A 65,407-nucleotide genomic window follows, 5' to 3' on the forward strand; every position below is an offset into this window, starting at 1 on the left:
CACGGGCAGTCACTCAAATCCTGACTCACACACACCACAGTTAGCTCAGCGAAGAAGGCAAGAAGGGTTTCCTGTGTAGAATTCCAGCAGGGTTTATTTTGCAGACTCACACCAAAGGGTCCAAGGACAGAAAGACCCAGATCAAAGGAGAGTCCAGGTTTAAGTCTGGGGGTCAGGAGCCAGTGGTCTGAGGGCACAGGGGTAGGAGCGCAAGGCAGAGGGTAATGACCTATAGGGGCCATAAGGGCAGACCATCCATCAGCGATGCCACAACCAGTGGGGAGATAGCGAAAGGAGAAACCTCCAACTGGGGACATATATGAGCAACAGAGGTGGGCAAGGCCTGCGGGCCAATGGGAAAAGAAAAACTGAGGAAGATTAACAAAGTGCTGCGGAGCACTCTGGAGGGAAGCATTTTTGCTCTCCCTAAACTATGAGGCTTTCACAAAACCTATGGAAGATTTTTGCAAGGTGTTCTCTTGGAAGTTTCCCTTAGAGGCTCAAAGGCATCCACATGACACCATTCATGGCTGTTGGGTTTTTCATCAAAGTGCATTGTTTGTAAAATGCAGAGAGAAAGGGGAGTGTCAGAACACCTCTTGGCACATTGCAGAGGGACCAGGGCAGTGGAGCAACGTTCACACTGTGTCACACTGTGCATAAGGAAAGGGGCTGGTGATCCCCTGCAGCCTATTGATCCAGCTTTTCCCCTCCTGAGCACTCTTCTTCTCCCACTTTTGCATTCCTGGGCACCCACCTGGTCCCAGCACATACATCCCCATGGGTGATTCAGAGCATTTTGTTCCAGGTTGTACAGGACGGGGCTCATAATTTGGAAAGCAGTACTTGCAATTGGACTTGGTGCTTCAGAGCTTCTGCCTGGGTTCTTGAGGGGTCCTGTGGCAGGAGGAGCTGACACCCTCTCCTGCTGTGCCAGCCTGGAGGAGGTTTTGCTGCAGAGACTGAACGAAAGCAGCCATTTTTAGTCTCAAATCTTGGAGAATGACTGAGACCTGGGGCAGAATCACAGAAAGGATAAAGGGGCTGGAAAAGGAGCCTCTTTAGAAGTTCGGTCACTTTTGTTTAACAGGCAGAGCCCAACAGAAGGGATCACATGTATGCCTGCCTACATGTATGCTGGTGAGGAGCACTCACCACCTCTGAGTATCCCAGGATCCCTCAGAAAGTCACATCCATGTCTCAGGATGTGAGCTTCTGCAGGAAGGACCCAGCTCTCCTTCCTGGCCTGGCTCACAGATTGTAGCTGTGTCTGAGAAAGACTGCGTGCTGCACCCCACCAAGAGTACAGTTCTGCTGGCCTCCTCTCTCAGCAATCCCTCTGCAGAGCACTGGAATGCCCAGTGCCAGGGATGGGACCCCATGGATGGGGAAGGCAGAGCATCCAACCCATGGTGCTGGGATGAGGTGACAACAGCCCACCCCAGCACTGCAGGAGGCTCAGGGGGTAATAAATTATGCTGGACAAGTTGCCGTCAGCAGAATCCAGGAGGGTTATAAAACCTGAATCTCCTGAGCCTTCAGCTGGGGCTGCAGCTGCAGAGCAGGAAGCAAACAGGATCCCGGCTGGCATTGTGAAAGCAAACACCATAAATCCAAGGAAGTGCTGCGATTGCTGTTTTAGGCACCGGGGAGTTTGGCTCCTGCTCCCCAAAGGTATTTTATTTTCTCTCTAAACAAAAATGAAAACAACAAAAAAACCCCACCCCACAAATGAAAAACCCAAACAAAAAAACCAACTGACCAAACAAAAAATCCACAACTCAAATTTATCACTGGACCAAACTGCATAGGTGCTGCTGTGGACCCTGAGGCGGCTCTGGGATGTGGGCATCTTTCCTTACCCAGCACCCTGAGGATGCTTCAAGTGCCAGAGTACCCAGGGCACCAGGACAGGTGCAGGTAGATGCTGGCTCTTGAGTGATTACCACTCATGAATGCTCACTGCACACCAGACCCTGGGGAGAGGTGAGCAGAGGGGTGAGGATGAGTTAGGCAGTGAGGAGCTGGGAAGGGAAGATGAAGGGCTAGCCAGGGAATGACAGCTGGCTCATGGCAGCCTTCATCCCACAGCTGGCAAGTCAGATGGGATAGCTCACAGAGGCTGGAGTACAGCCCCACCAGCAACGAGATGGTTGGTCCAAAATGGGGACAAAATAGAGGGGATGTGAGAAAAACTTGATGTCACCTTACTCTGCAGACTGGCTGCCTGCTGGATGAAGCTTGATGCTGGTGAAGAAGTGTGGGCTGCAAGGCTTGCTGGCATGCCTTGTGTCTTCCATGGGCTCAGCACCCACACCTTGACTCTTCTCACAAGGGAGGGGTGTTCTGACGCCAGAGGTTAGGCACAGCATTTCACAGGGGCTCTACAACCCTGGTTGGAGGGGTATGTGGGTTCCCTGCCATGGATGAGGACCTGCTGTGGGATGGTGTCTGCAGGTCCTCAGCAAGGGCTCTATGTCCTGGGCAGTCCCATGCTGTAGCTCACTCGGGCTCTCATGCCCTCTTGCCCTCCCTCACATGGTCTCATCCTACCTTGCTCATGCCCATGCTTCATTCCTTTGGCACTTTCCCGGGTCATTTATCATAGCTGTGGCTGCTCTGCTTCAGGCCAGGTTTTAGCGTCAGTGGGTCAGACATGTATCCCTGCTACCCTCAGCCCTGGCGGGGTGCCAGCACCCACCCTGGCTCTCCAGCACCCTGGGTATCTCAGCATAACTGCACTGCAGCCTGTGGCTCTGCCTGGGCTCCCCTCAAAGAAATGTGCCAGGAGGTCACAGGGTGTTTAGGAAAACAGACCTTGGCACTTGCTGGCCATACCAGGAAAATAAAAACATCTGGGCAGGCAACCGCAGACTGACTGCGAGAGGCTGGCACTCCATAAATCCCCTTGAGCAGGTGCTTTGTAGTCGGCACAAGGAAATGAGCATATTATTCAGCTTGGCTTAAACCCCAAAATGTTTCCTGTCCTGTGAGTCAGAAATAACCCTGGGAGATCATTCCTAGGCCACGCAGAAGCCACACCAGCCAAAAAAGTGCCAAGCACTTGTTGGCCTGAGGACTTGTTGGCCGGGGAGGTCAATGGTCCAGGCCCCTTGTTTTGGAGGGGAATTTGCCATGGCAGTGTCATGCCACCAGTGCTGACCTCAGCATATAAATGGCCTGGAACATGCTGAGGATCCACACACCAGACTGGTCCTGGGCACATTGCTTCATTGAGATGCAGGAACGGGGAGAGTCTCAGGAAACCCTGAGGCTTCCTGTGTCCTGGGTGTATCCTGCATCTCTCTGGCCTCACTGTGGTATCAGAAGGAAGGATCCCGCTGCACAGTGTTTCACTGGCACTCACAGGGCCATGCTGAGGTGATACCCTGCTCTAGGGACACTCTGCAGGAAATCCCATAGATGGCTGGTGGGTTCATGGTGGAAGAAACTAACTAGGCATGGGACTGGGACCCCATCAGCCTGAGGATCCCAAAGAAGTTGGAGGGAAAAGCACTTTAGGAGCTGTCCCTGGCTTGGTACAGGCAGCACCCACCTGAAGGGCTTCATGGGTGACACCATTCCTGTCCTGGTGCCCTACAAGGACACTCCTAGGGTCCCACCTTGGGTCTGAGGCACAGAGAAATGTGGGTTCTAGGGGTTCTCCCCAGGGACACACAGGGACAACCCATGTCCTGAACCAGGGAGGTGACACGGCTGCCATATTTATCCATATTTTTCCCTTTAAAATATTTGTCTTTGCTCTGTTTTTTTCATTACTGGCACACCAACTTCAAATCCAAGCAAGGAGGCCTTCAGGCTCCCTGGACAGCGGGAGCATGGGAACCCCATATGTGAAAAGTTCACCCCATATATCTTCACCAGTCCCTGGGTGCTTTGTGCCCACCTGGTCAAAGTCTCTCTGACCTTCTGGAGGTGTTACTCTCCCATTTGGGATGGGGTGGCAATGTGAGCACCAGCAACAGAGACCCAGCAGAACCCTGACTTGCTCTTGAGTAGAAATGTAAGTCCTCAGTGGTGCCTTCTCCATCCCTGCCCTCTTTCCATAGCCTCCAGCAGGAAGGGTCTGCTTTCTGCTAGGCCATCCATGCTAGACTTCCCCATGACCCAGCGCTGTTTGTGCCCTGGCACAGAGCATCTGCTGGACTTCCCCTGTCCCTGGCAGTGATGACCGTGCTGCAGGCACTCACTTGTGACGCCTGCCATGCTCTTTACAGCCACCTCCTGAGGCTGGCAGGTTTCTGGCTCCACTTTCAGCATGGAGGTGAAGGAGCTTGGCAAGGCCCATGGCCTTGTGCTGCTGCACGTCAGGAGGTGGAAAAAAAATTGTCTTCTCTGGGGACCAGGCACTTGTTTATGCTTGCCAGGGGAACATGGAAAAGAAGACTGGGACCTCTGGGGTGCGAGCCCCCCAGGGCTCTGCCCTCAGTTCTCATCATGATCTGGTGCAGTGCTAGGACCAGCATGTGTGTGACGAACAAGTGTGTGAAATCACTTAAAAAAATCACTGGCAAGGGTATCAGCAAAAAACAGGTTTAATATAAAGTGGCAGTACGACAAAGTTTATTGGTGAGATTCGCTCTACCACCTACTAGACAGTTAAGGCACATTGACGAGAAAAAAAAAAGCAACAGACAAAATCCAGGCAATCAAACCAGAAATGAACTGAGAACCATCTAGGGTTGAGTTTGTGCATGCGTGTGTGTGTACATGTGTGTATGTATGTCTGTGTGTGCGTGTGTGTTTGTGTGTTTAGGTGCATATGACAAAAGGATGCTGAGGGCAAGGATAAAAAGGAATATGGCCTAAAAATTTAGCAGCACTCACTCACTTAACACCGCCTAGCTTGTAACTTAACAATTTAACAGAAGAACAACACTTAACAGAAACTAACCTATGTAAATTAAACTTAACAACTTAGCAAAAGAACAACACTTCAGCAGCCTTTAACTTAGCTTATAACTCACAACTTAACCTTACTTACAGCCCTAAGTTACTTAGATCTGGGATACTTAAACATCTAAGAGTGATACTAAACATCTAAGCATTTCTCCTAGATTTGCTATAGCCTATGCACAGGGGCATGCACACAGACAGAAAGACAGTGCAAGTACCTGTGAAAAATTCCCTTCAGAGGTCAGTGAAGGACTCATTTTGGGTGCCTTTGCATCTCCTCAAAGGCGAAGGGTTGAGACTCGGGGAGTGAGGGCATCAGCCCAGGATTCAGTAGTCCTCCAAGTACAGCAGACCTGAGTTTGCTGTCTCTGAGAGGCTCCACTCAGAGGGAGGTTGCTGGCCACAACCTGCTGTGTTCCAGGACAGCTCAAATGGTCGAATTTTGGACCTCTGTTTACAGGGCCGCAAGAGAGTGGGCTTTAGTTGTAACAATGTTTCATCCTTACCACAGTTTCCGCCTGCACTTTCTTTGAATACATGAGAACAGGATGTTCTGCCATTCAGGGAAGAAAAACAGTTGCCAATGCTGTTCATAAAAAACCCATGAGCTCTGTAAGACAGCTGAAGTTCCTGGAGCCAGAGGTATTTCTGATAAACTAAAGAAGAGCTGAGCCCAGGGCCTGTTTTTCAAGGCTGATGTCTAACAAGAACTTCTCAGATCTCAGTGCAGTGAAAAAGGGGGGATGCATCACCATAATGAGTCACCATGGATTCCCATGAACCACCAGAGATAGCCATGTACCACTACAGACCACCAGGACCAGGGTGCTGGGTGCAGCCCAGTGCAAGGGAAGACTGCCATCCCAAGGTGTGGGATGCCAATAAAACTCAGTGTGAGACCATGGAACAGGGAGTGTGCAATGGAGTTAGAAAAACCCTAAGGTATGATACATCTGTATGTATGGTGAATATATGGTGAGAGTATGATCTGTTTATGGGGTGTACAGTGTGTATGGTGTGTGTCTGGTGTGTGTATGACCTGTGTCTGGTGTGTATGCTGTGTGTATGATGTGTGTATGTGTGTGTAAGGTGCATGTATGGTGTCTGTATGGTGTGTATGGTGTGTGTATGGTGTGTACAGTGTGTGTATATGTGTGTAAGGTGTGTGTATGGTGTGTATGGTGTGTGTATGGTGTGTACAGTGTGTGTACGGTATCTGTATGGCGTCTGTATGGTGTGTGTATGGTGTGTATGTGTGGTGTGTATGGTCTGCATGGTGTATGTATGGTGTGTATGGTGTGTGTATGGTGTGTGTATGGTGTGTATGGTGTGTGTATGGTGTGTGTATGGTGTGCATGGTGTGTTTGTATGGTGTGTATGGTGTGTATGGTCTGCATGGTGTGTGTATGGTGTGCGTATGGTGTGTGCGTATGGTGTGTACAGTGTGTGTATGGTGTGTATGGTGTGTATGGTGTGTGTATGGTGTGTATGGTGTGTGTATGGTATGTATGGTGTGTATGGTGTGTGTGTATGGTGTGTATGGTCTGCATGGTGTGTGTATGGTGTGTACAGTGTGTGTACTGTGTCTGCATGGTTTGTATGGTGTGTGTATGGTGTGTATGGTGTGTGTGTATGGTGTGTGTGGTCTGCATGGTGTGTGTATGGTGTGTGTATGGTGTGTGTGTATGGTGTGTATGTATGGTGTGTATGGTGTGTGTGGTCTGCATGGTGTGTGTATGGTGTGTGTATGGTGTGTATGGTGTGTGTATGGTGTGTATGGTGTGTATGGTGTGTATGTATGGTGTGTATGGTGTGTATGGTGTATGGTGTATGGTGTATGTGGTCTGCATGGTGTGTGTATGGTGTGTATGGTGTGTACAGTGTGTGTATGGTGTGTATGGTCTGCATGGTGTGTGTATGGTGTGTATGGTGTGTGTATGGTGTGTACAGTGTGTGTACGGTGTCTGTATGGTGTATGTTTGGTGTGTGTACAGTGTGTATATGGTGTGTACGGTGTGTGTGTGGTGTGTATGGTGTGTATGGTGTCCAGTGTGTGTGTATGATGTGTGTACGGTGTGTTTATGGCGTGCATGGTTTGTGTATGGTGTGTGTACAGTGAGTGTACGGTGTCTGTATGGTGTGTGTCTGCTCCTTGTGCAGTGCCGTGTGGTGCCGGTTCGGTGTAGGTGCAGTGTCATTGTGGTGCCGGTGCGGTGCCGGTGCGGTGTCGGTGCGGATGCGTGTCCCCGGGGCGGTGGCTGGGCCCCCTCTGGTGGCTCACACGCGCACACACGGGGTGCCTCCGCACCCACGTTCCCCGTCACGGGCATCTCACGCACTCCATCCCTCCAGCAGCGAATCCCCACCGGCTCCTCCCTCGTTCCCTCCACTCCCTCTGTTGTCTTCGCCGTATCTCTATCGTTCCTCGGCAGGCGGCATCCCGCCTGCCGCCGGTCCTGCGGGAGCAGCACCACCTCACGGAGAGGTGGTGGCGGAGGCTTTTCCCGCTTAGTCTGTTGCCAGCCCCTCCGTGTCCCTTTTGCCCCCTGCCTGTGCCACCGGAGGCTCAGGACAGGAGCCACGGGGCTGAGCTGGGGGCATCTGCCGGGTGCGCAGTCTGCGGTCTCCAGCGGGACCATCACCACTCCACCACGTCCAGCTCCACACTCCGTGGGGAAGTTCTTCCAGACCTTTCCAGCTTCTCATTTCTGGATGTAATCGCTATCGGTTGGATTTCACTGTCCTTCGGCTCAGGCACCTCAGCCAGCTCCGTACCGCACTAGACCGAGATATTTATAGCCGGCAATGCAATCCGTTCGTCTGGGGTTGTGCCGGGCTGGGCGAGACGAGCTCCGTGACCCCGAGACGCGAGGCACGCATCACTCGCTGTGGGAACACCGGCAGTGTGAATGGTAGGGGCAATGAGCGGTGCTGTGATTCCCAGTAGCCCCAAAGGTGCCGGGACACCCTGTGGTGCCATGCCCGCCGTGTTGCTCTGCTCTGGTGGCCTACCCCAAAATCGCGGGAGGCGACAGCGACACCCTGCCCGCCTCTCAGCGCAGCATCCCTCACGCATCTGAGCCACACAGGACGTGGAAGGGCCAGTGACACCGGCAAGATCTGCGGGGCCACCGTGCAGCCAGTGCGCTCGGCCCGTGCTCCCACACGCAATCATCCCGCCCCTACTGCTCTGAGCCGTGGGGCAGGGGCGGGCACCACCCCCAACGCCCCCCTCCAGTCTCTATCGCCCCCCACCCCCGCCCGACGGGAGCAGGCAGCAGGCTGGGAATGCCAGGAATGCACTGCAGGCATGCTGCCCCCGCCGAGCCCCCCTTGCCCCACCGAAGAGCCCTGCAAACAAAGGCACGGCACCTCTGTGAGTCCCCTGGCTGGGCGGCCCCCCATGGCAGCCCGTGACATCCCCTTAGGTCCTTCCCAAATCCCCGGGAGTACCGGCAGCCCTGCTCTGCCGGCGTTATCCCAGCCTCACTGCTCCATGGGTGCTTGTGGAAGGCTCATTGCCCCTATGGGGCAGACCTTGCGCCCCGAGCGTTCCCCTGCGCTCCACTTGTAAGCGTCCTACCCCACGACGCCACAGGTCCGTGTCCCATAGCAGAGGGGCTGAAGCCCCAAAAGCTGCAGTGGTGACAGGCCCATTGCATCCAGACCCCTGCCATCCCCTGCCCTTAGCTCCCCCTGTCCCGTCAGGTCTTCAGTCTGCCAGGTCCCTGTGGCACGGGTCCCAGTGCACCCTCCACTACTGGGGAGACACACTAGGTGTCAGGGACGTCTGGTTCCCTAGGATATCCCATTTTTCAGGGTCCAGCTCCCCAGGTGCCTCCCTGCATCCCAAATTCCCGAGGATATCTCCAAATTCCTCCCCCTTCCTCCACGGGAGATAACCCACGGCCAAAGCACTGGAAGCCCTCACAAGGGAGGCAGCTAGACCCCGGGCAACCGTTCCTCAGAGCCTGATTCCTCCTTTATCCCACAGCTTAAGACCTCCCAAAAATCCCTTCTGAGGACACTCACACCCAAGATATTCCCTCCCTTTCTAGCTGGCTGTACCCCACATCCCTTCACATCCTTGCACCCCTCCCCAGGGCAGTCCTTTGCTCCGTCATGCACATCCCCCGCGCCCCACTGACCTCCCCAAACCCAGGGGACCCCCAGCATGAGACAACCCCTCCCCAGTCCCTAGAACTTGGGGTATCCTAGAACTCGGACGCTCTCTCACTGCAGCTCCCCGAGCCCAGGTACCTCATTCTCAATCCCCCACCCAGTGGGGGCACTCCAAACCCCAGTGCTATCTCCCCGATTTCCCTCACGGACTCTAGATCCCACGTACCCTCTCTTCAATCCCTGCCCACCGGGAGCCGCCGTCTCTCGGGACTTCCTGCCCTTAATCCCCCGACGGGGCCTCCCGGAGCCCGCCCCCAACCCCTCCACCCAGAAGCCGAGCACCCCGATCCCCCGCTCCAAACAGACGCCCTCTTCTCCTATTCCCCCTCAGTGCAACTCACCGGAACCAAAGTACACCTCCCTCGGTCCCCTACCCGCTGGAGAGACCCCGAACACGGATGCCCCTCCCTACCTCCCCTCCCGGAACCCCCAAAACACAGGCACCCCCTCTTCAGTCCCTGCCTACTAGGGGCCGCCGGACCCGGGGACCGCGCTCTCCAACCCCCCCGCTGGCGATCCCGTAGCCCTTCGTCAACCTGTGAGCCGGAGACGCCGAGTACCCCGCCATGCCCCCACCACCCCAGCCAGCGCCCCGCTCCCCGCTAGCCCCACCCCTGACCCCCCCTCTCCGGGGACACCGCCCCCCGCCCCGCCGCGTGCCGCCCATCCCCGTGCCCGTCCGGCCGGGCGGGGACCGGCGGCGCCGCCCCCCCGGGGGAGGGCGGTCGGTGGCGGTCGGCGGGGCGGGGGCGCGGCGGGGGCGCCGGAGCGGCGGGCGGCGGCCGGGGCGGAGGAGCCAGCGCGGCCCATGGCTCCGCCGCTGCCGCTGCCGCTGCTGGCGCTGCTGCTGCTGCCGCCCGTGCCGACGGGCGCGGGGCGGCGGGCGGCGACCCCCGACGGGACGCCCGCCAACTTGACGGTGGCGGTGGTGCTGCCGGAGCGCAACGTGAGCTACGCGTGGGCTTGGCCGCGCGTGGGTCCGGCGCTCAGCCTGGCGCTGGAAGCGCTGGAGCGGGGCGAGCCGCCGCTGCTGCCGCGGCCCTTCTCGGTGCGCGTCGAGTTCATGAGCTCGGAGCTGGAGGGCGCCTGCTCCGAGTACGTGGCACCGCTCAACGCCGTGGACCTGAAGCTCTACCACGACCCCGACGTGCTGTTCGGGCCGGGCTGCGTGTACCCCGCCGCCTCCGTGGGGCGCTTCGCCTCTCACTGGCGGCTGCCCCTCATCACCGGCGGGGCGGTGGCCGCGGGTTTCAGCCGCAAACGGGAGCACTACAGCACGACGGTGCGCACCGGGCCCTCGGCACCCAAACTGGGCGCCTTCGTCTCCCACCTCCACGCGCACTTCAACTGGAGCGCCCGCGCCGTGCTCCTCTACGTGGACCGCAAGACCGACGACCGACCCTACTACTTCACCGTAGAGGGTGTCTACCAGGAGCTGCAGGATGGCAACAACCTCACCGTCACCGTCCACATCTACTCCCCCGAGGAGGGCGGCCCCGACACCGCCGTCCACTTCATAAAAGCCAACGGGCGCGGTGCGTGGGGTGGCGCGGCGTGGGGTGCGGGGGGGGCACGATGACCGCGGGCGGGATCAGGCTGGGCGCCCGAGGAGCGGGGGCGGTGGTGTGGGAGTGGGAGGAGGAAGGGAGAACAGAGGGGGCTCCCCTCGGGAGATCTGCGTAGGGCCCCGAGGAGGGGAGGCAAAACCCTCTGTGGGGCACAGCGAGGGGCTGAGGGTGCAACGGGGTCCGTGTGGGGGACGGTGGGGGGGCATTGGACCCGTCTGGGGCACAGCAGGGGGACGGATGGGGTGCAGCAAGGGGACTGGGGTACTGTGGACAACACGTAGAGCACAGCAAGGGGTTAAGGGAGAAGCAGGACCCATCTGGGGCACAGAGAGGCAATGGGGATACAGTGGGACCGCTGGAGGACGCAGCAAAGGACTGAGAACACGGTGGGATGCACGTGTGGCACAAAAAGGGTCCAGGGGTGGCAGTGGGACGTGTCTGGGGCACACCAGAGGGTCAGGGGGCAGTGGAGGTCCACATAGGGTACAGCAAATGTCAGAGAGGGCAGTGGGATACACATGGGGCACAGCAAGGGGGTGAGAATGCAGCGTGATCAACAGCAACAGTCCAAGGAGATGCTGGCACCTCTGCAGGGCACCATGGGGGTCTGAGGACACAGTGTGACTTGTGAGGGGTTGAAAGCAAAATGGTACCCATGTGAGGCATGGCAAGGGACCAAGGAACTGGTGGGACTCGTGGGGTGCACCAGGGAATGGGCAGAGGGACACCTGTGGTAGGGCATGGTGAAGGGCCAAAGGAAGAGTGGGACCCCTGTGGAGCACAAGGAGGGGCTGGAGGCACAGTGGGGCCCGTGTGGGGCGTGAGAAAGGGCTGAGGACAAAGTGGGACCCATGTGGGGCACAGGCAGGTGTGGGCAAAATGGGCTCTGTGTGGGGTGCAATGAGGATTGACTGCATTTTGTCACAGTGGGGCTGGAGGAGCAGCAGGACCTGCACAGGAGGTGAGTTCACAGAGGACAAGACAGGACCTGATCCCTTCTCCAGGCCAAACCCTGTGCCAGCAGGGGTGCCAGGATGCAGCAGGAGGAGGGGGCACAATGTCTCCCTCCCAGGACCCCAGCCAGGTCAACCTTTGCCAGCAAGAGCTGGGGCAGACCCCCAGCTTGGAGGGACACATGCTATGAGGGGCAGCCCGTGGGACCACCCCACCCTCTCTGTTAGGAGGATCAGGGTGACCCAGGCATGTCCTTGGAGGCCGAAGGTGATGGAGTGGATGTGCCTCTCTGAAGGACAGCATCAGCTGTGGTTACATACCTAGAGAACCGTGGTGCCAACGTACCCAGGTGGCCGTGCCGTGCTCAGGCAGAGCCCCCCAGGCTGGCACCTGGGCACCCCAGGCTGTGCTTGCCCCTGCTGCACCCACAGGATGGGGCTGTGATAACTCCACCCTGCTGATGGAGGGATAAATCAATTTGGTGCCTTGTGAGTGCCCCAGGAGAGCAGCTATATTGGGAGCAGGAGGAAATGGAGGGGCTTACAGAGGCAGCTGGAGAGCAAGGGCAGTCTGATGCTCTTTCATTATTGATGAGCAGGGTGTATCAATCCTGGAGTCAGCCACACTGCAATGCTTCTTAATGGATTCTGAGATGCTGTGTCATTAGGAAGGACATCTAGCCAGGGTAAGTGGAGCCAGATGGGCCAGCAGGACTTGTCTCCAAGGCTGGGCAGGACCAGGCTGCAGGGGGGAGGTGCTTTGGGGTGCTGGACTGGGTTCCTATCAGGACTGAGGCCAGTCAGACTGAGTCCATGGAGTGAGCATCCCATGGCTGCCCCACTGGGATGGGAGCTCTTGCATGTGCCATCACCAGCCATGCAGTTTGGAGCTTCTTATAGGATGAGGGCAGAGGACTCTGCAGGGAGAAGGGCTGAAATCAGTGATTCCCATCAACGTTTCCATCTCGGTGCCATAAATCATCACGATGGGAATCAATTCCTCCTGGTGCAGGCAGGGGGTCTGGTGCCTGCCGGGGGAGAAGGCCAGGCATGAACAGAGAGCTGAGGGCTTTCTAAGCTGGGGTCATAGTATCACAGAACCATGGAAAGTCTTGGGTTGGAAGGGACCTGAAAGATTATTTATTTCCATTTCCCCTGCGAGGATCTGGGCCTCTCTGGCCACACCTCAGAGATGGTGCCAGGGTGTGGGGCTGAGTGGGGCTGAGTGCTTGGCCCCACAGAGGTGGGTGCTCAGAGCTCGACATAGGTCCTTTCTTACCTAAGGTGTGTGGGGCAAGGAGTGGGGACTTGCGAGGTTGTCCCAGGGATTTGGACCCCTGCATGGAATGGTGTGGAGATGGAGGCAGGGTCTTCAGCTGCATCCATGGTCATGACCTGCAATAACACCATGTATCATCCCTCTTGGCATCACCTTCCTTCTCCCTAGTCGTAGGCAGGAGTTTGGTAAACATTTCCTAGAGAAAGCCATTTTCCTGCCCCTCTGTGCATCCCTAACACTGCTGGTTCTTGACATCCACAGATCAGATGAATGGGCACGAGGGGGGGTGGGGTTGCCCCTCTCTCTGGTGCCTGGGCGACGTGCAGGAGCCCACGTCTCTCTAGCCATTTGCAAAAGCACTGATATAATTAGAGCTGTGGTTGAGGGAATTACCGGAGCATTTGCCTGTAAAAAGCCCAGGTGCCCTGCCTGGGGAGATGGCTGGGTGGTGCTGCTGGAGGGGATTGCATTTGGCCCTCACCCCCACCCTCTCCCTGGGCTAGGGCAACAGCCTCTGCACTGTAGTGCCCTGTGCTGGTAGGACTGCTTGAAACTGGGATTTTCTGCCTGAACCCGGGATTTACCCTCATGTCAGGGTTATCCTCCATCATGCACGGGTCAAGCAGTGTTCTGCCACCTCATCTTCATGCTTGTGGTCCTTGTCCCTTCCCTGGGACCTGGCACTCTGCCACTTATGCCAGAGACGCCTGCAACTTTTGCCAGATAAATGTCAGGGGCCTGGATGCAATCTAACCTTGCAGAACTTCATTCCCCTTGTCCTGGGTGATGCTGAGGCTGCCTTTGGCTATTTGCCGGCCCCTGGGGTGTGCGTGAGCCCCCTAAGGCGCTGCTGGCTCTGCAGGAAGCTGCCAGCTGGAGGCAGCTGCCTGCCTCAGGGGGAGCCCCAAGCACCGACCCTTCCTTCTCACAGCTCATGCGACCTGTCCCCAGGGAGCTGTCTAGGCGCCGTCCATCCCCTTGCTTGGTGGCCTTTGACCAGGCAGGCTTCTGCTGCTGCTGCCGCTGCCGCCGCAGGGGCTGGCTGCCTGCAGTGTCCCACCATCTGCCACCAGCTGTTGTGGCTCCCCAGCCCCTGTGGCTCCCTTTCCTTGGCGCCTGAAGTGGGATGGGGACGGTCCCGTCTATGTCCTTGGGGGGAACCCTCAGGCTCTGCATGTTGGGGAGGTGCTGAGCTGTCCATCCTGGAAGAGAAATTTGGGGACATTTCTTGATGCAGGACTAGTGAAGTGGGGAAGCCAAGAGTGTTTATTTGAAGTATTGCAGCATTCAGAGGGAACCATTTCAAACCCTGAAACAGGCTTTTGCTCACACACAGCCCACGGTGCTGTGATTTCCCTCTCCCCCGTGCCCAGGAGCAGCTCCCCACATTGCTATGGATTCCATGCACTCAAGCTGCCTGTGCTGGGTCTCTTCTCCCACCTGTGGGCTTCTTCACTGCCCCCGTGGATGACCCTGCCAGCCCTGCTGCCCACATGGCTGGGTGCATGCCTGGCTGGGTGCCTTCCAGCAGCAGAGACCCCTTCCCCCTTCCTTGCTGTCCCCAGCCCCGCCACTCCCCGCGTCCAGCCGGGGCGCTGGGCCCCATGCAGCAGAGCTGTGTGTCGGGGCCAGCGCCCAAGCGTGACATTCCTCCAGCACCCGCTGCCGCCGCCTCCTCCGTTGCTCAATCCCGGGTTCCCAGCCAGACTGGCTGGAGCAGGGGCCCTGGTTTTCCGGGGGGAGGGAGGAGGCAGTGTCAGGATCCTCAGCAAGGGCACGGAGGGCCCCTGCTCGGGGGGGTTCGGACACTTTCAGGCACCCGTCCTCACCGCCCGTGATGGCCTGTGCCAGCCACGTGCCGGCCCCACAAAGCACTTGAGTGGGCATCCCATGGGGGCTGACTGAGCCCCCAGCAGAGGGTGGGGACAGGCGAGATGGCCCGATGGAGCCCGGGCACCCCCTTGCCGTGTGGGTCACACCGGCAAGATGCTCTGTTTCCAATTAGCGGCCGCGGAAGGTGCTGGAATCTGGGAACCTGCACATTCCTGCCACACGGACAGCCGGCCACGAACCCAAACATGGGTTTGTCCCATTCCATGGCTCGGGTTCCCCGGGGGCCTCTGGCGCGCGGCTCCAGTGCCTCTTCCAGCCCCCCCGATTCCGCGGCTAGGGCTGGCACGGAGCAGCCGGGAAACGGATGCAGGGGGAGACATCCTTTGGCTGGCTTTTGCTGGATCAGGGTGTGTGGGGTCTGTGCTTGGGGCATCCACCTCATGATTTTGAGAAAGTTTTTCCCTGTTCTCCTCTCCCCTTTCAGTTCGAAGTGACTGATGGGGCAAGAGTGGGTCTGTGCCAGCAAGGGCCGTGAGTCTGGCCATGGGTCGCAGGGAGGCGGTGAGCCAAGCACTGCTGCATCTGCCTGCTCCATCCCGCTCCGCAGCCACCGAGTGCTCCCGCAGCTGCTCTGCCCCACCTACCCCATTCCTGGCTGTGGGCCTGGGGTACAGTGGGGTGTCCCTGCCCCACTGAAGCCCCTGCCTCTCTCTGGCAGTGGTGTATCTCTGTGGGCCGCCAGAGATGTTGCGGCAGATCATGCAGCTGGCGCAACAGGAGAACCTCACCAATGGCGACTATGTCTTCTTCTACCTGGATGTCTTTGGGGAGAGCCTGCGGGGCGACTCTGCCCGTGACTCCTTCAAGCCCTGGCAGGAGAGCCCCGGCCAGGACTCAGGGCTGCGTGAGGCTTTCCAGGTGAGCTGTGCCCACCTGCCTGGTGACAGAAACTTTCCCAGCCTGGCTCCGGTGTGTGAACCAGGGTGCTGTGCTTGGTTGCAGATGGTGCTGGTGATCACCTACTACGAGCCCCAAAACCCTGAGTACCAGCATTTCCAAACGCAGCTCATCCTGCGAGCTAAGCAGAAATTTGGGGTGCAGCTCAACTACTCTCTGGTGAGTGAGTCCCCCTGCACACTGGGGTTGTGGGGTCCTTTTACATGGGTCTGAGGCACCTCACCAGGATGCAGAGGGTGGGACACAGCCACAGACAGTGCCAGAGGGGTCATCCCTGGTGGGAACAGCCACAGGGACTGCCATCCCGGCAGAGTGCATGTTTGCCCCAGAGGGGTTATGGGGCTGTGGGTGGGTATGTGGTCCTGGTGTGAGGGTTCTGGGATGCTCCTGTGTGTGTGGCTGTGGGTGTGCTCAGATTCCCCCTGGCAGATGAACCTGGTGGCGGGGTGTTTCTATGATGGGATGCTGCTGTATGCCATGGTGCTGAATGAGACTCTGCGCGAGGGAGGCTCCAAGAAAAACGCCACCCACATCATCGAGAAGATGCGGGACCGCAAGTTCCAGGGTAACACTGGGATGGGGGCAGCTGGGTAGTGGGGGCAGTGGAACTCAGTCCCCTTCCCACCTGCCTCTTAATTTTCCCACAGGTGTGACAGGGCTTGTGAGCATGGACAGCAACAATGACCGGGACACTGACTTCAACCTATGGGCCATGAGCGACCCCAAGACCGGGAAGTATGAGGTGGGGGCCAGCACCAGGTCCCCCTGGCTGGGGTTGGGGGATTGGGTGGTGGGGTCTGGGGGTGGCCTCATCTCTCTCTCTGCCTTAGGTGGTGGGACACTACTCAGGTGTGGAGAAGCAAATCCACTGGCTGGGACGACCCATCCCCTGGGTGAAGGGGGCTCCCCCCTTGGACAACCCTCCCTGTGTCTTTGATGTGGATGACCCCTCCTGTGATAAAAGTGGGTGTCCTGGGTCCCCACATCCCTTGGACCACAGCAAGCTTCCATTTGGGTTCATGTCAGTCTGGCCATCATAGCCACATGGGCCACCCTGACATGTCCTCTCCTGCCTGCAGCCCCCCTCTCTATGCTGGCCATCGTGGCTTTGGGCACTGGTCTCACCTTTGTCATGTTTGGCATCTCCAGCTTCCTCATCTTCAGGTCAGTCAGGACTGGGGGAACATCTGTCTGATGGGCAGGCAGGCAGGGCAGGGGCTGGGGGCCTGACCCCTCTGTGTCCTCCAGGAAGCTGATGCTGGAGAAGGAGCTTGCCAGCATGCTCTGGAGGATACGCTGGGATGAGCTGCAGTTTGGAAGTCCTGAGCGGTACCACAAGGCAGCAGGCAGCCGTCTCACTTTGTCCCTGGTGAGAGGAGCCATCCCTCAGGCACCACCCTGCCCCTGTGCTGCCCTCCCTTCCTGCATGACACCCCTCCCTGCTGATCCCTTACATGGCCCTGTTTCCTACAGAGCCATAGCCTCACTGCGTCTCTCCTCAACACAGCCTTTCATCCTTACATAGCTCTCCATTCCCTTTAGAGACTTACTCCAACCATCCCGGGCATGACTTTCGATTCCCTGCAGAACCACCGTAGATCCATCCTCTGTGTAGCACCATACTTCATCAAGCCCCGACATTGCCCTCCAACCCCTACACAGACATACCTTATCCATGTCCTGCACTCCGTGCAGTGTACCATGCCTCGTCCCGGAGTCTTCACCTTTACTACAGAGCATGCAGAGCTTGTCTGGACTCTTAGAGCCCATGCTGCACCATCCCCTGCACACCCTGGATGTCCCTGCCCTGCTCCATTGGTGTGGGCTATCCCTCCATCCCAGGGTTCCTCTCCCTAATCTCCTCCTTCCCGCAGCGTGGCTCCAGCTATGGCTCCCTGATGACCACCCATGGCAAGTACCAGATCTTCGCCAACACCGGCCACTTCAAGGTCAGTGCAGCAGGCAGGGAGCTGAGCCCTTCCCCTGAAATGCCCCAGCTCTCTTGTGCTCCCCATTGGCTGCATCCCCATCCAGCAGGATGCTGGCTGTTTCCTCCCCTTCGCAAATTCATCCAGTGGACATTTACCTTTTCCCCTTCCCAAACACCCCAGGGCAACGTTGTGGCCATTAAGCACATCAACAAGAAGCGCATCGAGTTGACGCGGCAGGTGCTCTTTGAGCTAAAGCATGTAGGTTTGGGGTCTGGGCTAGGGTGGGTGACCTGCTTGGGGTGCAGGGATTTGTCCTGGGCATGTGGAAGGCGAGCAGGAGCAGCAGCTCATGCCCTTTGACCTCAAGACTGTCTTGGGTCCACTTCAACCTGCAGATGCGAGACATCCAGTTCAACCACCTGACACGTTTCATCGGGGCATGCATCGACCCCCCCAACATCTGCATCATCACCGAGTACTGCCCACGGGGCAGCTTGCAGGTAGCGGGGCTTGGGGGCACTGTGGGTGACACTTAGATATTCCTGGTGACCCAGCTGGGCTGGGCACTGTGGACAGGGCTGTGGATGCTGGTGGCCACCTGAGCCCTCCCTATAAGGTTGACAGCGGAGCTGTCCAAGCAGGTGTCAGAGGCCAGTGAAGGGGTGGGAGTGGGTGCTGCAACCCCCCCCAGCTGAGCACTTGGTGAGGCTGCCATCACCATAACCTGGGTGCTTGGTGAAGTCTACTCAATGTGCTACCCCAGGATGTCCTGGAGAATGAGAGCATCAACCTGGACTGGATGTTTCGCTACTCCCTCATCAATGACATTGTCAAGGTACCCAGCTGAGGGGTGTGAGGGGATGGGGGAGGTGCCTGAGAGATATGAGCTTCACTGTGTCCATCTGTCTCAGGGAATGGCCTTCCTGCACAATAGCATCATTGGCCATCATGGCAGCCTCAAGTCATCCAACTGTGTGGTGGACAGCCGCTTTGTGCTGAAGATCACCGACTATGGCCTGGCCAGCTTCCGTTCGCCCAGCGACAACGAGGACACGCATGCGCTCTATGCCAGTGAGTGCCTACCTGGGAGGACTAGGGGAATGGGGTGACCCTGTCTCACTGCTCCATTGCTTTGTCCCACCAGAGAAGCTGTGGACAGCCCCAGAGCTGCTGCAGAAGGGGCACCTGCCCACCCCGGGCATGCAGAAAGCTGATGTCTACAGCTTCGGCATCATCGTGCAGGAGGTTGCTTTGCGCAATGGTCCCTTCTACATTGAGGGCATGGACCTGAGCCCTAAAGGTGAGGATGGAGAGCACGTGTGTGGAGGTTTTGCCCCACCACGGAGGTGTGGTGCTCACTGTTGGCCACACCCCGGCAGAGATTGTGCAGAAGGTGCGTAACAGCCAGAAGCCCTTTTTCCGCCCCTCCATCGACATCGGGGTGCACAGCGAGGAGCTGGCAGTGCTGATGGAACGCTGCTGGGCACAGGAGCCAGCTGAGCGCCCTGACTTCAGTCAGATCAAGATCTTCATCCGCAGATTCAACAAGTGGGTGGTTGGCGTGCAGGGATGGTGGCCCTGGGTGGGAGAGAGGACAGCCATGGGGGTGGTGGTTGGGAGGCACCTCTTCCCACAGTGCCAGCTGACTCTACCCCAGCAGGGAGGGAAGCACCAGCATCCTGGACAACCTGCTGTCGCGCATGGAGCAGTATGCCAACAACCTAGAGAAGCTGGTTGAAGAGAGGACACAGGCCTACCTGGAGGAGAAGCGCAAAGCAGAGAACCTCCTCTACCAGATTCTGCCCCAGTGAGAGGGGGACACAAGGGGGTGCGTGGGTCTGAGGGTTTGCATGGGTTCCGCATGCACCTAGTGCTGTGCAAGCATGGGGTCCCTTGCCAGCTTTCCATGCTGGTGTGGGGCAGGGGTTGCAGGGGGAACAGCAGGTTTGGAGTGGAGCTCACCACTCTCCTTGCCAGTTCTGTGGCAGAGCAGCTGAAGCGTGGAGAGACAGTGCGGGCTGAGGCTTTCGACAGTGTCACCATCTACTTCAGTGACATCGTTGGCTTCACCGCCCTCTCGGCAGAGAGCACTCCCATGCAAGTGAGAGCGGGACTTGGGGAGCAGCACCTCTGTGGGGCTGGTGGAGGTCTCACTCCCTGGCAGTGCCATCCCTGGGGTTGGGGGGACATGCCCACTCCCGGATGCACACACACCCTTGTTCCATCCAGGTTGTGATGCTGCTGAATGATCTCTACACTTGCTTTGATGCCATTATCGACAATTTTGACGTCTACAAGGTGAGTGGCATGGTGAGCAAGCACAGTCCCCCAAAGTGAGGCAGGCAGCAAGGAGCCCAGGTTGTACCTGTCCCCCTGCCCTGACAGGTGGAGACCATTGGGGATGCCTACATGGTGGTCTCGGGGCTGCCAGTGCGCAACGGGAAGCTCCATGCCCGTGAGATTGTCCGCATGGCCCTGGCACTGCTCGAGGCTGTCAAAACCTTCAAGATCCGTCACCGTCCCAACGACCAGCTCCACCTGCGCATCGGCATACACACCGGTGAGCCCCCACACCAGCCAGCTGGGGTGTGCTCGCCCACCCACCCACCTGCCCACCCTGCAGCATCCCACAGAGTGCCTCTGTGCCTGCAGGTCCTGTGTGCGCTGGAGTGGTGGGTCTGAAGATGCCACGGTACTGCCTCTTTGGGGACACGGTGAACACCGCATCCCGCATGGAATCCAATGGCCAGGGTAAGCTATGGGGCTGGTAGCTGAGGACCAGAGCCATGGGGTGTGTCCCATTCCTGTGGCACCCAGCCATGTCTCTCTTGCCCCTCTGTGCTACTCAGCCCTGAAGATCCACGTCTCATCTGCCACCAAAGAAGTCCTGGATGAGTTTGGCTGCTTTGAGCTGGAGTTGCGTGGTGATGTAGAAATGAAGGTGAGGGCACAGTGATGCTGGTGGGGTACCAGCCCTTCCAACCACAGGGGAATGTGGTGGGGAGGTGGGTTGGGGCTGGATGACACCCATGACGCAGCCCCAGGGGTGGGCAGGGTCTAACTTGCTCACCTCTGCCTCCAGGGCAAGGGAAAGATGCGGACATACTGGCTGCTGGGAGAGAGGAAAGACCCTTAAGTCATGTAAGCCCAGTGGCTGTGGCAGAGCCACCAGTTCAATGGGGCCACCCGTGCTTTCCGGTGCCCCAGGGTGCACCGGCACCACCTCCCCCACCCCCCAATCACTGCATCCACCTGCCTCTGTAGCCCCCCTGCTTCAGCAGGGCCTGGGCAAGGTGGGGCAGCGGCCACAGCACCGTCTGCCCCCCTCCATCAGCACCAGCAAAGCCTACCTTCCCCACAGCCTGTGCTGGAGTGGGGTAACCAGCCCTGTTCCAGCCCAAGGGATCACCCACCCTCTGAGATCAGCCATCCCTGCCCTCTCCCCTGTGGCTCAGCTGGCTCTGAGCTTCTCCGGGGCCTGGCTGCCCCGCAGGGCACTTTGCCGTCTCTTTTCAGTACCTGGCCCCCAGCAGAAGTCATGCCCATGTCAACGTCTCCCTGGGGTGGGGGGAGAAATGGGGATTCCTGCCAAGACTGACTCCTTGGCCAGGTCAGGCTTCAATGCCGCAGCTCCCCCCCTCCCCAGTCTCCCCTTCCCCTGTATATAACCCCATCGGGTCATGTAAATACCCATCCCTCCTCCAGGTGTAAATATAGGACTCACTGCAACTATTTTGTTGAAATACAAACTTCCCCAGATCCATCTGTTCTGTGGCCTCTACTTCACTCTGCCCCAGCATGCCAAGTGGGGAGGGAGGCTGGCAGGACCCCAATATGAAACTCAGCCTAGGCTGGCGACAGCTGCCTCAAACATCCCGAGAGATTGTATCCCAGGGGTCTGTCTGTGGTGTGGGCTGGGGTGTAGGCATGGGGAGCCAGTGCTGGGCGGTCACAGCAGCGGCTGTTGAGGGCTTGGGCGGTGCTGGAGAAGGCAGGGCTGCCATGGGTTTGTTTTGGCGTGAGGACTGCAATGCGTTCCTCTGAGCTCATGCTCTGGCCGCCCCACTGCCGCCGCCTCTTACTGGAACACACCTGTGCCTGGGGACTGGAACAACGGCTGCGTGTCACCCACTGTTTGAGCTGGGGGGGGACATGTCCCAGGGGATGGGGCTGTGCCAGGGGCTCTCCCTCCATCCCTAAGGAGATCTTGGGACCACAGTGTGTTTTGGGTCTACAGCAACTTGCAATAGGGCAGAAGGTTTCCCATTTTGCTTCATGGTCTCACAGGAATTGAGATCTCAGGGACACAGTGCTCCCCCTCCGAACATCCAGCTTGAGGACAGCCTTGGGGTGGGCAAGGGTGCTGGGACCATCTGTGTCCCCTTGATTTTTATTGCTTGTGGGACTGGAGCTGGCTGCTCAGGGGATCGTAGGGGTCACAGAGGTTGAAGGGCTCGGGATGTCCTAAGTACATGGTAATGGGAGTGGAGAAGGCTGCATTCCTCTTGAAGGGAATGTTTCTGCCGAAGAGGGTGGTGACACCCTGGAGAGGAGAGAATTGGAGAGGTCTCTGTCAGCAGTTGAGACCCCCAGGGTGCTGGCAGGACAGGGTTGTGGGGGCCTTACTGGTACTCCACGGGCTTGCTCCAGCCAGAAGCTGGTTGGCTGCTCAGTTAGGTAGTTGTGAGGCTGCAGTGGAAGCAAAATGTGAGCCAGAGGGGATGGCATGCTCAGCAGGACACGGGAGCCTTCCAGCCTCCCTGGAGGCTGCTGCAGGCTGTGGGGGGGAGATGTCTACTGCCTGTACCTGAGTGGTGGGCTGGGGTGTGGACTGGAAACCCATGGCGCTGTAGTCCTGGTGCGTGGTGGAGATAGACTCCATGCGCCTTGGGCGGGGACGGATCTCCTCCTCCCTCTCCTTACTGCAGCCAGAGCAGACCCCGCACCTCTCAGCTCTGAGATCCCCGCCCCCCCAGGTCCCCTCCTCTGGGGCACACCCCCAAGGGTGGGTCTCATGTGGGAGTGCAGACTTGCCTATATTTCTCGTAGAGTATGGATGCCAGTGTGGCCTTCCGCTGCCCTGCAGAGGGGAAGGTGCCATTAGCCCCCCCAGCTAAGATTCCCCTGCTGCCTTTTCAGGGTGCAGCACGGCTTGTTGGGGTCAGCCTCACCTTGCCACAGCAGCAGGGCCCTGAGAGGTGGGCAGTCCTTCGGGAGGGAACTGTCAGTGAGTGAGGAGAGAAACTGATGGATCGGTAGTCCATGGTAGTCATGCTGGGAGTCCTCACTGCCCAAATCCTTCCCTGGCTGAGAGTCCAGGGGGTCCACGAGTATCTGGGGATGGACAGTGGGGGCTGTGGAAGGTGGCAGGAGCCCATTCTGCACTTCCCCATGCATGCATAGCCCTAGAGGCATAAGCTGTAAAGAGGTGTTATGGTCCTTCTGGCCAAAAACCTGAGAAAGTTGGAGCAGTGCTGACCTGTCGTGCCTGGAGGACAGCCTTGTATGGGTGTCCCAAGCACTTGGGTGCCCAGACTGGCCCTGGGCAAGCATTCTTACAGCACTCGAACAACCCATGGAGTCCCCAGGCTGTGGCTCAGCTTGGTCCATCAGGTGCCCCCTAGCTTTGCTTGCCCAAGCTGGCATCCCCACATCCCCATGATGGGCAGTGACACACAGCTCCTGCTCCCCAGCAACGAGATTCCATCCTGCCTTACTGTTACTGTTACTCCCCACATGCCTGTCTGTGCCTTTTGTGCTATTGAGTTTCATCCCTTTTCTATCCCACTGGGCTCAAGGTCATCCGGGTGGTTATTTAAAGAGAGAGGTCTGCCCAGGAGCAGGGAGCTTCACAAGATCAGCATGTGGAGCACAATGGAGCTAACTTTGAGGGTCATTTTTGCTTATGGAGTTACCTCCTTCTGCCAGTTATGAGTCACACGGCTCCATTGGGGCACCGACTGGCTGGGCTTCTCTGCTGGCGTGGGTGGGGTAGGGGGCAGTGCCGGCACTGTGGCTGGGGATTCCTTTTCGGGACTAGTCCCCCATTTTCCAAGCCAGGGAGGCAGCTTGATCCCAGAGAGATCCTTCCCAGTCTCTGGGGATGGCACCCTGCTGGGCACAACTGGTAGGGACACAGTAGACAGCTCATCTGTGTCTGACATCTCCTGGAGTGGCTTGACTGTGTCTGACATCTCCTGGAGCCTCTTGGCTGTCAGTGTCTCACCGCGGCATGGGAGCCTCGCCACGGGCACCTCAGGCATAGGTTCATGACCCTGGACCTTGCACGGTGGCCTCTCCCCATGGCATCTGGGATCTACATGGCTCGTCAAAGTGCCCCTGCAAATGGGAACAAACGCTGAAGAAAAGCGGTGGGCTGCATCATCCCCCATTGTCCCCAGTCCCCAACAGCACAAGCACAACCCCGGGTTCTCTGCAGCGTCACCTCCACACTGGGGGCAAAGGACAAGGAATTCCTCTCATTTTGGGGGACAGAAGCAGTGCCTGCTGCTGGGTCTGTCATCTCGAGGGGTCTCCCCTTCTATAACTCTCCTCCGTCCCCTTGACCTCCAGCACGCTTCCGACCCCCCTCCCTGAGCTCAGCCTGCTGCGACCTCCCCACGGGCCGGACCCACCGTCTTCGCATTCCCCCTTTGTGTCCTAATGCTCCACAGGCCCTGGACCCCGACTCTCCCCACCGGGGGTTACCCCAAGGGGTCTCGCTGCCCGCGGCCTGGGCCGCATCCCCCGGCGCAGCCGGCTCCCGGCTCCATAGCGCGTGCGCGCCTCGGGACGCGCCTCTCTCCATGGAGACAGCGCACGGCAGCCGCGCGCCCGGGGGCGGAGCCGCGCAGGTGCGCGCCTCCCATTGGCAGAGATACCCGAGGGGGCGTGGCCATGACCCGAACTGGGCGGGGCACGAGGCTGACTTAGACGGGTAACGGGCGAGGTCCCGGCGGAGTGGGGTCGGGTGCGGGGAGGGGGGACGAGGCTGCGTGGGGGACTGGGCATGGGTCGCAGGTACACGGAGGGGTGCCCGCGCTGCATTACAGACTTAGGTACCTGTGGGGTGCTTGTCCCCCTCGCCATCTTTTCCTGGTGCCGTGGGGCCACCACTTAGGTCAAAACTAGCCGCAGGGGCTCTCGGGGGTGCACCGTGTCTGGCCGGGGCGAGCGCAGCCCCACTGGAGCAGCAGGAGGGGACGTGCCCAGGGCTCCTGAGACACACTGCTCCCCACAGCTTGACCCAAGTGACCCCCACACCACTTGGGCCTGGCACTGCAATATGCCCACTTGCCCCAGGGATCCCCAGCTACCCTAGGGTGATGGGGCGGAACGTGCCCGGCACCTGGCTGGGTGCAGCCGGTGCCTGCCGGTGTGAAGCAGTTACCTCCTCTCACCACCAGCCCTCGATGGGCCCCCGGCCCCATCCCCGCAGAGGCCGAGCAGAAGAAGGGCCCTTTGATAGCAAGCGGCGGGCTGGGGAGCGAGGGCTGTTATTCCAGCGCTCTGCGGTGTGCACCGACAGGGCATCGTGTGCTCCACGCTGGGGCCTGTTTTTCCTGGCTGGGGATGTGCTTAGCCCTTCTGGCCTCGGCGGGCTGGGGGGGGCCCCCACTGGGGACTGCTCCTCCCTGTGGGCCCTCTGCCCCGTGCCAAGCAGGGGCTCCTCCAAGCCCATCTGCTGCACAGCTGCGAGGAGGAGGGAGAGATGGGAGTCATGTCCCGAGCTCATCTCATGGCTCCCCCATGCTGGGGCCACATCAACCCTGCTGCCACTGGGGGGGTGCCAGGGTGCCCCCAGGGCTGGCAGCTCGCTGTGAGGGTTCTGGGTTGCATGCCGCTGGTTGTACCCCCATGCTCAGCCATGGGCCCTGTGGTGGTCCCTGAGGTGCACCTGATCCCCACCTCATGCTGAAGGGGTGGCAGCATGGGAACTCTGCCCCAGCTTGCATGCCTTGGTGGTCTTCCTGTGAGCATCCCCAGATTCCCCACCAAACACCCGTGGGCTTACCAAAAGCCTGGCTAGGCAGCATGGGTGGCTGAGGGATACTGAAGGGACAATAGCAGCACCAAAGTACACTGTGGGATAGGGAGCCTGGTGAATGCCACCCCGGGTGTGCGCACTCACTGTAGGGCAAACTACCCTGGGGTGGTCTATGGGGCATCGTTGTGGGGCTGTGCTCTGGCCGCATCAGCTCGGGCAGCAGCCCTGGAGCTGCTGGAGCACATCTGGCTGCCTCTCGGCAGCTGACACATCCCTCGCAGCCCCCCCGCCCGGCTCTTTTGGGAACTTGCGTCATTTGTGCCGAGGAACCAAAACAGCCGTTGGCCGCCGTCGCCCCCCTCGCCTCGGCCCCATGGGGCTGTGCCCACTGTCCTGCCCTGCCGCTGCTCGGGGACTGACAAAATAAACCTGGCACGGGAAGAAACACGATGGCAAGCGACTGGGTCTGACCTCGCGTGCCAGCCCGTGCCCTGTGCCCAGTATAGCACTCCCTGTGGGACTGCTCTGGGTGAGCCTTGGGGGCTGATGTCCTTGGGATCCCTGGCCCCTCTTTAGCGTCCCCACCTCCTCAGGGACGCCTAACCCTCCCTGGGGTACACAGCCTTGGGGCAGGGCTGTCCTAAGTTCAAGAGTGGCCCCAGCCCGAGCCTGAGCCTCAGAGACAGGAAGCAGCAGTATCAACAATTTTAAGGCTCATTTACACCCCGAAAACATTCCCCATCCTATACTGGGTGTGTATGTGTGCGAAGTGACTGGACTCTGCCACAGCCCCACACAGCTCCCGGGGGCCCCCCGCCGCCAGCGCCACCGAGCCGGGGGATGAACAGAGCCGCCATTCTCCCCGGCGGGCTGCGGTCCCCGGCGCGGCGGCTGGCGGGGGCCCAGGCGGTCCCGACGGCGGTGCCAGGTGGGCCGTGCACCGCGCCAGCACCGGCCCCTGCCACTAAATATAGCCACGGCAGCCGGCCGCGGAGCAGCGGGCGCGGGAGGCACGCGGCAGGGAGCGGGCGGCCGCATGCGCCGAGCCCCGCGTGCGCTCCCCTCACGGGGCCGGCGCGGACACGTGCAGGCACGAGACGGCGGTCAAGGCCTGTAAACAGCGCTGCGCACACACAGACCCGCCGGTGCTTGGCGTGCAGGGGGGCCCGGAGTGTGCGGTTTCCCTCGGTGGTTCACAGTTGTGGGGTCTGGAGTGAAGGGTACAGTGTGTTTTCCTCAGTGTGCACTTGGGGGGTGGGTGGGAGATGGGCGGGGGTGAGCAGTACAGTGAGTTTCCCTCGGAGGTGCATAGTTGGGGGGGGTCTGGGATGGGCAGTGGAGTTTTGCATGGCATTGCACACACACAAGCAGTATAGTGGCTGCAGTATGGGGGAGTACACGGGTATGTGTATGTAGAGGGGGCAGCAGGTCCACCCAGCATGCAGCCTGTCCTGCCCTGTGCTCTGCTCAGGGCTGTGATCCTCCTGGGAGCCCCCAGAGAGGCCCTTCTGGGGTGGACGAGAAGCACACATGCAGTCAACAAGCCTGCTCCGAGGGCTTTTAGATCAATCTAGTGCAATTATCTGGTTTCGAAAAACAGGGAAACATCAGCGTCCAGCACAGGGCTCTGGCAGCAACACAGCTCTGGGGCGCTGGCAGGGAGGGGGGCGCAACCTGACGGAGGGCAAGGGCGTTCAGGGATGCTTGGGGCTGGGTGGTGACAGTGGGGTTGGGTGGGCAGCCCTGGACATGGTACACTACTGACACCCCTAGGATGTTCCCCACCTTAGGGACAACCTTGTGGCACCCAGCCTGCTCCCCCAGCCCAGCACCAAGATGAGTCTTTTACCTGTGAAGTGTGGGTAGCCCCAGAAAACCCTTCTGTTTCAACTGCGGGGTTGGTATGTGACAAGTCCAGACCCTCTGCAAAAACCAGGGTACCAACTCTACTGCTGTGACAATGGAGGCCAGTCCTACACAGGCCAGCCACCCCCACCCCTAAAAAAGCCACCCTGATGCAGAGCCACTGAAGTCACCACCAAGGAGATGCTTTATTGGGGAGCAAGTGGGTATTGGGCGTTAGCCAGGGGGCCAGCCCATCTGCCTCCCCCCTAGCACATGGAGGTGCAGGTGGTACACAGACTGTGCGCCGTGCTTCCCATCATTGATCACTGTCAGGAGAGGTACAAGGGTCAGGCCACCCCCTTTGTCCCCAGTCCCCCAGGACCACCAGTGAGGGTCCTGCCCCACAGCATGCTAAGGGATATCAGCTCACCAAGGCGGTAGCCATCAGTCAGCCCCTCTGCCTGCGCCGTGCGTGCCGCCACCACCATCAAGTGCCCTAGCAGCTGAAGGAGGAAGGAGCGTCAGCATCAGCACTGTATGACACCCACTGTCAATGTCCCAGGGACCTCTCTGGACTCACCTCAGTGTCTTGGGGACCCACACAGCTGATCCGGGGAATGGGGCGCTTGGGGATCACCAGGAAGTGCACAGGGGCTTGGGGGGCCACATCACGGAAGACGAGGCACTACCAGGGGGAGCAAGGTAAACCCCACACCCGTGGGTTCTTCCCCCCTGCCCCAGTGGGGACACAGGTCCTGCTGTCCCAGCTACCTTGTCATCTTCGTAGAGAATGGTGGCAGGGATGGTGCGGTCGATGATCTTGCTGAAGATGGTGGGCTGCCCTCCTGCCTTCTCGCTGGCCGCTGCTGCCTGCTGCGCCTTGCCCACCTCCCCGTCCTGCCCACCAGGCACCGACACACACCGCTGGGGCTGAGGGGCATACGTGGTTTACAGCCTGCACCCGTGGGACAAGAACACCGCAGTGGAGCTGGGTGGGGGCATGTGGGGGAACACGTGTGCAAGAGGGATGGAGGGGAGCACATGGGGGTGACGTGGAGTGGATGCTGGGATATGGGCGAGGGATGCATGTCGGGGGTGATGTGGGATACACGTGGGGGTGGTCAGTCTAGTGCATGTGGAAAGTAGTGGGATTCATAAAGGGGTCCTGGGGGTGCGCACAGGGGTGATGGTGGGGTGCACGGGGGGGTGATGTTTGGCTGTGACAGGGGTACCACATGAGGCAGTAGGGAGATGCACACGGGGGTAACACTTATAGGGGTAAGAGGGGCAGATGTCCAGGGAGCTGGTAGCGGGCTGTGCTGACAGGGGTGACAGGGGGCTGTCCACAGCCTGGACAGGGCTGTGCCCAGGGGGTGACAAGGGTCTGTGCTCACAGGGCTAACAGAAGACTGTCCGCGGGGCTGACAGAGATCTGTGCCCTTGGGGGTGGGGCTGCGCCCACGGGGCGCAGGCTGGGGTGGGGGTGGATGCCCACGGGTTCTCCGAGGCCCCGTGCCGTGGGGGTGCGCGGGCCGGCGCTCATGCCCGCCGTTGGACTTTGCCCGAAGGTGGAAGTAATGGCGAGCATGGTGCGGACCCGTTCCGGTTAGCCCCTGTTACCCCCCCACGCCTCGGTGTGTCTCCCTTATCCCGGGATATCCGCATCCCCGCGTTCCCCCGCGCCCACCTGCCCCAGGCGCAGCGCGCCCCGCGCCAGCCCGCGCACCAGCACCGCCGCCATGGCCGCCGCTCCCGCCCCCGCCCCCGTCACTCACACCCCGCCCTCGCTCCACGCCCCCTTAAAGCGCCCGCAAACGCCGGCGACCTCGCCTGGCAGGCGTCGGAGCATCCGGCGGGGACGCTCCGACCGGGGAAGGTGGTCACTCCGTCCCCATGGGGAGCCGCCCGACCTCCCCTGCTGCTAAGGGTGGGCGCCTTGACCAAACAATTGAGGATCCCAAGAGGAAGGCTGTGCCAAAGGGGTTTATTTGCACTCAGAAACCCATTCGCGGGCGCTTGCGGCGGGGTTGTGAAGCAGAGGACAGCTGGCTCTGTGAAGAAGGGAAGCATAGCTGGCTGGCCTGGCTGCCAGGGGGCTCTGGGGGCTCAGGGGGGCCCTCGGCCCACACGGATAGGTAGTCACGCAGCGTTTTCCGCCGCTCCTTGGGGATGCCGTGGCAGCGCAGGCTCTGTGAAGACAGTAGGGCTTCATCGAGCACTCCCGAGGTCGCGAGGCTGTGAACTGGGGGACTGCTGGCTGGAGGAGAGCCCTCCTGGGAGAGAATGGGTGGGCGGCTGGGGGAGAGCTGCAGGGGGCCTGTATCACTCAGCTCGGACAGCTCAGACTGGTAGGTGAGCGAGGAGGTGAAGCTGGCTGAAAGGCTGCGGCGGCCCTGGGCTCGTTTCTGCCGCCGCCGTCGCTCCCGCAGTGCCCGCTGTCTCTGTGCCACACTGAAACTCGTCCTCTCCTCCCACCACTGCTCCCAGTCCCCAGCCCAAGCTGCTGTCAGACGGGCACTTAGGGGGTCCAGACCCCCTCCCGGCTCCAGGGCCTGTGGCAGGGGAGGGGGTTGGAGGGCCAAAGGCTCCCAGTGCTGGATGCGGCCCCCTTCCTCCATGGTTTGGCGCAGCTGCTTGCGCACCTGCCTCTGCAAGCTGCTGGGGCCTGCTGGCTCCTCCAGATCTCTGCGGGTGAAGAGGCGCCTCTGGCTGAGGCTGGGGGGCCAGGTGTGCCGGGGAGGCTCCCTGCAGGCCCTGGAAAGGGCCCTCAGCCAGCGGCGGTATTGCAGGGCTGCAGCTGGGCTGGGCACCACTGGGGAGGGCTGGGGGTTGGCACGGGACTCCTGCAGTTCAGCTTCCTCCAGGGGTGCTGGTGCACACATGTCCTCCTCATCATTATTGATAATCACCTCCAGGTTAGACAAGTAGAATGTCTGCTCTTCCTCCTCTTCTTGCTCACCGTCCAAGCCCTGTGGGCTGCTGGCTGGAGCCTCGAAGAGAGGGGAAGAACCAGGGGCTGTTGTGGCCTCATCCCTTGATGGGGGTGCAGGGGGCCGTGCTGCCTTGTGGGTCAGCCTCTGGCAGAAGACATCCCCAGCCTCAGAGAGCTGGAAAATCAACATGGACTTGTGCGGTCCATCCTCTTGCAGCGTGGCAGCCAGCCCTACAGGAACAGGAAAGGCATTGTCACCAGGGTTCGTCTTGCGGATAATCCCGGGGCCTGGCCAGCAGTGGGGGCTGCCTCCATCCCTCAGTGAGTATCCTCACTGCTGGCTCCTGGCCTGTACATAATTTTCTGTATCATTAATCTCTTCCACAGAATTGTTTGGAGCTTTGCTTTTGCTTTTTCAGCCACCCTCCAGCCAGGCCATGACAAGGGCCACACTTCCACTCCATTCCACCTTCTCCCCCACCAGGACTTGTAGCCTGGGGCAGTGTGGGACACTCACCTGCTGCTGGGGCTGTGAGCCGCTGCTGGAGCAGCTGGTGGCGGTGTGGGAGCTGGGTGGGCAGATGCTGCAGGCACCCTGCAATACTGTGCAGCTTCTGTGGAGTCCCCGCCAGCTGACAGGCCAACTGGCTGCCCCCTGAGGAAACACCCCAAAAACTGTCTATTGAGCACAGACACCAGAGCCGCAGCTGATCCCAGCAGCAAAGAGGCTAGGACGTGGACACAGAGGAGTCCTGGCTCTGCAGCACCCCTGGAGCTTGATCTCTTACCCCAGTATTGCAACAGCAAGAGCTCCTGGGTGCGGGATGCACCAAGCAGCACCTTGTGGCTCCTCCCAGGTTTCCCTGGTATCAGGTGTGCGAAGAGTGGAGGGGCCTTCATCATGTGTGCCCACTTCAGAACAGGCACCAGTGGCAACCGCTCATCCAGCACATACACGGAGAACTAGGACAGGAGTCTTGGCTCAGGCGGGATACACCCCAACACACAGTGGCAGCTCCCCTCAGCTGGAAAATCCTCATGCCCCATAGACACTTGGAGACACAGCTGTGCAGCATGTCTTCCCCAGCTCCCAGATGTGGTGGGACTCACCTGGGTGGTGACAAGGTACTGTGAGGGGTGAGCCCTGCCCAGGTACATGGGCAGCACCACACGCTCGCCCTGCTGGCAGCCAGCTTCCTCGCCCACCTTGAACAAGTCAAAGTGGCATCTCCTGGGGGCCTGCAGCAGTAGAATGGTGTGCAGTCAGCACTTTGGACTGAGGAACTCTCTTCCCTGCCTGCTCAAAGCTCCATGCCCACCCCATTCTGGCTCACCCGGGCATCCAGGCACTGCAGACCTGTGCGGTCAGCACAGCTGAGCACCCGAGGGTGGGCAGTGAAGTCACTCCAGCGCCAAGGTGAATGGTCCCGAAAAAACATGGTCTGGGGGTCATGGCGGAGCTGCTGCAGCCTGTGGGGAGACAGCAGTATTGGCATGGGGTAGGGCTGCCCCAGTCACTTGGGGGCACCACTGGGACTCCACTGCCTGCATGAGTCCCTAGACAGCCCCGAGTGCCCTATCTCACCCAGTCTCGATGCTCCAGAGGTAGACAGTCCCACTCTGGGTACAGACAGACAGCTCCCCGGGAAGGTGAGGGCTGCAAGACGGGGGGCACAGAAATCACCACAGGGTGACAGAACCCATGGAGCAGGGCTGTGCCAGCAGAGCTCCCTCCTCGCACAGCCCCTTCCTCCAGCACCTACCTGACAGTAAGGCAGGAGGCAGGCACATCAGTGCGGATCACCTGTAGCGGGGTGGGAGCTGCCCCTCTCCTGCTCGACACCCTCCAAACACCACAGTGATAATCTGAGCGGACCCCAACAAAATCTGCCAGGGGGAAGGAGGTGGCATGTGAGCTCGTAGCATCCCAGGAGTTCTCTGCTCTCCCTCCTCACTACATGCTGTCTGCCACAAAATGTGGATCCTGCGGCTGGCTCACCTTGCCCATCCACACGGGCTGCAGCCACTTGCTGGACGCGACCGCTGAGCTCAAACTGCGCTGGGGAGCCCCGGGTGCGGGGCAGATCCTCCAGCACCACATCCTGGAAATCTGGGATGCTGGCTAAGGGCAGTGCAACACAACCCCCACTTCCCTCCCCAGAGACACGGCATGGGGAAGGATACAGAGGTGGTTCATGGCCTGCCCTCCAGGGTGCACCAGGCAGCCCACAGGTGTCCCCCTGTCTTCAGGGGGCAACCAGGCGAGTGCCCCCCCAGTGAGGCTGTCGTCAAAGAGAAGATTGGACCACTGCTGCATCAGCTCCTCATGCAGACAGTCTGCCAGCAGCCCCAGCGGCACCTCGAAGAGCCAGTCACGGCAGAGATGGGAGAACCAGCGCAGGCGGGAGGCCAACTGCTGCCGGGGGCAGCCGCTGCAGGACATGGACAACATCAGGTAGGGGGACAGAGCAGGAGGCTCCCCCCAGATCTCTGGAGGGCAAGGGCCATAGGAACACTCACCGCCGGGCCTCTAGGCGGTCAATATCCTCCACCAGAGCCGTCATCCGGATGGTGCTATTTCGGGCTGGTCTCTACAGGAGTAGGGGGCAGAGATTGAGACTGGCAATGGGAGGGGTGGGGAACAGCACTGTTATGCCCGGACACACAATGACCTTCAGCTTGGAGTTTCCCAGGTAGAAGTTCTTGTGCAGCAGATGCCCCAGGGAGCCAAAAGCGTCTTCTGGGTGATCCACGAAGAAATGGCCCAGCTGTGTGGAAGGGAGGGGAAAGGGTCAGTGCAAGCAAAAGTCCCATGCTGTGCCTAAGGTCCTTGCCAGGAGGCCACATCTCAAATCCCACCTGCCTGGCGAAGTCCAGAGTGGCTCCAGACTTGCCTGCTCGAAGCTTCCTGCACAGGCCGCTGCGGTACAGGATGTCCTGAGGCGCGGGCGAGGGGATCCAGCAGCCTGTGGGGAGAAGGCAGAGGCTGCCTGGCACCACACGAGCACCGGGACACCGCTCAGCACCGCGAGGCAGCGGCAGCGATAGAGATGGAAGGTACGTCCCCTCAGCCCCCGCGCAGCGAGCTCCCTCCCGCTTCCGCGGCTCTCACCCGCGCTAGGCAGCAGCACCGGAACGGCCGCAGCGTCGGCGGCTTCCCACCTTTCGCCCGTCGCGCCGCGGCGGGGCACGAACGCCGGCTGCACCTGCAGAGAGCGACGAGGGAAAGTCAGAGCGGTCCCTGAGCGTCCTGCCCGTTCCCTCGGCCGGCTCCGACCCCCGGCAGGGCCTCACCTGGCGGCGTCCAGGGCCACCCTCCAGCACCTGCCCGTGCTCGCCCCAGCCGGCGACCGGCACGGGGTCACCCTCTTCCCGCGGCGGACCGACGCCGAAGTAGGAGGGGAAGAGCGCGGCCGGGAACTCCATGGCCGCGGTCCCGGGCACAAGGGGCCGCACGCGGCTGGACCGGCAGTCCCAGCGCCCCGTGGGGATGGCGCGGCCACCGCGAATGGCGTCACCGCCCCGCTGCTGCTGCCGCGCACCAATCAGCGCCCGGGAGCACCGCGGGACAGAGCGCCGCCCGCGGCACGGCCGAGAGGGGCGCTACCGCCCTCTGGCGGCCGGAGGGTAAAGACGTGCGGCCAGGGGGCAGGGGCCGGGACCGGGACCGGAACGGGAACGGGAACGGTCGGGGGAAGCGGTGGGACGGGGACGGGAACGGGAACGGTCGGGGGAAGCGGTGGGACGGGGACGGGAACGGGAACGGGAACGGGAACGGTCGGGGGAAGCGGTGGGACCGGGACGGGACCGCGAACGGGAACGGGAACGGTCGAGGGAAACGGTGCGACCGGGACGGGACCGGGAACGGGAACGGGCCGGGGAGATGGACACCCTGGACACCGCCTGCAGGGATGAGGGCATCTTGACTGGAAACAGTCTCATCACACTTTCCCAAACTCCCCAAACATCATCCTCAGACTCCCCTGACATCACCATCCTCCTTAGGCATAATGGAGGGAGCAGGTTACTACTTATGGGAATGCTCTTCTCCCATCCCGCGCTCCCCACAGGGCACCCTGGGAGCTGCAGCAGGAGCAGCCACCCCACCGTGTCCCAGCCTGACGACCCAGCAACCCTCCCCAGAGCACAGACCCCCTCCAGGCATGGCTGGGGGTCCCCTCCCCAGTGCAGACCTCAGTGGCACAGCTCTGGGGCCAGTGGCCACTGATGGGCGGTGGAACTGGGACAGGACTGGGCGGTGGTGGGATAGAGCTGGACAAGGTCCGGCACTGGAGAACCATGAGGATGGGACCCCACGGGGGCACGGGCAAGGGTACAGGCATTGTTTCCCTCTGCTTGCCTCAAGAGCAGTGAAATCCCCCTGTGAGTCCTGCCAGGGGCACACCTGGTTTTCCGTGGCCCCAGCTGTGTGGCCATGGGGCACCCCACACACACCAGCAGGGTATGGGGCCACAGGATAGTCTCAGATATCTGGGGGTTGTGGGGTTGAACTGCAGTTCCTGGAAGGCTGAGGGTATTCCAGTCCACCCATCCCAAACTGCCCTTCTTCACACCTGCTTGGCCTTGGTGAACCCACTCCCACCCCACAGAAAGCTCTGTGCTCCTTCCTCCCTACAGGGTGGTTGTTGGTTCCCCATAAGGGACCCAGACCCCCTTGGGAAACCACACAGTGTTCAGGTTACTCCCATGGAGCTCTGATAGGATCCTGGAGCTTTTGGAGAGTATCTGGAAGGGAGACAAGTTCCCCTGTTCATTTCCCAAGGAGAGCATGATCAGCTTTCTCCTCAAGGGACCATGGTCCTTATACATCCCTGTGCCAGAGGCCACTGGCCCCAGAGCTGTGCCACTGAGGTCTGCACTGGGGAGGGGACCCCCAGCCATGCCTGGAGGTGTTCTGTGCTCTGGGAAGGGTTGACTGGGCTGTCAGGCTGGGACACGGTGAGGTGGCTGCTCCTGCTGCAGCTCCCAGGGTGCTCTGTGGGGAGGTGCAGCAGGATGGGACGGGATGGGAGGGGAGCATTCCCATGAGTAGTAACCTGCTGCCTCCATTATGGTCAAGGAGGATGGTGATGTCAGGGGAGTCTGAGGATGATGTATGGGGAGTTTGGGAAAGTGTGGTGAGACTGTTTCCTGTCAAGATGCCCACATCCCTGAAGGTGGTGCTCAGACTCCCTCTGTGGGGCACCTTCTCTCTAAGATACATCCTACAGTTTGCTTTAAGAAGGTGGTAGCCACTGGTAAAAAACCACTTGACCCCCTTACACAGGCCCCTCTGGCATAGGTAGCCACACTACCTCCAGCTCCATAGGTAGTCCTCACCGTCTCCCATCCCTTTTCCTAATGACATCAGCTCCAAATCCCTCTCCATTATCTATTTCTGTGCCCATGTTCCTGTCCTCTAGACCCTCATCACTGTCCCCAGTCATTGCTTTTGTCTCCAGCCCCATGTCGCACTACCCCAACCTTTGTCCCTGTCTGCAGCCCCATGTTCCTGTCCCTCGGCCCCATATCTCGGTTCCCAGCCCATATCCTTGTCCCCAGCACCATGTCCCTGTTCCAAGCCCTGTGACCCCATTCCTGGCCCATATCTCGATTCCAGAGATACGTCCCTGCCCCCAGCCCTGTGACCCCCCAGCCGGCCCGTATCTCAGTTCCAGCACCATGTTGTTGCTGTCAGAGCCTTGTTCCTGGCTTCAGCCCGTGTTTCTGCCCCAGCCGCTGTCTCTGTGCCCTGTGCTCCCGTTCCCGGCTCATATCTCCGTTCCAGCCCCGTGTCCCAGTCCCCAGCGCCACGTCCCTGTGCCCCAGCCCTGTGCCCCAGTTCCAGGCCTGTATCTCGGGTTCCAGCCAGCCCGGTGTCCCTTTTCCGCAGCCTCCCGTCTCCATTCCCGCCCGTGTCGCTGTCCCCCCGTGCCCCGGTCAGCGCCGGGTCCATCCCGGGGGGCATGCCGGGGGCGGGGTGGGGGGGGAATTGTCTCACGGGGTGGGCGGGGCGTGGCGCCGCCACCGGTGATTGACGTGTCCAGGGGCCAACGGAGACACGGGAGGCGGTATCGATGGGCGGGGCTAGTGACGTCAGGGCCGCCCGTGCGCGGCGGGGCGGCCGGAGGCGCGCGCCCCAAGGCAGCCGCGGCGGCGGCGGCGGCGGCGGCGGCGGCGATGGCCCGGCGGGGCGGCGGGGGCGGCGGGCAGCGCCTCCCGCTGCCGCTCCCGCTGCTGCTCCTGCCGCTCCTGCTCCTGCCGCCGCCCGCCGCCGGTGAGCGCCGCCGGGAAACCGGGGCGGGGGGCGCGGCTGTGGGGCGGCGGGGCGAGCGCGGGACGGGTCGCGGGAGCGCACGTCGAGGGTGCCGGCGCGGCGGGGGCAAGGCGATACCGCGGAGGACGAGTGTGCTGTGGGTGGGAGAGGTGTTGGAGTCGAGAGCGGGGTTCCGTGCGGCGGGATGCGAGCGGTGAGCTTGGGATGGGTGCGAGGTACGGGAGCAATGGGATGGGGGGGCGGTGCGCGCAGTGGGGCGGGTGAAGACGGAACACGGGGGTGTGTGCGCCGGGCAGGAGGTGCGGAGCCGGGGGTCCGTGCGGCGGGATGTAAGGGATGAACTTGGGATGGGTGTGAGGTACATGAGCCGTGGGATGTGCGCGCAGTGGGGCGAGTGGGATTGGAGCACAGGGGTGTGCGAGGTGGACAGGGGGGCTGCAGGCACGGGGTGCATGGGTCCGTGCGGCGGAGCACAGGACAGTGTGCCGTGGGGCAGCGGGGTGAGCGTGTGGTGGGCGTGAGGTACACGAGCAATGGGATGTGGGGTATGCACGCAGTGGGGCGGGGGCCAGGTGAGGATGGAGCACGGGGGTGTGTGCGGTGGGCACCAGGGCTGGAGGTGTGAGTCACAGGGCTCTGTGAGGAGCCGTGGGGCAGAGGGATGAGCTCGGGATGCGTGTGAACTACACGAACAATGGGTTGCGGGGTGTGCATGCACTGGGGCAGGGAGTGGATGAGATGCGGTGGGCAGAATAGCTGCGGGTGCGGGGGTCCATGTGGTGGGGCACAGGGGATGAGCTTGGAATGGGTACATGCGTAGCTTGGGACGAGCTACACGAGCAGTAGGATGTGAGGTTTGCATGCAGTGGGTCAGGGTGAGGATGAGAATGGAGCACAAAAGCGCCGCTCTGGGGGATGGCACCCTGGAATGTGGGGTGCACATGTGATGTTACACGGTGAGTGTGGCACAAGGGATGGGGCCAGCATGCAGTGGGGTTTGGAGTAGGTATGCAGCAGAGTACAGAGGTGTCCCCAGTTGGGTATGGGGTGCCATGGGGCACAGGGTGAATGTACACTGGGACATGAGGTGTGTGCAATGGGTGCAGAGATGCGTGTGCGGGGGTGTGTTTGCATAATGGGGTACAGGGATGCCTGCGTAGGGGTTACTGATGTCCATGGAATGGGATGCGTGGATGTGCGTGCAGTGGGGCACAGTGATGAGCATGCCGTGGGGCAGAGCATGCCCGTGCAATGAGGCATGGAGACAGATGAGAGTGGGGTGCGTGCGAGGAGGAGGCAGGCAGTGGAACACCCTGGGGGCGAGGCGTGTGCGTGGGCAGTGAGTGGGCCCGGGGGGTTGCAGATGTAGGGCAGAAGGCTGTGTGCCTGCAGGAGGCAGCGGAGATGGACAGCATGCAGAGACCGGGGTGTGTGTCCAACGGGGAGTCAGGATGTGCGGGGTATGTGACACCAGGAGCAGGCTATGGGGCAGGGAGCTGGCTTAGTGACCGGGATGCGGAACGATACTCGGGGGCTTCGAGGGGGCATGCCCTGGGAAGGGGGGAACCTAGCTGGGGGCTGCCGGTACCGGGGCGCCGCGGTGGGGCGGCAGCGGGAGCTGTGCGCGGTGCTGACCGCCGGCCGCGGAGCTGTCCGCGGTGCTGACCGTCGGCCGCGACCTGAGGCTTGTAGCGCCGAGGTTGGGTCCTGCGGCTCCGGCAGCTGGCCTGAAGCGGAGGGGCTTTGGCTTTTCTCGTTCCATCCACTCCGCATCCATGGACAGCAGTCCCGCTCCATCATCCAGCACCTTTCCCGTGCTCTGGCTGCACTGCCATGGTGCCTCAGACTGACCCCACTGCATGCAACCAGCTCCCCCACCTTGGCCTGGGCGAGTGAGCATGGGGGAGCTGTGCTGGGACTGGACAGCTCCGGGTCCTTCCCCCAGTTCCCCTTCCGGAGTTGTGTTCAACACCCTCCCTGGGGTCCCCTGCCAGGTCACTGACCCCACGTGGGGCTGTGAACTGACCAGGTGGGTCCTGGTGGAGAAATTTGGATCAGATGCTCTTGCATTGAGGAGACAGGTATTTCATGCCTGGCTTGTGCTGGCTGGGAGTGAAGAGGAGGGGGAGCTGCCTTTGTTCCAGACAAGGGAGCAGATGCATATCAGTGTACAGCCTGCTGGGGCTGCACACACGCAGCACAAACACACGTGCACACAAGCACATGTGCACGCTTCCGGCCAAGAACATGTGCTGCAAAGCAGATCCTCTTCTCAGTTATCCCACTTCACACTGGATGAGTCCTTCTGGGCACAGACCTGCTCCCAGCCCACCCTTTGCTGGTCTCCCCCTATCCAGCAGCTTGTGAAGAGGGGTATTTCATTCTTGCTGTGTCTCTAGAGAAAAATGGATGGGTCTCTCAGGCTGACACTGGTGTAGTGTGGTAATGGTAGGTGAAGTTATGGCTGCTGTCTCGAGTACTGCTCTCCCTTGTGACAAAGAAGTGTCTGTCTCTCTGCTGCTGGGGCTCCTGGGAATCCCTGAAAATCGACCTGTCAGACAGCTTGTCAGGGGGAGGTGGCCCTCACCTGTGCCGTGGGCTTGCAGGAAAGGTCTTTCAGACATGGGGCTCTGCACAGGCACACACCCCCATGGATGTGGGTTTGCACACCTCCACTCCACGGTGCATGCCGACAGCACCCACGTGTGCATATGTGCACACATATGTGCACCATTCCTCCTCCACAAACCATGGGAGAGCTGGGAGACACTGCAGGAAGTGCTCTGCTTGCTCCTTCTTGTGTGAAACTCTGCACTTTATGGTGGGCTCAGCGCTGAGCCTCCCCAGCTGGCAGATGGGGGGGAATGTATGTTCCTGTGGGAGCTGACCTGCTAGGGCATAGCTGAAGCCATGAAGAATGTCCCTTTACTTATTACAGGTAAAATGCAGGGAGCAGAGCATGAGCAGCCAGGGCCATGGGCTCCTCAGGCTACAGGCCATCAGTGCCCACAGCTCAGTCAACTGGACTTAAGTACTGAACCAGAAATGATACAGACTGTGCCGGCGCTGGGAAACACAGCTGGGGACAGCTGACATCAGCCCTCGGGATTGACTGAAATGGCGCTGTCCCAGACCCTCCTGCTTCTAGGCTGCTGGATGCTTGTGGCTCATTCAGAGCCTAGGTGGCGGGCCTGCTCTGGGTGGACTGCTCCACAACCCCCTCCCCAATCCTTTATCCTACTGAGAGCTCCTTGGATCTCCTTTGCAGATGGGCTCTTTGTGACGGACTACTTCACCCGCACACCACGCAAGCTCAGCCCCTTCCGCTCCTTTGCCAGCATCGAGCTCTTCCACTTCCACATTCCCGAGGACACAGTCATTGCCGTCTGGAACCTCATCACCTTCAAGGAGCAAGGTGGCACCTTTGGGGATCAATGCCCAGACCGTAGCATCACCGTGTGAGTAAGCAGCCTGGCCTGCCTGTATCCTTCCTGCCTGCCTCTGCTGCTCCTGCCTGGATTTGCCCCACAGCATGCCTGCTCTTGCCTGCTTCTTTGCTTCCACAAGCACGTGTACATACAGAGTCAAAGAATCATAGAATCACAGAATGCTTTGGGTTGGAAAGGACATTAAAGATCATCTTGTTCCAACCTGCTACCATGGGACACATTCTGCTAAAGCAGGCTGCCAACTGAGTACCACACAGCTGCTTGCTCAACCCCCCTGCTCCCCCGGTGGGGAGGACAATCATGGAAAAAAACGTAAAACTTGTGGGTTGAGATAAAACAGTTAACTAATCAAAATAAATATGCCAATAACACTAATGATAAAACAGCTGCAACAATAATAATCATAACAACAGTAACAAAAAGGACAGAGAGAAATAAACCCCGAGAAAGACGATTTATCACTATGTGATAAATCACTGATGCCCACTGATGCTGACTGATGCCCAACCTGTCCCCCAGCAGTGGTTGGTGGCTCCATGCCAGCCCTCCCAAGTTTATGCACCAGGCAGGAGGCTCTATATGGAACAGAATATGTTCCATATGGTATGGAATATCCCTTTGGCCTGGGTCAGTTCTGCAGGCCATGCTCCCTTCTGGCATCTTGTGCACCTGCTCTCTGGTGGAGCATGGGACACTGAAAAGTGCTTTAGGGTAAGTACTGCTGAGCAACAACTGAAACGTCAGTGCGTTATCAACATTATTCCCATACTAAATCCAAAACACACTACTGTACCAGCCACTAAGACGAAATTGAACCCTATCCCAGCCAAAACCCAGACAACATGTACACTCCCTCCCCATGATTCATCTTCCCAAGACCAATGCGGGCTCCACCCTTTTTGTGCATCTCATAGATGAACTGTTTTGCTTGAGCACCCACGCAGGAAAGATCAGTCTCCAGAAAGGTCCCAGCTTTCAGATGGCTTCCATGATGTCTTTAAACATAGAGGAAGACACCCACATATAGGACATAGTGGCCCTGCCGTGATGCCCATCCTACACCCTGCTGACTACTGTCTCTCCTGCAGGTATTTCCGCTCAGGGGCTCCCTCCGTCATTAACCCACTGCACACGCACTTCCCCAGGGACACGGCCGTCCCTGGCTCGTTCGCACTGACCCTCACCTGGACCCTGCCCAATCGCACCACGGGAGTGTTCAATGTCACCAGCCCACTGCCCGGGGACTGGTTCCTGGCTGCCCACCTGCCCAAAGATGAGGGCAAGATCTCCGTTAAGGTGAAGGGCCTGGAGGGACCATGAGGGGCAGGGCTGGGGTCTGATTGCTCTGGGCTGGCAGTGCCCAGGGCAAGTGTCCCAAGTAGGGCAACGCCCTGTGCCCCTTTCCCTGTGCTGACTCTCCTCTGGTGCAGGGGCTCTACGAGGAGTGCCAGTATCTCTTCCAGCCACAGCTCATCGTGCAGCGCCTGGTGAACATCGCTGTGCTGTACCCCGGTCATGTCACTGAACAGAGCATGGCCCCCCACAACCGCTCCTGCCTCTACAAGTGAGTGCTAGAAGGTCTCGTAAGGAGGGGAGGGGACATCCTCAGGATGGGGAGATGAGGGTTTCCCATCCCTCTGGCTTCCCTCCCCAGCCCTGTTCGTCCATAGTGATGGGCACAACCTGGCACTACTGTCCTGCAGGGTCTTCGTGCCCAGCTACACATCGCGAGTGCTCGTGGAGGTGCTGCAGTGCCGTGGGGCCGAGGGCTGCCCACTCTGGCTGCGTGTGCGAGCCAAGGCTCCCCCCCTGCATAACTCCACAACATTGGACTGCCGGGAGCACACTCCCTGCCAGCTGGCACAGGACCTGCCCTTCTGGCAGCACTGGTACTACGTGTTGGTGGAGAAACACCCTGGGGTGCCGGGCACCGTCTCCTTCCAGGTCACCGTGCATCTCACAGGTGAGGGTGCATGTGGAGGCGTGGGTGGAGGAGTGGTCTTGACTCTGCTGTGGTGTGGGGGTTAAAGGATGCCCACAGGATCTGTCTGCAGCTGTCTGGGCACAGGTTATACCTGTTAAATCAGGTTATCCCTGACTCTGTAGGATGGGAAGGCTGTGAGGTGTTGGGGCTGGGTTGCAAATGGAGTTGAATGGCGGGCAAGAAGGGAAGATGGGAACTAAGAGGGGACTGGAGCTGTGTGGTGCCCAGGCTGATGGCTCTGTCCCTCCAGACTGTTCCCGACCCAGCCTGGCCCGGCCGCCCTTCCTGCCCTCCAGCGCCTCCATGAACATGCCCCACTCCTTTGGCTCTGCGGGTGGGCTGGCGCTGGGGGACAGCCCTCCGCCCACCAGCCCCAATGACACGAAGCACCCGGTCCCCATTCCTGTCACCTCACACGCTGGAGAGCGGTGCTGGCCTGTCCGGCCCACACTGCGCAACGAGCTGGACACCTTCTCCGTCCACTTCTACATCTTCTTCGGGCCCAACGTGTCAGTGCCACCTGACCGCCCCGCTGTCTTCGTCATCAACCTCCTGCCAGTGCTGGACAGTGGTGGGGTGCTCAACCTGGAGCTGCGGCTCAATGTGGTGAGGTGGCCACGTACACCCTGAATGGGTGTAGCTTGGGACAGGGGGCAGGATGGGAGATGGGTGATGTCTAGGTTGCAGCAGGACAAGGAACAAGGTTTGGGATGGTTGTGAAATTTCTGGGTGATGGAAAATGGAATAGGGTGCTCCAAGGCCCAGGTGCGGGGTGTTCTTGGGTGAAGGGCAGTGGGTTAGGGCACTGCTACTTGCTGTGCTGCGATCCAAGTGCTGACAGAGCAGGGGACATCCCTAGCACTGGTTTAAGGCCATCTCCTCTGCCGTCAGAGCTCTCTGTGTGGTGAGAATGTGACAGTGTTTGGGTGTCTAAACCATGAAGTCCCGCTGACATCCAGTGACAACACCTCGGTCACCTGTGAGACAGGTAGGCTGGGCTGTGCATGTCCATCCTGCCATCTCCATGGGGTCACACCCCCCTGTGTCTGGCAAGAGGCTGGGTGGGGGGAGGCTGCAGAGACCATGGGGGCATGTGGCCCTGGAGCCTAGCACAGGGTACTTTGTCCCTGTTCCGGCTCTGTTCAGGGCAGGGTGCTGCACCTTGCTCTGCTCACCATAGCTCTTCTGGCCCACAGAGTCTCTGGCAGGCTTCCTGCTCTCCGTTAATGCCACAGCCAGCCTCAGCCGCCTGCGGATCCCCTACCCACAGACAGGCAGCTGGTACCTGAGCCTGCGCTCTCTCTGTGCCACGGAGCATGGGTAAGTGCCCCAGCATATCCCCTCCCTGTGCCCCGAGGGGGCATGTCTTCACTGTCACATGTGGCTGTGCGCGCCGTGGGTCCATGGGTGTGCCTGTCCCCTGCACGCCATGTCTCTGCTCATGTGGCTTTGCGGGCTGTGTGTCACCGCGTGAGTGCTGCGTGGGCACGGATGGCTCCATCGCACGTCTGCCTGACCATCTGTGGGTTCCTGCGGCTCTTCCCTCTGTCTCGCGGTTGGGAAGTGCCTGTCAGCTCGCGAACGCCGGGCATCTGTCAGTGCCTCTCTGCCTCCGCGGCAGGGCCCATCTGTACCCATGCCGGGGAGGGGACTGGGCTGTTGCTGGGAGGACAGGGCTCTGCTCTGCGTGTGAGGGGGCATCTCTGGTCGGGCTGGGCCTCTGCTCGGCATCTCCTGGGACTGGTCCTGTGCTGTGACTCTGCTCCTTGCCTCTGTGTCTGCCTGCAACCCTGCGGAAGAGTGGGGCTGGTGTCTGTGCATCTGTACATGCAAGGATGTGTGAGTGTGGATGGTGCTGCATGCACATTTAATACAAGTGTGCATGCAGCACTGCATGCATGTTTGGGTGCATATGTGCAGACAGCTCTGTGTGCATGTTCTGGTTTGCACAAGCAGTCAGGGCTTTGTTCAAGCAGTTTGGGCTGTCTATGTTCTGCACACACACATGAGCAGATTTGACTGCGTGAGGACACAGTCTGTGGACAGCAGATACACACGCAGCTGGCACTGTGCGCATATTTGTGCATGTTGGGGTGCCTGTGTGTCCCCAGCCAGCAGCTGGTATATGCTGTCGGCCTGTGGGGCTGCCTGTGCTCCTGGTGTGCTAGAGCTGAGGAGATGCTAGCAGTGCCCAGAGTCTTGTGCGTGGGCGGCGCAGGGCAGTGGGGTTGGTGTGCCTGCCCTGACTCCTCCGCTCTGTTTCTAGCTCATGCTGAGTTGTCAGTCACAGTCAGTCCTTCCCTGATGAGCTCACACATGGGCATTGAAGGGCAGGGTGCAGTGTTTGCACAGCAAAACCCAAATGAAACAGGAACCAGCTGAGTGTGCTGCTAAAGGCAGAAGGGCTTTAAGTGTGGCCACATTCCTCCTGCTCACCCAGGCTGGCACAAAGAATTGAAGCACACAGGATCCTTCAGGACCAGCTCTCAGCTACCATACACAGCACCAAAGAAGTTCATTTTCAAGCTTGTCCAGTCCCTGGATCTCCCATCACCTGCCAAGTCCGGGTGCGACAGGTGGCTCTGGTAGAGGCAGGATCTGCTCAAGGGCACAGGGTGAGGGCTGACCCCCTTCTCCCACCCTGCAGGTTTGAGCCCTGCACCAATGTGACAGCTGAGGTGTACCTGCGCGCCTACCTCTCACCCTGCATCAACGACTGCGGCATCTACGGACAGTGCAAGCTGCTGCGCACCAACAACTACCTGTACGCCGCCTGCGAGTGCAAAGCTGGTGAGAGCTGGGCCAGGCACCCACAGACCACCAGCACCCTCCCATTCTCCTTGCGGGTCTTGAATCCCAGTATCCATTCATGCCAGGTCCCTGCAGGGAGCTGGAAAGGGGGTTCCCTGGTCCACTCCCCCAGCCCCTGTGAGTACTGCAGTGGTGACAGCAGCTCTCCCTGGTCACAGGCTGGAACGGCTGGGGCTGCACGGACAACGCTGAGGCTTTCTCCTATGGCTTCCAGCTCCTCTCCACGCTGCTGTTGTGCCTCAGCAATGTCATGTTTGTGCCTCCCGTGGCCATTGCTGTCCGCAGCCACTACCTCCTAGAAGCTGCTGTCTACATCTTCACCATGTTCTTCTCCACTGTGAGTGTGGCGTGGGGCAGCTGAGGGGCAGGCAAGGGGCTGGGGCTGTGCAGGGCAGCTCTTACAGCCTTTCCCTGCTACCCCAGTTTTACCATGCCTGCGACCAGCCGGGCATTGTGGTGTTCTGCATCATGGAGTATGATGTGCTGCAGTTTTGTGACTTCTTGGGCTCTCTCATGTCTGTCTGGGTCACTGTCATCGCCATGGCCCGGCTCCAGCCCATAGTCAAGCAGGCAAGTGCGGGGAGGGGGAATGCAGGGCAGGCATGGAAGAGATTTATCCTGATGGGTGCCCCACTGCCCCATAGGTGCTGTACCTGCTGGGGGCCATGCTGCTCTCCATGGCTCTGCAGATGGACCGTCACGGGCTCTGGAACCTGCTGGGGCCCAGCCTTTTTGCTTTGGGGATCATGGCCGTCGCCTGGGTAAGACGGTGTCCCTTATCTCCCCGTCCTGGCTGCACTCAGCATCTTGCCCCTGACAGCATCTCCGCTCTGCTGCCTTCACCCTTCCCCATGAACCCCTCTCCCTGTCTCCTGGGGGATGTGTCAGCATGGCACAGAAGTTGTGCTTGTCCCTGCTGTGTGTCCCCCTTCCAGCCTGTCCTTTCCCCACCACAGACGGCTCGCACCATCCGTCGCCGCCACTGCTACCCACCGACCTGGAAGCGCTGGGCTTTCTACCTGTGCCCAGGAGCGCTGATTGCAGTGGCAGCCGTGCTGCTCTACGCCTTCGTGGAGACAGAGGAGAACTACTTCTACATCCACAGCATCTGGCACCTGCTCATCGCCGGCAGCGTCGGCTTCCTGCTGCCGCCCCGTGCCAAGCCCAGCAGGCGCCTGGGGCCGCTGCCCCGGCGCAAGGGGTGTGGGTACCAGCTCTGTGTCAATGAGCAGGAGGAGCTGGGGCTCGTCGACCCCGCTGTGGCCTCCATCAACAGTATTTGTACCAGCTGATGCTGACACCAGCTCAGACTCCTCTGTCATGGACATCAGCCCTGTGGGGCTTGGCACCCACTCTCTTTGCTGGCCACTCATCTCTGGGAGTGCCAGGACTCCTCTGGGCAGGCACACAAACACCTGTGCCACCCTGTTCTTCCAATTACAGCCTGATTGAACTTGTCTCCAGGGGTTGCTGTGGCTAAGTCTGGGGCAGAGCTCTGGGGTCTCAAGGCTGAGCTGGGTCACATTCCTCTCTTTGCCAGGCCATGGAGTTGCTGAGGGGATGTGGCTGGGTGTGGAGGGGAGCAAAGTCAACAGCCTCTGGCTCTCAGTCAGAGCTGCTACTCCATGGTGGCTGCTCTGGAGCTGATGCAGCTCTGACACAGAGCAAAGTGGCTGGCAAGAGGTGGGGAGCAGAGGCTGTCTTTTGGTTCCTGGCATGACAGGTTGCAAGGCTGGGATATTTTTGCTGGGGCCCTGTGCTCTCACAGGATGCCTGTAATGTCTGACCCAGGAGCAGCAGTGCATCTGGCATCCTCTCCAAGCCTGCGAGAATATGGTGAGCCCATAGCTGTGGGGGTAGGTGCCACTGGGGAGTGATTCTGGTGCTGCCTGCTGAGGCAATCCACGAGTCTGAGAGGGCTCTGCCTGCACAGGGCCCCAGGAGCCCACAGCCTGTTGGTGGCACCCCACTGCCTGGGGCAGCCTGCCTCAGGACACCACATGTCACTACACCCAAGGAGCAGTGGACTAGTGACCCTGCGTCCCTGCTTTTGTCACCAGCCCTGTCTCTGCAGGGCACTGGGCTGCAGTGGGAAGGGCATTGTACCCTGTGACCCAGCTGGGGCAGCCCCTTCTCAGCCCCTGCTCCTTGTCTGGCTTATGGTCAGACCTGTGGGCTCAGCACCCACTGTGGCCAGTGGTGACCGTGGTGTGGTGACAGACACCTGGGTTGTGTGTGTGGTGTGTGCCTCACAGACGGGGTTTTCACACTGCTTCAGCAGCTCAGAGGGGTCAAGGTGGACCAGGGAGGACAAGGAAAGTTTCCCTGACACTTCTCATCCCACTGGGGACTTCCCCAATCTCCTGAGAATTTCTCAGCCCTTCAGGGGTCTTCACAGTGGAATCCTGAGGCAAAGCTCTGCATCCTAGCAGCCACATCTAGCTCAGCAGAGCCCAGCCACCAGCGGCCCCCCTCCCTGTGCCCCCGGGGACAGAGCTCGGCACAGGGAGATTTACTGGATGCTTAACAGGATTAGCAACTGCAGGCAGGCAGGCAGCTATGTAATAGGATTGCAATCTAATTAAAACTGCTGCTTGGGAGCTGGGCCCCAGCTGGCCAGTGTGGGGTGGTCTTAGGAGTCTGTGGGGGCAGCTGGAGAGGACTGTGGGTATGGGATTGGCAGAGCAGGAGAAGGATTGAGCTGGCGAGGACCATGGCAGTGCTGGTGGGTTCTTGGGTTTGCTGCCTCTGTCTCTGGGCCTTGGTGTGGGATATGTCCACAGGGAGCCAGCCTGGCGTGGTGGTGTGCTGTGCTGTGCTGGGGCAGGAGCCAAGGACTGGGGAACCTGCATCTGCCATTCTCCTTCCCCCCTGAGCTCACCCTTCAGCACTCTCTCTCTGCCATACAGAATGTCTTGTCTGCTCTGACCAGGTGGCAGATTAAGGATTAATTTTTTAATTCAATTCAATTGGACCCCACTGGCAGTAGCAGCCCCCAAAGGATGGGGAGCTCAGCTTTAGCTTTCACATTGGCATGAGGCTGGAGTGGAGCGCACACTGGGCACAAGCTTGTTCTACACCAATGCACCCCAGTTTCACGGAGGTGTCAGAGCTGCATGCAGCATCCTTACCCACCCCTCATCCCCTCTCTCACTGCTGCTTGCCAAATTTGTGAAGACTCTGCAATAACTGAGCCAGTGGTGGGATGAGCTGTTCCCTTGCAAGCAGCTGCACAAGCCCTGGCCTGCCCCACAGCAGACACCATGGGGGTGACACATGCAGTATTGGACCCTTGAGGGGTCCTGGAAGAGGTGGGCAGGGGCTTTAGCCAGGAGAGCTGCCCAGGGAAGCCTGGGGCAGCCACACACCAGCTCTGCCAGACTCTGCTTTTCTGGGCTGCTAGTGTGGCTCAGAGCTCCCTCTCCTTTTAATTAAACCCACAACTGCATTTTTCATCTCAAGGACAGGCCATGCATCTGACCGCACTGCCCGGGAAGGAGCTTGGCCAAGCAGCACTGGAGGGGATCCAGGCGTTCTCTGCCAGCCTGGCTCGTCCCTGGGGGCCTGTGGGCTGTCTGCTGAGAGCTGGGAATCCCCATTCTCACTTCATCTCCCAGTCCCAGGGTGGGCAGAAACCCATTCCCCCGCCCAGGGGGCCAGCACAGCTCAGGGCACAGCCCGGTGCACTGCAAGTGCAGAACAGGCAGTACTGCAGGACAGAAGGGTTTTTTGCTCACTGCTCCAGGCACCAAGCGTGGAGAAGCAGGTCTCTCCTGTGGGACACGCAGCACAAGGGGGTGTGTGTGCCTCTCCCACCAAGCCTGTCTGGGAGCATGCTGGGACACACCATGGCGATACCCCAGTTCTCCTCAGTCACCCCTCTTTTGTTGCACGATCAGGAGCTCCTGTGTGTTCATCCCTGTGGGTCTAGTGAGACTTTCTGCCATGGTTCCCCACAGCCTCCAGCTTCTGGCCCATGAGGATGCACTTAGGGTGAAGGCTGGACTCTCCTGTCTTCCCCTCCTGCTCACAGAGTTGGAGCCTCTGTGACCCCCACCCCCTCAGTGTAAACAGCCTTCCCGATGTTCCATCCCTACCTCTACCAGGCACAGCAACCACATAACCATGGCAACAGTATCCCTCTAACAGCCAGGTACATCTGACATCCCCATGGCAACCAACTCCCGGAACAGCCGACTGAGAGCTTTGCTTCTTCAATGCTGGAGAGGGATGGGGGGGATTCAAGCCATATCGGGGCAGGTAGTGGCTGGGACCTAGGGACACACACAGCTGGATAGGGTTTTTGACTTGGTCTGCGGGACAGCAATAAGCCTTCACAGCCTCTGTCCTGACAGGTAGGATGCAGGGGACACAGGGGATGCACGAGAAGGCAGCAGCCCTGGGAACAGTATCACCCTGATTCAGCCTCCTGCATCCCAGTTCTACCCTGCCTGCTGGGCTGTCAGTGCCATTGGGCCAGCACTCCCTGCTCCAACAAAAGTTTCTTGGAAATGTGCATCCCAAACACTGGTATTGTGCTTCCTGCCACAACCTTCTCCCCCGCAGTCCGCACTAAAGAGGTGCTCTGTCAACTGCCCTCACTCTGCCACCCTCGGGAGCTGCCGGACCCTCCCACCACTGCCTGCCCAATGCCTGCTGTCCGAACTCATCACTCAGCAGCCCTGACGCAGTCTGTTGTTGCAGATGGCAATTGCATGCCATGCAACTTTAATGTGTCAGGCCTGAATTATTGAGCCCTGCAGCAGACTGTGTGCACGCAGGCAGGACTCGGCATGCCTCCTCCTCTCCCTGCCCACGTGTGCCTGACCAGGCAGCAGCGGGTGGGGGCTGGCGAGAGGCCCGAGATTTTGGGGCCCCTCTGGGTGCACAAGGGTGCTGTGCCCTTTGCTAACCCCCGCGGCTGGATGGTGTGGACGAGAGGATGGCTGGTGATGTCACCAGATTGGTCACCTGGGGGTTGGTGAATCCCCAGGCAGGTGTGAAGGGGGGGGACGTCTAACTCTGTTGTCCCTGCCTCAGCATTTTCTCCTTGTATCCTCCTGAAATCCCGGGTCTAGAGGCAATAGATCCCACAGAGCTGCCCTGGGAGTCCTCACCCCTCCTGCTCACTGTGCTGCCAGACCTTTCCACCCCAGTCAATGTAAATCCCATGGCAGATACAGACAGAGCGTGCTCCCTGGCCGGACACGGCTGTCACTGTGCCGCTTTGGGCATGATGAAGGGCTCAGAGAATGCCCTGGCTGCTCTCTTATTTTTACAGTTTTCCTGAAGCACCCTGCAGCCACTCGATGATTTTCTCATCAGAGTAGCAAGGCTTGACTGCCCTCCCCACACAGATCCATCCATCACCCATGGCTGGCACCACCGTACAGCTCACAGGCACTGGACCTGCCTCCCGTGCTTGGTCCCCGGCTGTGCCTCAGCCCTGTAGGCAGTGCCTGTGCCATGGGCAGCCTGAGGGAGCAGTTCTGTGCATGCAAAGGGGCCCTCTTTTCCCTGGGGAAACCCATGCACAGCCTGCTTGCTCCCTCCTCCTTCTCCCCCTTGCCCTAGCTCCAGGTCCCATCCTTCCCACTGCCATCCCCAGCCTTTAGGGGATGGTATCAGGGACCCCCCAAATATCCAGCCCCAGTCTCCTGCAGGCTGGGTGAGGACCAGGTGGAAGCCAGGCACTCACAAGTGGCTACAGATGGAGAAAGCCCAGCTCCTGTGCCATGGGGCAGCTCTCAGGGGCCCTGTTCCTGGGTAACACCCTGCCATGGGTACCTGTCCCATAGAACTGAGACAGAGCTAAGCATGACAAAGTCAGCCCAGAGCAGGGACAAAGGGTTCTCAGGGGGACCCAGGGCACTGAGAGCCAGCATCGTCACAGCAGCACATCTTGTCACAACACCTGGAGAAGTGAAACAGAAGGGTGGCAGGGCATGCTTGGTTTGGCATGAGGGTAGGGGTTCAGAGGCCTTGGAGATGAGGGACAAAATGCTTGGCTGTACCCACAGGGACCAGAGCATTGCAGAGGGAATATGTCAGGGGACAAACAGCAGCTGCCGTGGTCACATGGCTGAAAGGGAGCAGCAGACAGGAAAGGGGGACACTGAGACGTGGGAAATCAGAAAAATGTGGTGGTGATGCAAAGCATTATGATTTTCAGCTGCTGTTAATTGAGTTTCTTGGAGAGGTTGGTAGGAAAACCTGTGAGGGGACTGGACTCAGGACTTTATCCCTGGCAATTTGGAAGAGGGCTGTTGAAGACCTGCTCTGTCGTGTGGAAAACACACTTGAGTCGTGCTTAACTTCATCAAGGGAACTGCATAGAAATCAAGGAGCTTGCTAAGAGAAATTAATAGAGCAGCCAGGGGGGCAGACTGCCTGCAGACAGCATGAGAACTACTCAGATCCGCATGCTGGAGACTTCCAGTAAATGAACATGTCCTTTAACAAGATTTGCAAGGCCAGCATGGCCAAGGAGGAGTGAGTAAATGGGTGGGAAAGGTCATTCCTCAAGGAAGGGAGCTGTGCCAAAATGAAGAGCACATGAAAGGGGGAGAGGTTACATGAAAAAACAGAGCAAAACAACCCCCAAAGAGCCTTTGAGGAAGATCTTGGCAACAGCTTAAAACTGCAAATAATTTTGCAGTGCTAAATTTGCTAAATTGTTGCCATAGCAATGAGAGTTTGGGAATGTCCAGGGGTGCATCAGGGTGCTGCAGCTCACATCCATCCTTTCAAATGAATCTTGGGGTAGGATCTGTGAGTCCTGCAAGCTCTTTCTGTTAGGACAAAGAAGTCAAGGGTTTCTATCCCCAAGGCAGACATCTACGGCCCACAGAGGGGTGATGCTGAAGGAGCAGCCTTGGCACATCCTGGCTGGTGAGCAGAGGAAGGGCTGCGATTGCAAGGACAAAGTCTACAAGTACAAAATGCAGCTGCACTTGCTGTCAACTGGTAGGAAATTAAGGCAGTTGCTCTTGTGAGAAATCAGCCTTGCACCAACAGAAATCAAGCTGTTACACCAAATGCAGTCCTGGATAAATTTATCTTAAGAAGCAAGGCTGTAGAGGAAGATAAAATCATGTTAGCAGAGGCTGAGAATGTTGTCCATAGGATGCAAAGCCACTTGTTCCCTCTATGGCTTGCAGATTAAAGTTTTCCCTTAAAAATAATTTCCCCCCACTCAAACAGTACCAGTAAAAATTCCCTTGAGTCACAAGTGCTAAGCAATATGTTGTTATGTAGGAACAGAGCTCTCAATAGAGACTGCATTAAAGAAATCATATTGAAGCTTCCTCTTGAACTATGAGAGGTGCCTACAATGAGAGGAATATTACAGATTATTCTTACTTTACATAAATATGCTTCATCACCTCCACAGCCAAAACACAAGGCTCTGCATTTTGAAGAGGAATGTTTTTGGCTAAAATTAAATGGACTTGGAACAAGTGCAATCCAGAGACTCCTAGCTCAGCAGGAAGGGAGGTAAGTCCCTGAGGGCTCCGTTTGCCAAGTCCTCCTGAGAAGCTTTTGCCCCAGGGCTTGCCTGCAGTCAGCGAATCTGCCAGCACAACTACAAATCCCAGATGAGCCCATGAGGATTGTTGTTCTAATTAACTAATGAAGTCGTCTCCTGTTGGGAAGGTGGATAATCTGAGCTGGAGGCTTCCTCCCTGTTGTGGGGGAGGACCTGGAGCAACACCCATCTCTTCTCAAGGGACCTCATAAATACTTGTACATCCCGAGGTAGTACTTGCTGCAGGGAGGTGCCAAGTGCTCCCAGACACAGCATCTCCCTGCACCCTGCCTTCAACCTGCCTTCAAAAACCCATCTGACCCCATCCTCCGTCTGGCAGGTCCAAAGACAACTTGGCTGCTCACATCTCTGAGTTTTCACTTTGGTCTCATAACTTTCAGGCAAATCACAAGAGAAAAATTAATGCTTGAGGGGGGTGAAGTCTGCGCAGGATCTCCCTGAGCTGCAGCCATGCGCAGGCACAGGAGGATCCACTTCAAAGGGAGGAGCCACTTCATTAAAAAAGAGAACTAGGGCTTTTGATAGCAAGATAAACATCCTGATACACATCAAAGCAGCTTCCTTTCCTTGTCCTTAGACACCCTCTCCTGCTTCACTTAAGTTCTGGATTTTGGAATTATACCCCTGCCTAATCCATGCTGTGCTGCATCCCATCTGAATGGTTGTTTGGTAGGGGAGCTTCTGGGTGCTGTTCTGAGTTATGTGAGACCTTCAGATCACGTCCATGAGCTAAACCACTCTATCATTGCCTTCTGTTCCACATATGAAGAACTAATAGCTGCTGGTGAAAGTAATTATATTTCTGCTGAAAAAATCATGTTTTTAAAAGAAAGTGCAATAGAGAAGGGGCCAAAGGCCAGCTGGGTTGCCTGAGAGCCTAGTGCCACCTACCCCTCTGGACACCCTGCCCGAGTGGCTGCCGGCCCATCCCTGGCAGCAGGCTGAGCATCCAGAAGCCTAGGAGAGAGGACTGAGGTGTGAACACTGACCACTGCCAAAAGGAGCGGCGTGAGGACACACAGGGGCGGTGTGTGTGCAGGGTGCTGGAGGGAGTCACATACATCATGGTAAACCTCTCCTACAATATTTGGAGATTATGAGAAGGATTTCATACGGCTCAAGAGCCATGTCCTGTTCCTAATGCCAATACGTCGTGCTTTTGCTGTCGACAGGGGCTTTATCAGGGTGGCCACTGGGCTGGGCTGAAGGGTGAGCGGTTGCCAGGGGGTCTATGTACCACTCACCAGTTCACTCTCGGCCTTGGGGCACTCTTTGGGACAGGAAAGAGAAGAGGAGTGGCTAATGCAGTGGGGAAGACACAGGACTGAGCATTCAACTATTAGCTGCAGACACAGCCCAAAGCCGCTCTCAGGGCAGTTATTTGGGTCACACTACCGGTACCCCAGGTTTGCGAGATGGGACTGGGCTCAAGTGGGCACAGAGCACCACCTCCAGGTCACAGTGTGCTGGCTGGGAACAAGGTACAGCGTGCAGTCCTCCCGTTCTAGGGAGGCTGGAACTTGATCTTACCTTTGTGTTAACTCCTCCCCTGACCCAAACCCTAAACTCCTCCCCTGCAATGTCCTGTAAAAATACCACGACCCTGCCTTTGTCGGCCTTTCGTCTTCACACCGCCCCCGCCCCCCGCCCCTCCCTGGCCCCGGGGATAATAAAATGGCTTCTCGAGCTTAAATAAAGTGAGACTCGTCTCGTTCTTTCCCCTGCCGGCGTCAGCAGCTGGAACCTCCCTGGACATGATGAAGTCGGTAACTTCGAGGTGCTACCCAGATGATACAGTACAGGGGCGAAGAGCTTGCTGCCACTGGCAGGTAGCAACTTTATTATTTCAATTCTTCTCGATATTAAAAATAGGCTCTGGATCGGGGCAAGCCATGCAGGAGGGAGAGGATCAGGGGAGTGGTGCAGCTTTGACTTGTTCCAGAATGCATTAAAAGCAGAGAAAAATCCTGCGCCCCAGCCTTCACTACCCCAGGGATCCATTCTAGCTGCCCTGGCAGGCGGCTGTTGGATTTCAGCTGCCCTGCTGCAAGCTGTTGTGAGTGACAGAGGCAGAAGGAGTTGTATGCCTAGGCTGTCCCGAGCAGCACCCTCAATGTCCCTGGGCCACCAGGCAGCAACACTGAAATCCTGCTGAGACCTGCTGGTGCTTTCACTTGTATTTCTAGCCTGGAGACGGTCTTGCATGACCCAAAATAAGTCCACCATTTCCCCCTGTGTCCTCCTGGCTGTCACTCCAGCCCTGCAAGTGCAAACACACTGTGTGTGTCCAGAGGGGTAGTGTCTCACCACGCAGGGCTTGTGACGGACACCCCGAGGAAAGGCGATGACTATGTCTATCTCAAACCCTTCCACACCTGCATCCCACCGTGCCAGCCTGTCACCCGTGCTGGAACCGCCACCCGCACTGCATCCCAGGACTCGGGGCTCTCTGGGAAGAGGCTGGGGTCCAGCCCTGCCCCACAGCCCCTCTGGCACCGCCTTGAGCACAAGCTGGAGGGGAGCAGGGGGCACGGGAAGCCTGAGGCATGGGATGCTCTGCGGACAGGGGCTGGAGCGCAGGGTGCCGTGAGAGTGCCATAGCCTGACCCTGGCAGGACACCGCACGCCTGCCAAGCAGCCGCCCACACGCAGGAGGCGGTGGGTGAGCCCCTTGGCACGGGGGACAACATGCGAGGCGGCGATACCCCATCCCCGGCGGCCCGGACTCCGGCTCCGCCCGCGGGTCTGCCGGGGCCGCCCTGCGATTGGGTGGCGTGCCCGGCTGGACACGCCCATCCCGTCCTTTCAGAGTTCCTATTGGCTGCTGAGCTGCCACTCCGGCCAGGTCACGCCCCTCATGGACGGGCAGGGAGCTGGGCCCGTGGAGACCGCGATCCCTGCGCTCGCACCGCGCCCCCGTGCATCCGCTCTGCGCGCCTCTGCCGGCCCCCTGCTGCACCTCCGGGAGCCCTCAGTGCCCCCTCTGCGCCCTTCAGTGCCACGCGGTGCACTTCACTGCAACCCCCTGCACCTCTCACTGCACCCCGTGCACGGTTCACTCCCAACCTTGCACCCCGCTGTACTCCTCGCTGCCCCCTTTCAGCGCGCCCCTCACTGCACCCCGCACTGTAATCCCATGCCCCTCTCACGGCACCCAGTTGCACGCTCCGTTGAAACCCCGGGTTCCCAGTACCTCACATCGTTGTGTACACTTAGTACATCGTTAGTTGGTACATCGCCATGCCCCACTTGTACCTCCACTGCTATCCCATGCGCCCCTCACCTACAGCCCCCAGGACATCCCCCGGCCCCCCCATCCCCAGTTCCTGCTGCAACACTATCCTCCTTAGCAGCCAGGCCCCTCCTGCACTCCCATCCCAGAGCACCCCTTCACCTCCTGCATCGAATCTGCATGGAAAAGGGACAGCCTGCCTCACTGCCCCAGCACCCCGGAGTAGAAGGAATGCTGCTGTGGTGCCCCAGGGATAGGAGTAGGTGTAGACTTAAGTGAGGAGCCTCGCAGAATGGTAGGGAGCAAGCCTGGGTGTTGAGGAGTGTGGTGGGATGATGGGGATCATAGCAGGCTGATAGGGAGCGCTGCAGGTCAATCAGTGGGGATGATGGGGAGCACAGCAAGGTAAGTGTGGAGCAAGGCCAACCACAGCCCAGACATTGCAACTTCACTAGTGCAAGCAGCAGGGCTCAGAAAGGGAGATCCCACCTTCCCGTTCCCGTTCCCCCCGTTCCCGTTCCCATTCCCGTTCCCCTTCCCCTTCCCCTTCCCCTTCCCCTTCCTTCCTTTTTAACTTCCTTCTCCCACCTTGATGGGTCCCAGGAAGAGAAATCTGGGGCAGAGATGTTTGCAGGCAGTTGCGCCATCACTGTGAGGCCTGGGGCCAGAGCTGCTGGCCAGCAGCCAGGCAGCTTCTGCTCCTGCTTGGGAGCACAGAGGATGTTTTGTATGCAGTGGTGGGAGCATCGTGCCCACCAGGGCTGGCCCTGCTCCCAGCAGCCCCCACAGACCCCAGCTCCCTGTCCACTGCATCACGAGGCCAGTGTGTCTCTGTGGCATGCCTTTCTCTCTGACCCAGCGTGCACAGCTAGTACGGGATGAGGGACAGTGCCGGGGCCGGGGGGGGGCGGGTCACAGGCTTTCCCAGCACTACCCACCCATGTTTCTCCCGTGCCAGATGATGTCTGGGCTGTGATGTTGTTGCTCACTTCTGCTGTGTCACCTGCTGCCGCCTGCCACCTTGCTATTGGGCCCTGTGACTGTGCCCCTGGTCCCTCTCCATGGCCTGGCCGCACATGGGGTACTCCGGCCAGCTGCCATGTGCACCCGGAAGACGTGGGGTGCCCTGGCAAAGCCTTGGAAGATGTTGGGGCAGACAGTGGGCCAGGATGTGCAGTGGGAAGACCAGGAGTTCAGGGACATCTAGCTAGGGAGCTACAGGGACACATACTGCAACCTCACCCCGAAGATCATGAAGGGCATCCTGGCAGTGGATCCAACACCCATACATCCTCAGAATGGGATGACAATTGCTTCAACACGGACTGCTGTTGATTAGGTTTCTTTCTTTTTTACTTATAGAATTTTTTTGCATAAGTTGCTAGGAAACTACCTACTGGGTACTTATGGGTACTTAAGCAAAAACAAAACAAGAGGCCACAGGAGAGGAGTGTAGCACCTGGCTACACTTCTGTTGTCTCTGGGAGTTTCTCTCTGAGGGGGAAGATACCGCGAGTTTTGGGGGCAGGTAAGGGATGGGGCTGGGGGCAGCTGTGCTCTCTCGCTCTCAGCACGGAAGGAAGGAGCACGGTCAAGATGTTGCTTTCTGGGGGAGAATTCACTGTGATCACTGGAGCGCAGTCCTAGGGATCGACCACCATCTATCTGCTCGTGTGCCCGGGAACTCTGAGCTTGCCTTCTCCTGCCCTGGTGGAGCAGGGACGGCCCTGTCCCGCCCCCGCCGCTTCTCCGGCTCCGCGCTGGGTCTTTGCTGGGCTGGAGCGGTTCCAGCTACCACGGCGGAGCTCCTGATACACCTCATCCACAAGCCCGGGATTCCTGCTCATTCCTGCCGTTCCATGCCCCGGGGTTTTGTGAAGCAAAGCCTCTCCTCCATCCCCGTCACGAGGTTCCTGGTTCTGTTTTGTTGCTAATGGCATAGTTATTGTTGTTTGTTTGCCTTTTTATACATACTAGTAAAGAATTGTTATTCCTATCCCCATACCTTTGCCTGAGAGGCCCTTTATTTCAAAATTATAGTAATTCAAAGGCCGGGGGTTTACATTCTCCATTCCAAGGGAGGCTCTGGCTTTCCCTGGCAGACACCTGTCTTTCAAACTAAGACGACTGCTTGCCCACCTTCCTGGCTGGGCTTGATCTGGCGTGGGCTGACCTCTAAATGGCCTCCCTCCTCTTCTGGGAGAAGTGGCAGGCCACTTGCCAGCCCTCCACCAAGTGGCATATGGCATGGCAGGGCCATTTTCATGTCTACATGACATACACTTCCTCTCCCTGGATGAGGCAGATTCCGGAGGCAGACAGCACATTGCCCCATCCCCAGGGAGGATGTGCACAAACTGGTGAAAGTGCTGGGGTCCACGCAAGAGTCAGAGGCCCCTTTTCTAGACACAACATGCCACGGCACCTCTGCAGCTACTGTTACCTGATGATGATCCATGAAGCAGGAGGATCCTTCAAGGAGCATGAGGGCCTCATCAGAGCACGTAGCAAGCCAACAGCACTGGCTGTGAAAGCCCCAGACTGTCCCTTGGAAGAAACCTGCCAAGAACCTGGACACTATGGGACTCTGTCTGCTGCACATGCTGCTTCCCCAGCACATCACCCACCCCAGCCTCCTCCCTTGGAGTAGGATGCAGCCTGGGCTTCCTGGTCTTCAGCCCTGGCAGTGGCCCTGCTCTGCTCCACAGCCTAGCAGCACATCCTCCAGGAAGGCTGCCCACCCCAGGCGCTGCTGTAAAGGGTGGAAAATTACATCTGCCGTGTGCTGCGTAGGTTGGGAGTTTCTCAGTCTGTAAATGGCTGAGTTCCCTTCATGCTCATCTTGAAAGTGAGAAGATGAACATTCCCCAGAGAGGTGAAAGAACTGGTCAGCTGGCACCACTGGTAAAAAAGCTATTTTTGATTTTTATTAGAATGACTCTCTAGTGTAAATTTCAAAATATCTGGAACCTCTGATATAAAGATTTGTGCCACGGCCCTGTAGCAAAGCTGTTGCTCCTGGGGCCAGTGATGGTGGCACTCATGGGGGATGCACCTGGCATAAGTGGACAGCTGGGGCTCTTTGTGATCTAGGGAAGCGTGAGGAGCGCCAGGGGAGCAGGGTGCTCCGGAGCCACCCTCAGAAAGCGGCACACAGGGGACTTAATGGCCAATGGGGCCAGGATGGGTCTGCGGACGGAGCAGGAGTTGGTGCAGGGTCTCGCCCACCTGTTCGAGGCTGTGGGAGAGGTTGTGAAGGTGGGAGGCTGTGTTGCTGGCCAGGCTCTCCAGCAGTGCCTGCTGCTGCCGTGATGTCTGCAGGATCTCCACCAGCAGTTGCTGGACATTCTGGAGCAAGCCTGCTACGCCAGACCCTGCAGTGAGAGAGGGGTCAGTGGCACCTCACCCTGGCTCCAGGAGCTTCCTGTGAGGCTGTTGGGAAGCCGCAGGGAGCACCCACCATGCAGGCTTGTGTCTGATGCATCTTCACCTGCTGCTGGCTGCTCAGTCGTGGCTGCTGTCCCATGGGAGCCTGTGGCTGCAGCAGCCAGTGGCAGCATTTGGTTTCTTCTTTCCATCCCCAGGGACGTCTCACCAGGAAAACCTGTCACAAAAGCTTGGCATGGAGGAAACAACAAGAGCGACGCAGACAACTAAGCCCCAAATTTAGCCTGACTATGACACAGAACTCTGGGAAGGCTCTGCCTCTGAGAGCCCATGCCCTTCTCACTGGCAGGACAGGATGAAGCTGTGCCTTGGAGCACAAGGACTTGCTCAAAGCTGCAGACACTTACCAGCCTTTCCCTCAGCTTCTTCCTGCTTCAGGTCAGTGTGACAGCCTGGAACGAGAGCAGACACAGCCTGTGAGCTGCAGCCGCCTCTTGTGCCAGGGCACACAAGCATGGTAGCCAGGGCATGGTACTCACCCAGGGGGAAGAGGAGAGGGAAGCAGGAACTGGCGTCTGCAATGAGAACCATATCAGACCCTGCTTGTGGGGCTGAGGGGGGTTACTGGGCTGAGCAGGGCAAGGAAAGCCTTACGTGGCATGGCAGGGGGTGTGGGTGGCACTCCAGTAATGTGGTCCCCACCAGCTGCTGGGAGAAAGCAGAGAGGAGAGATACACCTTCTGAAGGGACCTGCTGGTGGATCACCACCAGCCTGGGGTCTGCCGCGCTTGCCCCGGCCAGCCCCTCAGCCTGACATGCCCTAGCCACAGCTCCAGAGCACCCTGCAGGGTCCCAGAACATTTCAGAGCTAGGTACAAAAGCAGGAGTCACTCACCCACCACTGCAATACAGCCCCCTCTGGGCTGGAAGGCAGCAGCGGTGGAACAGCACGCAGAAACGCTACACAACTGGCTAGGACTGGAAGAGAAGGAGAATCCCACATCCACTTGAAACTGCAGGGGGGAATTTGGGGAGACAGAAGGTAGTTACCCAGGGCAGGAAGATGGCGGGGGTGCCCATGCAAACCAGGCTCAGGGATGTATCCCGCATCACCTCAGTGCCAAATCCCCAGGAGTGTGAACAGTGAGGGGTATGCAGGACATGGATGTGAGTGCGCTGAAGAGCAGGGGAACTGTAGGCAGCTCTGGCCCTCACATACAGCCCAAACTCATCTGAAGCTTTATGGTGTTACTGGGCAACTAAGGAGCCAGGAAGGAAATGGAGACACATGCCCAGCAATGCCACCAGGCACAAGATGCCTGCATTGTGTCAGGGCCAGCACCTCTTCCAGACCTCTCGACTCATGATCGGCCACAGGGCATGGAGCAGTCTTGTCATGCCCTCAGGCTGGGACCCCCTCCTGCCCTATCCCAGCCATCTCCATCCCCACATGCTCTGGGGCTGGTTGGGAGCCAAAGCCTGCAGAGACAGAAGTCCAAACACACCTGATGCCTTGAGTTTTAGCTTTCATGTTTTTCAGATTCTGTGCTGCCTAAGTTTGTAGTTCTGAGCCTCATATTAAGTGTTAGTAAACTCTCTTCACAGTGTAGGTAGACAAAACTAATCCTTTTCCTGCTGAAGACCAAGGCTAAGTACGAGTTTCAGGCCCAAAAGCATAAACAACAGTGGACTGAAGAGAGAAAGCAAGGATGAGACCTCACAACCCAAAGCTGTAACTAGACAATTAACTCCAATATGCAAATAGACCAAACCTTATAAAAGTGCGAGACCTCATGACCATTTTGTGTCCATTTTGTGTCCACCTTGGGTGTAACCCTGGCCAGGCTCTTGTGCTGCTCAAGGTGTACCCTTAATGGCCTTTCAATAAATATTTACTTTATTCTCTAGCTCTGTCCAGTCTCTGTTCCAGGTCAGTCTTCCCAAGGCACCACATCCATCACTGACACCCCCCGTGAGAGACACGCGATGGATCCCCGATTCCCTCCCACTCCCATCATGCAAGCATGGGCTTGGGCTGGAGCCACGGCCAGGCAGCTCAGTGCAGCAGGGCAGCTCAGTACTTACAATTCTCTGGCTCATCCTTCGCACACTGCAGCATCGGTGACAGCAGTGCTGCAGCACTGGTGGGAGTGCTGGGGGTGTCATCGTCAACATCGTGCTCTACAGAGGGATGTGAAGAGGTGCAGAAAAGAGCTTCAGGAACTGGGGGAAGAGGGGTGTCTGCCACCTTGCAGCCAGGACAAGCCCCACTCTGGCTGCCTGAGCCCATGGGTACCTGGCGGCTCTGGTGAGGATGGAGAGCGTGTGGTAAGGGCCGACCTACGCTTTCTGGAGGGCAGCTTCACCACATCTAGGGGAAGAGAAAGACCATCAACAGACCCTGGGTGTCGACGCAGCACCAGTGCTCCACCAGCACCCCACCTCCAGCCACCCTGCTAAGCCCACACGCCCGTCCCCACCACGCACCTGGCATCCTTCGCTCGCCAAAGACCGGCTGCCCGGCCGCCTTCCAGATGTTCTTCATGGCTCGGTAGTGCGGCGGCAGCCGGGGCGAGGGGTGTCCTGCCCTCTGGCGCGTCTCCCGCTCCGAGTGGAAAGCCTGCTTGAGCGCCTTCCACTTGGAGCGGCACTGGGCCACGCTGCGCCCGTAGCCGTGCGCCGCCAGACCCCGGGAGATCTCCCGCCACAGCGCCTCGTTGGGTCGCGACGTGGAGGCCATGAGCAGCGCGGCCTCCCCCGAGTCCCCCACCAGCGACAGGAGCCTGCTGACTTCCGCCTGTGTCCAGGCTCGCCCGCGGGGCATGCTGCCGGCCCGAGGCGGGGCTGCCCGGGATCGCCCGGGCCCGGGCCGGCGGCGGGGCCCGGCCGTGCGCTCCCGAGCGCGCACCGGGAGGATCCCCCCTCTGGGGGCGGCACCGGGAGGCCCACCGGGAACCGCGTCGGGAACTGCGAAGGGAACCGCCGGAAGCCGCCCCGGCGGCCGCCCGGGACCCGCGCCGGGCAGCGCCGCGCCGCCGGTCACATCGGGAGCCGCACCGGGAGCCGCACCGGGAGCCGCGCTGGCCGCCGCCGTGCCGCACCGGGTGCCGCGCCGGGAGCTGCCGGGAGGCGCCGGGAGCCGCATGGAGCATGTGCAGTCCCGGGAGGAGCCGCTGGGAAACGTAGTCCTGGAGGGGGTAGCCTCCCGCGGCGAAAGCCGCCGGCTCGGAGCCGGGTGGTTGTCCGCCCGCAGGCTCCCGGGGGTTCGGAGGAACTCCGCCGCTCCCCCGTAGGAAAGCGTGGCAGGTAGGGCCATCACGGCAGCCCTGGAGGATGGGGCAGGGGAAGGAGCACTCCAGCCCCCCATTACACAGGGCTGAGATGTAGATGCAGCCCCAGCTCCTTGGGGAGAAGGGCGTGGGAATGTGTCCTGTGCCCCAAGGATACCCAGTCTTCCTTTGCAGTCCCTAGGGCAGATCAGACCGAGAGAGCCACACTTGGTCAGCCTGGAGAAGAGAAGGTTTTGGGGAGACCTTAAGCACCTTTCCAGTACCAGAAGGACTACAAGAGAACTGGAGGGGGACCTTTAAGGTCCTTACCATCCATGACAGGGCTCCCCAGCCCAGCCCTGGCTGCACGTTTGAGCCAGCCGCCATTCCCACTGCTTGCTGCCCCAAAGCCAGGAGTGTGTGACTCCCTCCTGCTGGGATGCCGGGTGCTGGCCGCAACAGGGCTGCCCCTCGCCCCAAGTGTCTGGCAGACCCACAACACCGCCCCCACCCCCGCCGCCGACTTTTGTCCCAGGTGGTGCCTCTGGGGACCCCCCCAGGAAGTGACACTTTCCATTTTGCATCACACCCGTCTGAAAAGTTGGGCTGGGAAAGGGTTGTCGCTGCCCCTGTCGGCTGCAGAGCAGGAGACCAAGGAAGGGATGGAAGAAGGTGTCATGTACGCTGACCTGCGCTTCCCCCCCACACCAGGTAATGGCCCCCCAACTCTCCCAGTGGGTTCTCTGCCCTCCTGCAGCCCCTTGCATTCCCCGGAAATGTCCTCCCAGACCTGCTCCCCCCACTCCCTCTCTTTGGGTGTCCTCTCTCAAACAGCTCCTCTCCAGCCCTGTTGCAGACCTCCTGCTCTCGGAATGAGGGGCAGGAGGGGCTCAAGGGCAGGGAATGCCCACTGCACCCCCATGGCACAGCACAGACATTTAACCTCTCTGCTGTCCCTGCCCAGCACTGTGTGCAGGGAGATGATTTCTAGGACAATCAAGCTGCTGCAGATGGGCTCTCCCCGCTTTTCCCAGGCTTCTCCACTGCCTCCTGGCATCCCAACTGGGATTTAAAGACATTTCCTGGCTCAGGGTTCCCCACTGCTCCCTCCAAGCCCCCTGACCCCCAGTCTGTTAACTCCTTTTCTCAGCTCCTCAGCAGCGAGTGCGCCTGCCGTGGTGCTGGGCAGCCCTCAGCCTGGGTCTCCTCTCCCTGATGCTCCTGCTGGCACAAATCATCCTTGTCAGCCTTAGTTTCCACTGTAAGTACCAGCCATCCAGTGCCCCAATCTCCGCAGAGGGGGTCCTGGGGTCAGGGCTGGCACCACAGCACTTGTGTACTAACAGTTTGAGCTGCAGCTTCCCCTTGGAGCTGGGCCTTCCTGCTTGGGGCTGAGGGCATTGAGGGTTCGGGGGCAAGCAGGAAAATGGGTGAGGCAAGACACCACCTGCATGGCTGGAAAAGGAAGCTGGGGTGACGGCGTGGGCTTGGGGAAAGCCACTCCATCACATGGCAGTGAAAACAAGCAGGAGGGAGAGCGCTGATACTGAAATGAAAGACAGCAGCACTTCCCCCAAAAGCCTGTTGCCTGGAGGGCTCCCAAGCACAGCAAAATCTGCAAGGACCTTGGCAGGCTTGGTGTACCTAAAGCAGGGGACACCTCACCCACCACCCTGAGACTGTCCCATGGGAGAGGACACTGGGTGGGTGCTGCTGGGAGCAGCAGCCCAGTGTTTTCTGGGACACACCTGTGCTCTTCTGCTGTAGATTTAGTGCAACAACAAACAAGCTGCACACCCGGTCTCTGGAGTACAGAGGAGAGCCCCAGCTCTGGGAAACAGACACTGGAAGGTAAGAGAGCCTGATGGGCTCCTGGATAAGGTTTGGAGAGGGCCTTACTGCTTCTTTCAAGCAGCAGGATCTGTCCATACTCGAGGATGTTTCCCTGACCTCTATCCCTACATAAGTATTCCTTCACCTTTACTGCCTGTCCCCCGGTTTGCAGCGTGGAGAGCTGCCCCAGCACTGCTGAACAGGCTGAACTGCTGCAACCCCTTTAGAAGGGATGACCCCAGATGGCTCAGTGTTACCTGGGCACACCGCTAGCACCAGGCTCATCGATGCCACCAGCAACCCTGTGCCAGATGACGTCAGCTTCTGGTGCAGCTGAAACCTTAAGTGATTTCCCAGCGCTTGTATCACCTCCCCAAGCCCTGCTCAATGCCTGTAACTAGCCCCTCTTCCCAGGGCTCTGGGACTGGGAGGTTGGAGCAGAGCTCCCAAGTGAGGGCAAGTGCAGGGTGGTTTCTGTGGGGCAGACATACAAACACAATGGGTTTGTTGGTGCCCTTACTGCCTGCTGTCACTCTCCTGGTGGCAGCCCCTGCCAGCTGCCCCATCCCACCTGCTGCGTTTCTGGTGTGCAGGGCGATGCCAGTTTTGCCCGGTTGGCTGGCTCTGGGATGCAGGGCAGTGCTACTACTTCTCCTCTACCAAAAAGAGCTGGGAGCAGAGCAGAGAGGACTGCTGCTCCAGAGGGGCACAGCTGGCCACCATCCAAGCCAACACCACCCTGGTGAGTGCACCCAGCCTGGCCTGTCCAACTCCCTGCAAGCACTGGGCTGTCCTGGTGACTTCGTCGTGGTCCCTCGGCAGTCACCCACGCACAGCATTGTCTCAGCTTCCTGACCCATGTGCCCAAAGCCTAGCAAAGCCTCCAGGCAGGGAGCTGGCAATGCTGTGCCCATACAGCACAGCCCCCAGTGGGCTGTGTGGCTGGGCTGGATGCCCCCCCAGGGGGCTCACGTGGGTCCCCTCCTGTGCCAGGCTTTCCTGCTGCGCACAGCTAACATGGATGCCTTTCATGTGGGGCTGAAGCAGGACGGCTTCAGGTCTGACTGGAAGTGGCTGGATGGCACCACACTGGAAGGGTGAGGCTACTGGCTTGTTCCCAAATAGGTGTGCTGAGGGTCCAGCATCAGGGCTCGGGGTGGTGATGGGGACAGGCATGCAGGGATGTGATCTGTATTTTGGCTACCTCTCTTCTTCCCAGGACTGCATTGGGG

The 65,407-nt window shown here is 59.2% G+C and overlaps 7 protein-coding genes across 9 annotated transcripts in view; 3 read left to right on the forward strand and 4 right to left on the reverse strand.

Moving 5' to 3' along the window:
• Positions 1–9,907: 9,907 nt before the first annotated feature.
• Positions 9,908–21,347, forward strand: NPR2 (natriuretic peptide receptor 2). Its single transcript, XM_040090669.2, has 22 exons — positions 9,908–10,634; positions 15,451–15,650; positions 15,735–15,848; positions 16,119–16,254; positions 16,337–16,431; positions 16,520–16,652; positions 16,769–16,853; positions 16,938–17,058; positions 17,564–17,638; positions 17,801–17,878; positions 18,016–18,120; positions 18,384–18,455; positions 18,532–18,691; positions 18,765–18,920; positions 19,000–19,168; positions 19,281–19,427; positions 19,598–19,721; positions 19,850–19,918; positions 20,006–20,180; positions 20,273–20,371; positions 20,470–20,561; positions 20,703–21,347. The coding sequence occupies exons 1-22, from the start codon at positions 9,908–9,910 to the stop codon at positions 20,754–20,756; spliced, it is 3,186 nt and encodes a 1,061-aa protein (XP_039946603.1). The 3' UTR covers positions 20,757–21,347.
• A 632-nt stretch (positions 21,348–21,979) lies between these two features.
• Positions 21,980–24,381, reverse strand: LOC120765663 (uncharacterized). Of its 2 annotated transcripts, none has more exons than XM_040090748.1 (4): positions 24,256–24,381; positions 23,536–23,959; positions 22,792–22,954; positions 21,980–22,163 (listed from the first exon to the last, which is right to left on the reverse strand). In XM_040090748.1, the coding sequence occupies exons 1-4, from the start codon at positions 24,264–24,266 to the stop codon at positions 22,057–22,059; spliced, it is 705 nt and encodes a 234-aa protein (XP_039946682.1). In that variant the 5' UTR covers positions 24,267–24,381; the 3' UTR covers positions 21,980–22,056. The 2 variants fall into 2 exon arrangements, with proteins under 2 accessions (XP_039946682.1, XP_039946683.1); XM_040090749.1 differs by lacking the exon at positions 21,980–22,163 and adding an exon at positions 22,609–22,700.
• Positions 24,382–27,634: 3,253 nt separating this feature from the next.
• On the reverse strand, positions 27,635–29,196 carry HINT2 (histidine triad nucleotide binding protein 2). The gene is made up of 5 exons (XM_040090287.1): positions 29,140–29,196; positions 28,224–28,382; positions 28,033–28,137; positions 27,883–27,955; positions 27,635–27,778 (listed from the first exon to the last, which is right to left on the reverse strand). The coding sequence occupies exons 1-5, from the start codon at positions 29,191–29,193 to the stop codon at positions 27,687–27,689; spliced, it is 483 nt and encodes a 160-aa protein (XP_039946221.1). The 5' UTR covers positions 29,194–29,196; the 3' UTR covers positions 27,635–27,686.
• Positions 29,197–29,430: 234 nt separating this feature from the next.
• Positions 29,431–33,511, reverse strand: TAF1C (TATA-box binding protein associated factor, RNA polymerase I subunit C). Its single transcript, XM_040090044.2, has 13 exons — positions 33,497–33,511; positions 33,279–33,350; positions 33,057–33,152; positions 32,905–32,975; positions 32,569–32,816; positions 32,384–32,494; positions 32,148–32,271; positions 31,970–32,041; positions 31,719–31,854; positions 31,495–31,623; positions 31,173–31,347; positions 30,902–31,039; positions 29,431–30,615 (listed from the first exon to the last, which is right to left on the reverse strand). Exons 4-13 carry the CDS (start codon positions 32,946–32,948, stop codon positions 29,447–29,449), a joined length of 2,346 nt encoding a protein of 781 aa, XP_039945978.1. The 5' UTR covers positions 32,949–32,975; positions 33,057–33,152; positions 33,279–33,350; positions 33,497–33,511; the 3' UTR covers positions 29,431–29,446.
• Positions 33,512–39,616: 6,105 nt separating this feature from the next.
• Positions 39,617–46,363, forward strand: TMEM8B (transmembrane protein 8B). The gene is made up of 12 exons (XM_040090052.2): positions 39,617–40,119; positions 41,199–41,406; positions 41,541–41,674; positions 41,814–42,073; positions 42,345–42,700; positions 42,986–43,082; positions 43,291–43,414; positions 44,742–44,884; positions 45,064–45,242; positions 45,329–45,475; positions 45,550–45,666; positions 45,862–46,363. Exons 1-12 carry the CDS (start codon positions 39,779–39,781, stop codon positions 46,195–46,197), a joined length of 2,442 nt encoding a protein of 813 aa, XP_039945986.1. The 5' UTR covers positions 39,617–39,778; the 3' UTR covers positions 46,198–46,363.
• Positions 46,364–58,588: 12,225 nt separating this feature from the next.
• LOC120765282 (serine/arginine repetitive matrix protein 1-like) lies at positions 58,589–62,389 on the reverse strand. Its single transcript, XM_040089970.1, has 8 exons — positions 61,561–62,389; positions 61,370–61,444; positions 61,159–61,254; positions 59,728–59,778; positions 59,613–59,648; positions 59,481–59,525; positions 59,147–59,290; positions 58,589–59,060 (listed from the first exon to the last, which is right to left on the reverse strand). The coding sequence occupies exons 1-8, from the start codon at positions 62,387–62,389 to the stop codon at positions 58,849–58,851; spliced, it is 1,488 nt and encodes a 495-aa protein (XP_039945904.1). The 3' UTR covers positions 58,589–58,848.
• The window catches only part of LOC120765972 (killer cell lectin-like receptor subfamily G member 1), a 4,543-nt gene continuing 1,376 nt past the window's right edge, over positions 62,241–65,407 (forward strand). Inside the window, exons 1-6 of one of the 2 annotated variants that reach the window (XM_040091279.1) lie at positions 62,241–62,379; positions 62,538–63,053; positions 63,493–63,603; positions 64,110–64,193; positions 64,769–64,917; positions 65,169–65,272. In XM_040091279.1, coding sequence (XP_039947213.1) covers positions 62,678–63,053; positions 63,493–63,603; positions 64,110–64,193; positions 64,769–64,917; positions 65,169–65,272 — 824 coding nt within the window. In that variant the 5' untranslated portion in view covers positions 62,241–62,379; positions 62,538–62,677. The remainder of the gene's footprint in view (positions 62,380–62,537; positions 63,054–63,492; positions 63,604–64,109; positions 64,194–64,768; positions 64,918–65,168; positions 65,273–65,407) is intronic. The other variant, XM_040091280.2, reaches the window with a different exon arrangement.

Source organism: Hirundo rustica, chromosome Z (assembly GCF_015227805.2).
Source record: "Hirundo rustica isolate bHirRus1 chromosome Z, bHirRus1.pri.v3, whole genome shotgun sequence".
NCBI classification, from domain to species: domain Eukaryota; kingdom Metazoa; phylum Chordata; class Aves; order Passeriformes; family Hirundinidae; genus Hirundo; species Hirundo rustica.

Bases quoted from the DNA above. Each gene is read 5' to 3' on its own strand.
- HINT2 (XM_040090287.1), bottom strand. From the start codon at position 29,193: ATGGCGGCGGTGCTGGTGCGCGGGCTGGCGCGGGGCGCGCTGCGCCTG. The intron at 28,383-29,139 runs GTGGGCGCGGGG...TATGCCCCTCAG, and splicing joins GCGCGCTGCGCCTGGGGCAG to CCCCAGCGGTGTGTGTCGGT. The intron at 27,956-28,032 runs GTGAGTCCAGAG...TTCCTCCTTCAG, and splicing joins TGGGTCCCCAAGACACTGAG to CTGCTAGGGCACTTGATGGT.
- TAF1C (XM_040090044.2), bottom strand. From the start codon at position 32,948: ATGACGGCTCTGGTGGAGGATATTGACCGCCTAGAGGCCCGGCG. The intron at 32,495-32,568 runs GTATCCTTCCCC...CCAGCATCCCAG, and splicing joins GCAGGCCATGAACCACCTCT to ATTTCCAGGATGTGGTGCTG. The intron at 31,040-31,172 runs GTAAGAGATCAA...GTGTTTCCTCAG, and splicing joins CTTGCTGTTGCAATACTGGG to GGGGCAGCCAGTTGGCCTGT.
- NPR2 (XM_040090669.2), top strand. From the start codon at position 9,908: ATGGCTCCGCCGCTGCCGCTGCCGCTGCTGGCGCTGCTGCTGCTGCCG. The intron at 10,635-15,450 runs GTGCGTGGGGTG...TCTCTCTGGCAG, and splicing joins CATAAAAGCCAACGGGCGCG to TGGTGTATCTCTGTGGGCCG. The intron at 18,121-18,383 runs GTAGCGGGGCTT...GTGCTACCCCAG, and splicing joins GCCCACGGGGCAGCTTGCAG to GATGTCCTGGAGAATGAGAG.
- LOC120765282 (XM_040089970.1), bottom strand. From the start codon at position 62,389: ATGGCCCTACCTGCCACGCTTTCCTACGGGGGAGCGGCGGAGTTCCTC. The intron at 59,779-61,158 runs GTAAGTACTGAG...TTCTCCCAGCAG, and splicing joins GAAGGATGAGCCAGAGAATT to CTGGTGGGGACCACATTACT. The intron at 59,526-59,612 runs GTGAGTACCATG...CTCTCGTTCCAG, and splicing joins CCCTCTCCTCTTCCCCCTGG to GCTGTCACACTGACCTGAAG.
- LOC120765663 (XM_040090748.1), bottom strand. The intron at 22,955-23,535 runs GTAACTCCATAA...GTCCATCCCCAG, and splicing joins CTCATAACTGGCAGAAGGAG to ATACTCGTGGACCCCCTGGA. The intron at 22,164-22,791 runs GTGAGGCTGACC...TCTCCTCTCCAG, and splicing joins GGCCCTGCTGCTGTGGCAAG to GGTGTCACCACCCTCTTCGG.
- TMEM8B (XM_040090052.2), top strand. From the start codon at position 39,779: ATGGCGCTGTCCCAGACCCTCCTGCTTCTAGGCTGCTGGATGCTTGTG. The intron at 43,083-43,290 runs GTAGGCTGGGCT...TCTGGCCCACAG, and splicing joins CTCGGTCACCTGTGAGACAG to AGTCTCTGGCAGGCTTCCTG. The intron at 43,415-44,741 runs GTAAGTGCCCCA...CCCACCCTGCAG, and splicing joins CTCTGTGCCACGGAGCATGG to GTTTGAGCCCTGCACCAATG.